This window comes from Salvelinus sp. IW2-2015, linkage group LG18 (assembly GCF_002910315.2).
Source record: "Salvelinus sp. IW2-2015 linkage group LG18, ASM291031v2, whole genome shotgun sequence".
Taxonomy (NCBI): Eukaryota; Metazoa; Chordata; class Actinopteri; order Salmoniformes; family Salmonidae; genus Salvelinus; species Salvelinus sp. IW2-2015.
In genome coordinates this window covers 35,426,725-35,498,813 of record NC_036858.1, presented here as the reverse complement: position 1 = coordinate 35,498,813, position 72,089 = coordinate 35,426,725, and the positions used below count along the sequence as shown (strand labels likewise).

The 72,089-nt window shown below is 42.7% G+C and overlaps 2 protein-coding genes and 1 long non-coding RNA gene across 4 annotated transcripts; all 3 read right to left on the bottom strand.

Moving 5' to 3' along the window:
* Positions 1–11,673: 11,673 nt before the first annotated feature.
* LOC111977917 (nuclear valosin-containing protein-like) lies at positions 11,674–25,462 on the bottom strand. The gene is given in 18 exon segments (XM_070448695.1): positions 11,674–11,913; positions 19,156–19,212; positions 19,214–19,260; positions 19,546–19,634; positions 19,837–19,878; positions 19,880–19,911; positions 20,016–20,122; positions 20,263–20,362; positions 20,459–20,578; positions 20,995–21,057; positions 21,159–21,263; positions 22,621–22,839; positions 22,998–23,175; positions 23,177–23,368; positions 23,477–23,621; positions 23,819–23,883; positions 23,885–23,991; positions 25,373–25,462. Coding segments are annotated over 18 exon segments (1,806 nt in total). The 3' UTR covers positions 11,674–11,865.
* On the bottom strand, positions 16,149–16,544 carry LOC139029239 (uncharacterized). Its single transcript, XR_011481527.1, has 3 exons — positions 16,446–16,544; positions 16,301–16,362; positions 16,149–16,218 (listed from the first exon to the last, which is right to left on the bottom strand). It is a non-coding gene; the product is annotated as an uncharacterized lncRNA (long non-coding RNA).
* Positions 25,463–38,366: 12,904 nt separating the features above from the next.
* Positions 38,367–71,094, bottom strand: LOC111977356 (ras guanyl-releasing protein 3-like). 2 transcript variants are annotated; one of them, XM_024006740.2, is made up of 15 exons: positions 70,990–71,094; positions 69,462–69,564; positions 65,790–65,852; positions 64,736–64,867; positions 64,492–64,639; positions 63,931–64,104; positions 60,306–60,422; positions 59,037–59,312; positions 58,760–58,840; positions 58,505–58,618; positions 58,020–58,135; positions 55,929–56,076; positions 51,373–51,409; positions 51,099–51,248; positions 50,249–51,005 (listed from the first exon to the last, which is right to left on the bottom strand). In XM_024006740.2, exons 1-15 carry the CDS (start codon positions 71,057–71,059, stop codon positions 50,593–50,595), a joined length of 2,142 nt encoding a protein of 713 aa, XP_023862508.1. In that variant the 5' UTR covers positions 71,060–71,094; the 3' UTR covers positions 50,249–50,592. The 2 variants fall into 2 exon arrangements, with proteins under 2 accessions (XP_070304567.1, XP_023862508.1); XM_070448466.1 differs by lacking the exons at positions 69,462–69,564; positions 70,990–71,094 and adding an exon at positions 38,367–44,773 and having other exon boundaries at positions 50,641–51,005; positions 65,790–65,846.
* Between the last annotated feature and the right edge of the window lie 995 nt (positions 71,095–72,089).

The following is a 72,089-nucleotide window of genomic DNA, read 5'->3' as shown; positions in this document are numbered from 1 at the left end:
CAGCCAAGGTCAAACGCTGTCTTTGTTTTGTTTAGTTGAGCTTTAACGGAAAGACCAAATGCGGCCTTAAATGTGTAAATTACTGTGATGGAGAAGAATCATTCATATTTTGTCTGATGAGCTTGTATACGCTCCAAACATCAACTTTTCCGGACTTATTTTACGGGTTCCCCTTCTATAATTAATACTCAATCTTAGAAATATAATGCGTGTTAAAGCTAATTTAGATTTTAGACTAGTGAAGTCTTTTGACAATAGCTATATTGAGTTTCTTATGGAAACCCAATCGAAGGCCAAATTTATTTAAACCAAATGTCCTTTTGTTCATATACTGTATGCTTTCATATTATAATTTTTTTTTATAATACACTTTCACTTCATTCTGAAAGTCTGATTATTTCCAATTGTGACCTTTAACATTTTTCAAAGCAGTATGCAATGCCGTAAGTAGCCTAATTAATGTGAGAGAAAACAAAATGGCTTTCTTTAGCAGTGATTGACCTCAAGAACAGAGCAATGCCCCCTTAATTATAGAGTCTGAAAGCCACTCAAATGTTTAACTTTAAAGTAGCTACCAATGAGGGAGTGAAACCCAATTGATGCATCACATTATGCAAACCATGATGTGGATGAATATTGTCCAAAGTAGAATGGAAGCTTGCTGACAGTGGTGCTGAATCCCAAATTGACCCTTAACCCTAGACACTCCATGTAGATCTGGAATGAACCTTAGCAGTATGGTAATAGCTCCATCTTGCCATCTGATTGGCTTGGAGGGAGATTTGCAGTATTGAGTAGACTTAGGGCTGGATTCAATCTGTACCGCAGAACTAATATGGAAGATGTATCTTTAAAGGCCATGTTCCCGTGTTGGCAGAGACTGCATTCATGGTAGACGCCTCATGTCGGCTCAATCGTAAATTACCTTTACATATTTAACGCAGATCTTCCACTATACGGATTGAATCCACCCCCTATACTTATCTAAAATAGATGTGGCTAGGGGTTGATTTGGGATTCAATGGCTTCTAAAACAGGGTAAAGGAGCTGTTTGTTACATCTACATCTGTATTAAACACAAGCTGATCTCATGCTGGATAGCACCTCATGAGGCCATTTCACAGTTGGGCTTATTGGATTAAGGGTGAAAGAATTATATAAAGTAGTCTTTATCTTCTTAAATCAAGCATGTTCTTTAATGTAGAATACTCCTCAGCGCTATGGGAAGGGAGGAGTCATGATTCCACCCTCATTATGTAACACATGCCTTTTGCATTATTGAGTTTTGTCTGTCATCCTTTTTGCTGGGCAGCCATAAGGTCCGCAACGTTGGTAATAAAAAGTTTGCATCTGAGCTCCTAGAGTGTGCGGCTCTCCTTTATTTTTAAGCCATAAGGTCCTGTCATAAGATGGAGTAGCAGGTCAGATCTATTGGGTATATAGGCTAGAGCTGTACTGGTAATTGGAGTAGGACTAACACCATCTCCCTTTCACCTCATTTAACACCTGATTAAGGGCCTCTTTGCACTACACTACTTTGACGACGCAAACTTGGTCCAGGCGAGATACTTGTGTCGTGTAAAGAGATGGATCTAGATTCAAATCTGTCTGTAAGAGATGTCTCCCACACTTCTTACAGCGGGAGTGTGGGAGACATGTACGCTAGTGATGCCGATCCCTACGGTTATATCAGCGGGTTTAGGGTAATTAAATATTGTGTGGATGAAGGGCGGGTTGAATAAAGAGAAAACAATACCTTACATGTATCATTCTTGTACAATTTATATCCATAAGATCTATAAGGTACATTGAGGTTTTTATTTAATCATTTTAGGTTTTTATTTAATCATTTTAGGCTATCTGGCAGCCTAAGCATTAGGGCTTAACTGTAAGCTTGCCAAATAGCTTACATGCCAAATGCTTTTGGGAATGGGCAGAAAAATAGATCCACAGAGGCAAAAATTGGGAGTTTGGGAGTTTAATTCAATAAGAGTAAAAAATAAAGACGATTAATGTTGGGAAAAGATTTGGTGAAGTGGTAAAAGAGGATGATAGCAGTGCCTTTTATGTTATGTGTGATTGTAAGGCGCTTTACAAATTCAAATGTCACTAGACTGGGACTTTAAATAGGCCTATGGCACGTCAAGGGAACTGTAGCCAACTGTTGAGATGGGTTAAATGGGAACTGAAATCTGGACACTGACTAGGTCTAAAACCTCTCACATAGCCATAATATTAACTCTTGCAGAATTAAGCATTTCTTGCAGTAAAATAGTACACCAAATGTTGGTACAATTTTGACTAGAGAACAGGAGTGGAGAAATATAATTTCTTTCAGCATCTTAAGAGAATGTGCAGTTAGCACCTCCACAGACCTATCTTGAGTGGAGAAATATAATTTCTTTCTTTCAGCATCTTGAGAGAATGCGCAGTTAGCACCTCCACAGACTTTCTATCTTTATCAGCATCATAAAAGCTGATAGTATTTCAATGACATAAAATATGCATCCGAGTCGAACTGAAATCTTATCAGAAATATGTTGGGTTGGTTTTACAGCTTTCTATTTCCTTACAACTGGTCAAACTGATGTTATTTGGAAATGTTGCACAGAAAATCTTTGCAGTTTTTTTTAGTTAGGCCCATTGCATTTTCTCCCCGGTCCCTAAACGTCTTTGCTCTACGGAAGAAGCAGAGATGACCGAGATCTTTACGGATTCTATTGAGTTATGACATTATTCTGGTGAACAATGGTTTATTTAGTCTTCTAGGGCAACATCTACACTGAACAAAAATATAAACACAACATGGAACAATTTAAAAGATTTTACTGAGTTACAGTTCATATAAGGAAATCAGTCAATTGAAATAAATTAATTGGGCCCTAATCTATGGATTTCACATGACTAGGAATATAGATATGCATCTGTTGGTCACAGATACCTTTAAAAAAGGTAGGGGCGTGGATCAGAAAAGCAGTCAGGATCTGGTGTGACTGCCATTTGCCTCATGCTGCATGACACATCTCCTTCGCATAGAGTTGATCAGGCTGTTGATTGTGGCCTGTGGAATGTTGTCCCACTCCTCTTCAATGGCTGTGCAAAGTTGCTAGATATTGGTGGGAACTGGAACACACTGTCGTACACGTCGTTCTACAGTACCAGACAAAGGTTTGAATGAGTAGGTTTGTTCAAAGGTTTTTCTTTATTTTTACTATTTTCTACATTGTAGAATAATAGTGAAGACATCAAAACTATAAAATAACACATGGAATCATGTAGTAACCAGAAAAGTGTTAAAACAAATCAAACTATATTTGAGATTCTTCAAAGTAGCCACCCTTTGCCTTGATGATATCTTTGCACACTCTTGGCATTCTCTCAACCAGCTTCATGAGGTAGTCACCTGGAATGCATTTCAATTAACAGGTACATTTGAGACATCTGTGGCATTGTGCTGTGCGATAAAACTGCACATTTTAGAGTGCCCTTTTATTGTCCCCAGCACAAGGTGCACCTGTGTAATGATCATGCCATTTAATCAGCTTCTTGATATGCCACACCTGTCAGGTGGATGGATTATCTTGGCAAAGGAAAAATGCTCACTAACATGGATGTAAACTAATTTGTGAGAAAATCTTTTTGTGCGTATGGAACATTTCTGGGATCTTTTATTTCAGCTCATGAAACATGGGACCAACACTCTAGATGTTGCATTTATATTTTTGTTCATTTAATTATCGACAAGTTGACGAACAAATAGCCTACCAAAATGTCAGAAATGAGGAGCAAAAACATGGCCTATCTAAATCAGGCATAGAAATACTGTACCCCCTGCCATAAAATCTTTCCGCCGTCTCTGACTGTAGCCTACAACCATTTTTGTATATTGGGTTAGGTCCAGGTGCTGGCCTCAGATTTTCACTTTCATATAAAATTGTATTGGTCACATGTGCCAAATACAACAGGTGTAGACTTTACAGTGAAATGTTTACCCACGAGTGCATTCCCAACAGTGCACAGTCAGAAAAGTAAGGAAAAATGTTTGCTAAATAAAAAGGAACAATAAATAGGCTATATACAAGGAGTACCAGTACTGAGTCAATGTGCAGTGGTAAGAGGTAATACCGTATGTGGTTAGGGGTTAAAGTGACTAGGCAATCGGGATATACTGTATAATAAACAGTCTACCAGCGACTTGTGTGTGTGTGTGCGTGTGCGTGCGTGCGTGTGCACACAGTGCATTCGGAAAGTATTCAGACCCCTTGACTTGTTACGTTACAGCCTTATTCTAAAATGTATTAGTTTTTTCCCCCTCATCAATCTACACACAATACCCCATAATGACAAAGCAAATGTATTAAATATAAAAAAAATATATTACATTTACCAAAGTATTCAGACCCTTTACTCTGTACTTTGTTCAAGCACCTTTGGCAGCAATTACAGCCTCGAGTCTTGGGTATGAGGCTACAAGCTTGGCACACCTGTATTTGGGGAGTTTCTCCCATTATTTTCTGCAGATCCTCTCAAGCCCTGTCAGGTTGGATAGTGAGCGTTGCAGCACAGCTATTTTCAGTTCTCTCCAGAGATGTTCAATCCGAGCTCTGGCTGGGACACTCAAGTACATTCAGAGACTTGTCCTAAAGCCACACCTGCATTGTCTTGGCTGTGTCGTTGTCCTGTTGGAAGGTGGACCTTGCCCCAGTCTGAGGTTTTCATCAAGGATCTCTCTGTACTTTGCTCCGTTCATCTTTCCCTCAATTCTGACCAGTCTCCCAGTCCCTGCCACTGAAAAACATCCCCACAGCATGATGTTGCCACCACCATGCTTCACCGTAGAGATGGTGCCAAGTTTCCTCCAGACGTGACGCTTGGCATTCAGGCAAAAGAGTTCAATCTTGGTATCTTAGTTTCATCAGCCATAGAATTTTGTTTCTCATGGTCAGAGAGTCCTTTAGGTACCTTTTGGCAAACTCCAAGTGGGCTCATGTGCTTTTTACTTAGGTGTGGCTTCCGTCTGGCCACTCTACCATCAAGGCCTGATTGGTGGAGTGCTGCAGAGATGGTTGTCCATCTGGAAGGTTCTCCCATCTCCACAGAGGAACACTGGAGCTCTGTCAAAATGACCATCGGGTTCTTGGTCACCTCCCTGACAAAGGCCCTTCTCCCCCAATTGCTCAGTTTGGCCGGGCAGCCAGCTCTAGGAAGAGTCTTGGTGGTTCTAAACTTCTTCCATTTAAGAATGACGGAGGCCACTGTGTTCTTGGGGACCTTCAATGCTGCAGGCATTTTTTGGTACCCTTCCCCAGATTTGTGCCTCCACACAATCCTGTCTCGGAGCTCTATGGACAATTCCTTCAACCTCATGGCTTGGTTTTTGCTCTGACTTGCACTGTCAACTGTGGGAACTTTTATATAGACAGGTGTGTGCCTTTCCAAATCATGGCCAATCAATTGAATTTACCACAGGTGGGCTCCAAGTTGTAGAAACATCTCAAGGATGATCAATGGAAACAGGATGCACCTGAGCTCAATTTCGAGTCTCATAGCAAAGGGTCTGAATACTTATGTAGATTAGGTATTTCCATTTATTTTTTTAAATATACATTTGCAAACATTTCTAAAAACCTGTTTTCACTTTGTCAGTATAGGGTATTGTGTGTAGACTGATGAGGAAAACAGAATGTGGAAAAAGGGAAGGGGTCTGAATACTTTCCGAATGCACTGTATGTTGGAGTGCAAGATACAGTGAAACTTTTTTTTAAACTTTTTTATCAACCACTCCACAAATGTCTTGTTAACAAACTATAGTTTTGGCAAGTCGGTTAGGACATCTACTTTGTGCATGACACAAGTAATTCTTCTAACAATTGTTTACAGACAGATTATTTCACTTATAATTCCAGTGGGTCAGAAGTTTACATACACTAAGTTGACTGTGCCTTTAAACAACTTGGAAAATTCCAGAAAATGATGTCATAGCTTTAGAGGCTTCTGATAGGCTAATTGACATAATTTGAGTCAATTGGAGGTGTACCTGTGGATGTATTTCAAGGCCTACCTTCAAATTCAGTGCCTCTGCTTGACATGGGAAAATCAAAAGAAATCAGCCAAGAACTCAGAAAAACAATTGTAGACCTCCACAAGTCTGGTTCATCCTTGGGAGCAATTTCCAAAAGCCTGATGGTACCACGTTTATCTGTACAAACAATAGTACGCAAGTATAAACACCATGGGACCACGCAGCCGTCATACCGCTCAGGAAGGAGACGCTATCTATCTCCAAGAGATGAACGTACTTTGGTGCGATTTTTTTTTTTATCCCAGAACAACAGCAAAGGACCTTGTGAAGATGCTGGAGGAAACAGGTACAAAAGTATCTATATCCACAGTAAAACTAGTCCCACATTGACATAACCTGCCGCTCAGCCAGGAAGCCACTGCTCCAAAACCGCCATAAAAAGACCAGACTACGATTTGCAACTGCACATGTGGACAAAGATCGTACTTTTTGGAGAAATGTCCTCTGGTCTGATGAAACAAAAATAGAACTGTTTGGCCATAATGACCATTGTTGTGTTTGGAGGACAAAGGGGGATGCTTGCAAGCCGAAGAACACCATCCCAACCMTGAAGCACGGGGGTGGCAGCATCATGTTGTGGCGGTGCATTGCTGCAGGAGGGACTGGTGCACTTCACAAAATAGATGGCATCATGAGGTAGGAAAACTATGTGGATATATTGAAGCAACATCTCAAGACATCAGTCAGGAAGTTAAAGCTTGGTTGCAAATGGGTCTTCCAAATGTACAATGACCCCAGGCATACTTCCAAAGTTGTGGAAAAATGGCTTAAGGATAACAAAGTCATGGTATTGGAGTGGCCATTACAAAGCCCAGACCTCAATCCTATAGAAAATGTATTGTGGGAAGCTTGTGGAAGGCTACCCGAAACGTTTGACCCAAGTTAAACAATTTAAAGGCAATGCTACCAAATACTAATTTAGTATATGTAAACTTCTGACCCACTGGGAATGTGATGAAAGAAATAAGAAATAAATCATTCTCTCTACTATTATTCTGACATTTCACATTCTTAAAATAAAGTGGTGATCCTAACTGACCTAAGACAGGGAATTTTAACAAGGATTAAGTCAGGAATTGTGAAAAACTGAGTTTAAATGTATTTGGCTAAGGTGTATGTAAACATCCGACTTCAACTGTAAATAAATATTAAAGGAGGTAAATGTAAATTGTCCAGGTAGCCATTTGATTAACTGTTGAGTCTCATGGTTTGGGGGTAGAAGCTGTTCAGGTGCCTTTTGGTACCAGACTCAACACTCCGGTACCACTTGACATGCGGTAGGAGAGAGAACACTCAATGACTTGGGTGGCAGGAGTCTTTGACAATTTTTAATGCTTTCCTCTGACACCGCCTGGTAAAGAGGTCCTGGATGGCAGGGAGTTCGGCCCCAGTGATGAACTGAGCCGTACGCACTACCCTCTGCAGAGCCTTGCAGTTGGTTGTTTAGAAATTGCCATATGAAGTGGTGATGCAGCCAGACAAGATGCTCTCAATGGTGCAGCTGTAGACTTTTTGAGGATCTAAGGGCCCATCACCATCGATGTGAATGGGGGCGTGTTCGGCCCTCTGTTTCCTATAGTCCACGATATACTCCTTTTTCTTGCCCACATTGAGGGAGAGGTTGTTGTCCTGGCACCACACTGCCATCTCCTCCCTATAGGCGGTCTCATCGTTGTCGGTGATCAGTCCTACCACCGTTGTGTCATCTGCAAACTTAATGATGCTGTTGGCGTCAGAGTATGTGAGCGGTCGGAAAGACATGCTTGCACACGTCCTTTCTAACCGCTCAGCTAAAAAACGCTCCTCGATCAAAAAGAAAACAAAACTGCCGCTCCAAATTAGCTCCATTCATTAAAATTACAATTTAACCAACACCCATCTATTTTTGTGACTACGTTGACCTACCATTTGGTTTTGAAGTATTACAACCAAACCATATGATTTGAATGAAAGGTATTTTAATAAACAGGAAAAGGTGACTATATGGGCTATATTAAACAGCAAAATAAACACTAAATAGGTCAGGAGCCAGACAGGTAGCCGAAGAAGGATCGAACATTTATTATTTAGGTTATATTATTTAAATTGTTTCAAAACTATAGCCTACAAAGAAATACATTCTGAAGCATTTGCGAGTGCGACACAGTAGACTGGCTGGGACATAAAGCGCTCAGCATTTAAACAACATTTAGTTGTATTAAATCATTATAGTTTATAAATTGCGCATATAGGCTGTGACTTACTTAGAATTAAATACAAATTAAACAAAAAATCAGTCTAAAGTGCCTGTGAATTCATTTTTAGTAACATGAGTTTGGCCAGAGTACAGCTTCAGGCACGTGATGGTGCCTGGAGAGCAGGCCAGCAGTAGAGAATACCCTCTCTGTGTTTGCAGAACCACTGGGGATGCTAAACACCCTTCGGGACACTCTTGCCAGACTGGGCAGGGATGCCTAGTTGTTTATTGTTTGTTTTTCTATAGGTTGGCCTAAAGACTTTTGGGCAAAATAACCCAATGGAAAGCTCCTTCAAAGAGGTAATATGCCAGGCCTATTGGGCCAAAATCAATGATGGCCTATTGTATAGATAATAGAACGAACATAAACAAAACTTTTAAGAGATAGGATTTTTAATCTATAAATGCTTAGCTACAATGACACACTTAGCTATGTGGCTACCCACCTCCGTTCCTTTCTGTTAGCATGTGCACATAGTAAATACACTATCATGCTTTCGGGATACTTGTCTTTTCAGATTCCACAATGATTATTTAGTTGTAGACACTACATCACCACACTCCCTCTCTTGCTCTTGGTCCTCATCTTTGTAAGTCACCTTGATTTTTCACCTGTGTGTTTTATCAGTTTCTTTATGAAAATATTTAGTATACTAGATGACAGTAGCTAAAGCAGGGGGCTATAGCAGCACACAAGTTACAAATGCATGCTGGGCCGGGAATGGCCTGAGCCCTCTTAGAGAGCTCTATTGGAGCTGGCGAGAAGACCGATGGTCCAGGTTTTGGGGAACTCACTCTGCACTCCAGTCAAATTGGGCATTGATGAACAAGGAGTACAGGAGGGGACTGAGCATGCACCACTGAGAGGCCCCTGTGTTTAGGGTCAGCATGGCGGATGTGTTGTTACCTACCCTCACCACCAGAGGGCGGTCCGTCAGGAAGTCAAGGATCCAGTTGCAAAGGGAGGTGTTCAGTCCACGGGTCCTAAGCTTGGTGACAAGGTTGGAAGGGACAATGGTGTTGAACGCTGAGCTGTAGTCAATGAACAGCATTCTCACATAGGTATTCCTCTTATCTAGGTGGGTGTGATGTGCGATTGAGATTGTGTCTATGGATCTGTTGGGGTGGAATGCAAATTGAAGTGTGTCTTGGGAGTTGGGATGATGGGAGTCTGGGATGAAAGTACATTGTCCACAGACGATGCGATCACCATCACACTGCCCTATCCCATCTGGACAGCAGGAATACCTATGTAAGAATACTGTTCATAAGGCGCTCCCGAGTGGCGTAGTGGTCTAAGGCACTCCATCGCAGTGCTAGCTGTGCCACTAGAAATTCTGCGTTCGAGTCCCGGCTTTGTCGCGACTGGGAGACCCTTGGGGCGGCGCACAATTGCCCAGCATCGTCCGGTTTAGGGGAGAGTTTGGCCGGCAGGGATGTCCTTGTCCCATCACGGACTAATAACTCCTATGCCGGGAGCAGTGTACGCTGACACAGGTGTACGGTGTTTCCTCCGACACATTGGTGCGGCTGGCTTCCGGGTTAAGTTGGAATTGTGTCAATAAGTAGTTTGGCTTGGTTGGGTTGTGTTTAGGAGGACACACGGCTCTCGACCTTCGCCTCTCCCGAGTCTGTACAAGACTGTAACGGTAGTTGGATACCACGAAATTGAGAAGGGGTAAAAAAAAATATTATGCTGTTCATTGACTACAGCTCAGCATTCAACCCCATAGTACCCTCCAAGCTCATCACTAAGCTTGAGGCCCTGGGTCTCAACCCCGCCCTGTGCAATTGGGTCCTGGACTTTAACGGGCCGCCCCCCAGGTGGTGAAGGTAGGAAACAACACCTCCATTTCACTGATCCTCAACACTGGGGCCCCACAAGGATGCGTGCTCAGCCCCATCCTGTACTCCCTGTTCACCCATGACTGTGTGGCCATGCACTCCTCCAACTCAATCATCAAGTTTGCAGATGACACAACAGTAGTAGGCTTGATCACCAACAACAATGAGACAGCCTATAGGGAGGAGTGTGGTGTCAGGAAAACAACCTCTCACTCAACGTCAACAAAACAAAGGAGATGATTGTGGACTTTAGGAGACAGCAGAGGGAGCACCCCTCTATCCACATCGAAGGGACAGCAGGTGGAAAGTTAAGTTCCTCAGCGTACACATAACGGACAAACTGAAATGGTCAACCCACACAGATAGGAGGCTGAAGAAATTTGACTCGTCACCTAAAACCCCCACAAACTCTTACAGATGCACAATTGAAAGCATCCTGTCGGGCTGCATTACCGCCTGGTACGGCAACTGCACCGCCCACAACCGCAGGGCTCTCCAGAGGGTGGTGCGGTCTGAACAACGCATCATCGGGGGCAAACTACCTGCCCTCCAGGACACCTACAGCACCCGACATCACAGGAAGGCCAAAAAGATCAAGGACAACAACCACCCGAGCCACTGCCTGTTCACCCCGCTACCGTCCAGAAGGCGAGGTCAGTACAGGTGCATCAAAGCTGGGACCGAGAGACTGAAAATTAGCTTCTATCTCAAGGCCATGAGACTGTTTAACAGCCATCACTAACACAGAGGCTGCTGCCTACATACAGACTTGAAATCATTGGCCACTTTAATAAATGGATTACTAGTCACTTTAATAATGTTTACATATCTTGCATTACTCATCTCATATGTATTTACTGTATTTCATACCATCTATTGCATCTTGCCTGTACCGCTCGGTCATTGCTCATCCATATTTGTATATATTCTTATTCCATTGCTATACTTAGATGTGTGTATTAGGTAGTTGTTGCGGAATTGTTAGATTACTTGTTAGATATTGCTTCACTGTCAGAACTAGAAGCACAAGCATTTCGCTACACTCACAATAACATCTGCTAACCATGTATGTGACCAATAAAATTTGATGATTACAGATGTGAGTGCTACATGGTATTAGTCATTGTAGCATGAAGCCTTAAGAGTTCTTGGGAACCGGAATGATGATGGCCATCTTAAAACGTGAGGGAATTACAGACTGGGACAAGGAGAGGTTGAAAATGACTGTGAATATGCCTGCCAGCTGTTCTGCGCATGCTCTGAGAATGCACCCTGGAATACCATTGGGCCCCGCAGCCTTGCAGGTGTTGACCTGATTAAAGACTTTACATAGTCCCTAGCATGAGTCATTTACTGTCAGCCTGGGTGTAAAAGGAGAGAGGTAATTGTCTCATGGAAGATCAGTTTACAGATGTAAGATTGTGGTGGATCTTGGGTATATGTATCAATGAGAACAAATTGATTAAACACACCATACATATCTCAATAAAACAGTCATTACATACAGTAATCCATTTAAATATATATTTTTATTTTATTTTTTATAATTCATAAGGCTTACATTTTCTTTCATAAAATGTGTTATAAAACATGGTTTGGATTAGAAAACAGAAATCCTCCAAAAAGTTAATATAGTCAAAATGTTGAGGTGTCCAAACAGTTGGTCCTTGGCACTGATATCCTCCATTCTGAAGGACTCTGGTCAAATCCTCATAAGAGATTCCTTTAGCTGCTCATACATATGCTGGTCCTATAGAGAGGGGACAATAAAGTGCATTTGTTTGGGTCATTAAAAATCCTGACTTTCTCTCTCCCTCCAACGCAGTTAAGCCAAAACCACGCCCCATTATTCCGAGGGATGTTCTACTACTCTCCCATTGGCTAGCTAGCTTGTCTCACTCACAGGCGATCAGTGCAGAGACAGTGACCTTCCAAGGTAAGGATGGAAAGTGTAATTTAACAATTAGCTGCCTACCGTAATGCAGGCCTATTATCATCATCATGTTTGTGTAACGGATGTGAAATGGCTAGCTAGTTAGCGGTGGTGCGCGCTAATAGCGTTTCAATCGGTTACGTCACTCGCTTTGAGACCTTGAAGTAGTGGTTCCTTTACTCTGCAAAAGCCGCGGCCTTTGTGGAGCGATGGGTAACGATGCTTCGTGGGTGACTGTTGTTGATGTGTGCAGAGGGTCCCTGGTTCGCACCCGGGTCGGGGCGAGGGGACGCCATAAAGTTAAACTGTTACATTTTTGATGTTGATCCAGGTCACGGCACCAATGTAACAGTTTAACTTTACGTCCGTCCCCTCGTCCATACCCGGGCTCGAACCAGGGACCCTCTGCACACATCAACAACAGTCACCCACGAAGCATCTTTACCCATCACGCCACAAAAGCCACGGCCCTTGCAGAGCAAGGGGAACCACTACTTCAAGGTCTCAAAGCGAGTGGCGTAACCGATCGAAACGCTATTAGCGCGCACCACCGCTAACTAGCTAGCCATTTCACATCCGTTACATTTGGTAACATTTGCAGATGTATTTATTTTCAGAGTTTCAATGAGTTGTAAAAATGTCTCAAGATAATTCCCTCAACTGAATGTCAGCTAAATTAACCTAGGCTACTAGCTCGGTATTTGAAGTTGTTATATTATCATCAGTAGTCTCAGGTAAAAGCATATGCTTATTTTTCATCATTTCTCAAATATTGATTAGCTAATCATTCAGTCGAATACGCTATGCTACAGCCATTGAATCTGTCTTTGAGCGTTAAGGGACGTTATACTATTGTAACAGTATTGCTTCCGTCCCTCTCCTCGCCCCTACCTGGGCTTGAACCAGAGATCCTCTGCACACATCAACAACAGCCACCCTTGTAACAACTACTTCAGGGGCCTGTTGCACAAAACTAGGATAAGGGATTAAGCCAGGATATCTTGGTGATCCTGGCTCAATTGATCCGTAATCCGGTTGCACTAAAGATGGATAGGGGGCAGGAGGATATGTTATGGTATAAATTACCATGGAGATTTATTCTGTGGAGCTAGCCTGCTCCAGACCAGGCTAAATTCCAGGATCTATTTAATCTCATCCCTAATGTCAGTCAGCAGTCACCACAAATGGAAACCAATAGTTATTTCACTGCTCACTATACATTGTTATCACATATAACTAGACCCACTGTTATTATTTAAACGTTTGTGATCATTAATTTCAATGATTTTGGATAAAAAATGATTTTTAGATGATGTTGCTATCATTAGATAATTTACAGTTTCCCATAGACTATAAGCTATATATAAAATGATAGAATATTAGGCCACAGAGGGGAAAAAACACAAGTCATAATATTGTAACCAGTTGTTTTAAAGAGGAACAGTGCTTAAAATGACAGATGTAGGGGCATTTCGTGAAATTGTACTTCAGTATGGTTTCATAAAACAAAGACATGCTGATGTGCCAGAATATTAAGTATCACATTGTCATAAGTATCAAAACTGTAAAAACAAATATGTAGCTTTCTGCAGAAAGAACCAGCCTCATAAATGTTATGACTTTATCCTTTTTCTTCAGTGTGGCCCAGTACTCTGTCATATAAACAAATACACATTCCATATGAATATAAAAACACAAGTGTAACATATGTTCCTTTATTGGAATAAGGACAAAACAAAGCAGTAAACCATCAGCTCCTTTCGAAACTGAAGTCACAGTGACTCTACAAGTGGAAAGCACAGAATCAACATATTAACAAATGAACATACACATTCAAAGGTCTGTATATAACACACCCTGCATGTCTGCACACACTAAAATAAATGCAGGACAACATCCATACACATCAACTGAACAGACAATGAATGGATGCAGTAGCCTCCCTGCAGCCTTGTATTACACACAGTAATACCGCATCAACATCATAAAGAGGCAAAATTCATCAAAAAAACGAACCCAAAAAAAAACCAAATTCCTCTGCCCACCGCAGGACATATTTAACCAAATTGAAAGCACACATACTAACTAAAAATAATTCAACAACATATTGGTCCCTCAGCAGCCGACCACTGTCGTCACAGGAAGATTGCCGTATTGTCCCAGTCCATTGGCTGGTGGCACTCTGGGGCCCTCTCCTTCCTCAGGCCCACATTGTGGAGGACAGCACAAAGCACAGTAATATCACATGCCCTAACAGGGCTGACCCTTAATGAAGGCAGTGGAAAGCGTGCCTTCAGGAGCCAAAGGTCATTTCAACTCTGGCCCTGGTCCTGCATGGGCATGTTGTAGGCCTGCTGTGCTTCCTGGGGTCTGTGAAAGGTGTCAGGAGAAAAGCTGCAGCCATAACCCCTGTCTCCCAGCAACACACCAGAGAATTCACCTGTCAACACAAAATCTCATCATTACTACCTCATAAACAACAGTGATATTCTTGACACAGCCAATGTCGTTATAAATAGGTTTGTGCTTACCTTGTGATAGCACTGATAGATTTCAGAGGCCCGAAGATTCTGGAGTCATGGAACGAGCCAGGCCCATTTTGCCACAACATTGCTGATCACACAGTCAGCATTGCAGACCATCTGAAATCATAAGATGAGAATATTACACCAATCAATGCACATCACTGGCAATGCAGAGTGTTCTCAATGGACAATATCAAAAAGTTATGTTCACCTGAACATTAATCGCTGTGAAAGGATTTCCTTATTCACAAAATCGCCTCATGGGGCACCTGAGGGGGGCTTTTATCCTTATGTGTGTGCAGTCCACTGCACCAATGACATTGGGAAACCTGTCACACAAAGTAATGAGTATCCTACTATGGTGTTAAACATTGTCCTGTAATATTGTAATCCTCTTACCTGCAATCCATAGAACTCCTCTTTGATGTCACAGAGTCTTCTGTGCCAGGGAAGAATGAAACATCGCTAATGCTTTTGATAGCCAGACACACACTCCTTATTGTGCGGCAAATGTGGCCTTGGTTCAGCTTGTTCTGCATCCCCCACTGATACAGGAAGGCTCACTAGCAAAAAAGCGCAAGGCACACCAAACCATTTGCTCCACACTCAGTGCATGGCTCCGTGCAGGTGCGGTGCTTAATCCTGGGACCCAGTAGTCTGCATAGATACCTGATGCCATCTGCAGAAAACCTGTATTTTCATATAGATGTCATCAGGGAAGGCCAGTGGGTCCAACCGGTCCCTGAAGACCTTTCTCGCCTGAAGGCTCTCCTCAGCACAAGTGCTTCTTCATCCACCACATCTCGCACAAATGGGCTGCCATTGTCAGAGCAGAAAGGAACACACAATTTTGGGCCTTCATATAGGCTAGTGGCCACACCTGTGCTGGGGTGGGCAAAAAGGGCGATGCCTTATAACGATGACTTGGTTGTACTGATTGCTGGGAAAATAAAAAAAACCTTAGAAAGATGCCACCGTCCTGTGTGCTCACAATAAGAGCTCATATGTCATGGCTCACTTGACTTTACGAGAATATACCTAATTTTTATTTGAGCTGTGTCATCTTCTTGGAGCTGGGAGAAAGAAAAAAATGATTAATACATTTGTGTTACAGTTAGCATACAGTGTACATTGAAGCATATCTCACCTCCCTCTCAAGTTTTTTTATTTCAAGGTCCAGTTTCCTAATTGTCCTCTTTTTTATTTCACTCCAGTGCAAGATTTTCCATCTTTTTCTTCTTGTACTGAATGTCTATGTCTGCCAGTTCTATTTGGCGCCGGAGGTGGTTGCCATACAACTTTCTATAGCTTTGAGCTCTGTAAACAAATACAATTAGCGCAGCTGGAATTTGGCAGGATGTGGTGTCCTTTTATTAATACGCACTATGTGCCAGGCTGGTTTTCCCACTGTATTAGCATCTGGTCCTGTAAAAGAAATGAGATTTTTGATTTTGATGAGGACTCCTCACCATTGTAGAGTAAATAGTACTTTCACATTCTTAACATGATACCTCATGCCTTCTGGAATCCAGAGAGATGGTCTCCTCCTCATCATCGTCTCCATCATGTGCTGTTGCTGCTGCACTGGGCCTTCACCCTATCACATTTAATCGGATTCATATTGAAGCTAGTAGACCAAGACATGCCAGGCCTACAGTATGCCTTTGATGGATACTCACTGGATCAGCATCGTCTGGTGCTTGTGCTGGTGGCTCTAACAGGAACACAGTGCTGCCAGACACTGCAAGGCAATAGGAAACCAAAGTCAGACAGTCCAAATTGATTCAATATGAATGTTTATCCCATGTAGATGGAAGGACATACCTTGAATGAAGCGGGTGGCATCTTGGGAGGAACCTATGCTCGTCTCTTTCCCCCCAGGGATCCCCTCTAAGACGGGCCTCCTTTATTTAGCTCCAAGGCCATGTCCTCTGCTGGGTAAGGTCAGCCTTTGGTGACCCACCACCCGTGCCTTGTCTGTGGTATTCTTTTCCCTGCTAAAACAGTACAGACAATGTGTGAGCAGGCACCTTCTGGTACAATATATGCTTGTGCTTTGTTAAATATTAGTCAGGGACCATACCATCTGCAGAATGTTCTTGTATTTGATTTTGACCTGCTGCCATGTCCGTTTTGGCCCGTTCATGTTTAATCTACCACACCACACACACACACACATTTAATGGAGTCACACTGCAAAAAATTACTTGGTATTTTTGTCTTGTTTTCAGTAAAAATATCAAAAAATTTATCATAGCTTTATACAGTGTGATGGAGTTACTTTACACAATTTCACTCATATCTGCAGTGCATTTCAATAAAAAATTTAACCGTTTCATAATTACAGTACAACTGCATTTTTGGAGATGTGAATTAAATATTTGAATTGTAATTGTGATGTTTCAGCGAGCGGTGAGTGTGTAATTGTGCACTACTTACGCATTCAGGCGGTCTGCAATACTTTGCCACGCTTTTTCTTTTGCTTTATCCACTGCGTGTGCCTTTCTTCTTAATTATATATTTTACCTCCTCGTATGCCTCCATGAGGATTTGTGCTTCCGACGGGGAAAAGTACGCGGCTCTAGTTGCCATGGTAAATCAGTTAATCTGTGATCTGTGGCGGGGTCTATTTGAGTGAGCCGTGAGCGCGCACCTATCCAGGATTGGTTTCACCTGGCTTAATGAATCCGTGTCTGCTCATCCTGGCTTGGTCTTTGTGCAACCAATTAAGCCTGGACGCACATGTTTTGGCTTCATTGAGCTCAGCTGAGTCATTTATCCCGGATGTCTTAATTCTACTTTTGTGCAACAGGCCCCAGGTCTCAGAGCGAGTGACGTCACCGATTGAAACGCTATTAGCCATTTCACATCGGTTACACTATTATATTTTTCGAACTTGAAATACAAGGGCAAATGTTATTAATCCGTGACTAAAATGTCGCGCTACGTGATATTCACTTCCGTACTTGGAGTGCTCAAAGGGTTGTAGAACGCCCCTCTGAATAACGGGGAGTGGTTTTGTCTTAACTGCGTTGGGGGGAAAAAAGACGCGTCTACAGCGGGTGGTCCCTAAAACCACAGAGTATCCATTATATTGACCAGATAGTCTAGTGGCCCCTCTAACAATGAAAATAAATGTATTAAAAAATGGAAGGCAGTCGGAAGGAGGCAAGATCAGGTGGGACGATTCTAGCCAATGAGCGGATAAGTTCGCTTTTGAACAACAGGCACAACGGTTTCCATTAGTTACCACAGACAGAAATTCATTATCATAAAAAAAAAAATGCTTTTTGGTTTTAATTTAATGTTAAGCATACGGGTAGCAGTGTGGTTAATGTTTGGTTAAAAATTACATTTTAAAAAGATACATTTAAAAAAATAGGCGGTGTTTATAACTCTGGTAACCAGGCGGAACTCCGATAAAACCCTTTATTTTTCGAAGTCGAGGGGATGCCATGTGTCCTACTTATATCAGTACACTTGTAACAACCTAATCACTGCGACACTTATATTCGACCAAATAAGCCACACGTAGCAAATAAGCCATTCCATTTTTATTTTTTTATAAATATTTTTTTCTACACTCATTGACCTCCATACAAAAAAAATGGAGAGCTCCCAGTTATCCCTCTTGCTATGCCTTTTCCTCTCGGCTAAAACACAGTGTGTAAGTAAAAAGCACACGACTTCATTGTATGACAACAGGCTAGACCACGTTTACTTTGGGCTTAATTTACATCTGTACGGGCCTCCCGAGTGGCGCAGTGGTCTAGGCTGTGCCACTCGAGATTCTGGGTTCGAGTCCAGACTCTGTCACAGCCGGCCGCGACTGGGAGACCCATGGGGCAGCGCACAATTGACCCAGCGTCGTCCGGGTTAGTGGAGGGTTTGGCCGGCAGGGATGTCCTTGTCCCATCGCGCACTAGCGACTCCTGTGGCGGGCCCGGGCACAGGGCACGCTGACACGGTTGCCAGGCGTACGGTGTTTCCTCCAACACATTGGTGCAGCTGGCTTCCGGCTTAAGTGGGCATTGTGTCAAGAAGCAGTGCGGCTTGGTTGGGTTGTGTTTCAGAGTACGCATGGCTCTCGACAGCCGCCTCTCCCGAGTCCGTATGGGAGTTGCAGCGATGAGACAAGACTACCAATTGGAAACCACGAAATTAGGGAGAAAACAGGGTAAAAAAATAAAGATGTACATCTGTATGCAAATAGGGATGGAAATAGTAATTACGGAACAGTTAGTTCCCCAGAGTCCACAAACCACCCGAGGCTGTGTGGGAATAATGTGCTGACCCCCTCCTTCATTGTTAATGATTTAGGAATGCTGAGCCTAAGGATGACTGAGGCAACTCAACAAGCCATTTCCAGACACACACTCACTGGGGACATAACTAAATACTTAGACTTGTCTAATCGATTTGGATTCGAGGTGAGTCACTCACTGGGTAAATGATGACAGTGCAGGAGATTTGGGGTTTAGTTACATGCATGTCTGTGCAGTCATTAATTTGTCCATGTCCCAATGCATCTCACCTTTTTAGACACAGACGGCCGTACTTTCTTGAAGGCGTCCTCAAAGTTTCTCAAAGTGCTTGCTGACCCTGATGTCGGCCACAGGGCCGTTGGAGTAGCTATGACCTGAGGGGTTAATAAGTACAGACTCAGACGGAGAGGAAGTGGACTGGTGACCTTGAGGCTAATAGCGCAGTATCCTCCCTGGTGGAGGATACTGTACAATTGCTATGACCTTGGCTACGGTACTTATCTTGCCTTAGAAAGCATTGTAAACAGAAATCCAGCTTTCTAAATGGCAGACATGGGGAAATGCATGTGAGCAGTAAACCAAGGTTGCAGAGTGTTCCATAAAAAAATAAAAAGATTCAAGAGGCAGAGAGGACCTAGATGTCTTTAGGCCAGTATTACCTGTGTAAGATGGGTTGGGTTGAGTCAGGAGGTAGGCTCTCAGAGCATTGACAGAGGCTTCCCTCACCAACGCAGACAGGTCTGCCCCACTGCATGGAACACAGACACACATACACTCAAACGCATAATATCCACTGTGTTATTATAGCCACTGTGTTGATGAAGGCGGAGTGAACATCTGTAACAAAATCATCAGGGTGTTCTAAGGGAGTGGGTTTTATTTCTCCCGGTGGAGCAGACAGACAGGTTTAGATGCATTTTGCTCCCTCCTTCCTTCTCTGGGACACTCACGTGAAGCAGTCACTGCGCACGTCATGGGCTATCTCTTCCAGACACATCCTGCTCCAGATGAGGTTTGCTTCCCCCCTATGACAGACACAGTAATCATGAAACAACCCTTCTCCCGGCAACAAACATTATGAGAGGCTCATGGACCATCGTGAGCTTCCATCCATGGCATTCCACATTACCCTGGTGATGGTGAGTAAGATGGCGTGTCGGTCTGACGGAGGTGGGAGGCCCACATACAGGGTCTTGTCCAGACGGCCTGGTCTCAGCACAGCAGGGTCAATAATATCTACAGGGACAGCGTCAATAATGGTGAATACAAAACTGTACATGTGTCAATATAATCATACCCCAAAACACTGAATAATAATATTTGTGATAGGTGAATATCCATGTCAGTGAGGGAGTGAAATTATGCCAGACGTCCACCTGGTCTGTTGGTAGCCGCCATGATGAAGACCTGCCGCCTGGCCTCCAGTCTGTCCATCTCAGTAAGCAGCTGGTTGACCACACAGACACTGGCTCCAGACTGAGGACACACCGCCACCATCACCCACATGTCAACAATACTATTCTCATCCACGCGATGGTGACCATCAGATAGCGGATTATTGGCCCCTCTCACCTCATGCCCGGAGCGGCGGGGGCACAGTGAGTCAATCTCATCAAAAAAGATGACACAAGGGGCAGAGTTCCGTCCTCTCTGGAACACCTGTCGCACAGCCCGCTCGCTCTCTCCGACATACTGAGGAACAAGAGAGGCAACGATGTCTAAGCTACATAACGCTAAGATAATAATTCAGGACCCCAGGATCCTTTGTGTTTTACTTCACATTATATAAAGTCAGTGGGCATGAGTTAGGAATGTTACCTCCCAGTGTGAACGGTATCTGATGTAATGCCAATTAAGGTTATAGATGGCTGTGACTACAGGTAACGGGAGCCCTCTCCAAGTAAATAATGCACAAGGCTGTTGGATCAGTTAAGCCTGCTTTCGAGAGCTACGGCGATGCTATTGATTTCAGTGGGGCACTTCAGTTACAAATATACATTTCAGCAGATCTACCAACACAGAGGCAATATTACTGGACAGGGCAAAGGGTCACAGGGAAAAGAGTGACGTCGAGGCACTCCAGGAATCTGTATAGCTGGATGTCTCACCGTGTTCAGCAACTCTGGCCCCTTGACAGAGATGAAGTTAAATCCAGACTCATTGGCAACAGCCTGAAATAAGAGAAAACGGTATAATGTTTTAAATGATTAATTACTTAAAACTACCACAAGCCTTCAACATTCCACTTATTTTAGCAGCTGGCAAATGGTACCTTGACCAGCAGGGTCTTTCCACAGCCTGGAGGTCCAGCTAGCAACACCCCTGCAGGAGCACTGAGACCCAGGGCTTTGAACTGCTCAGGAGAACGCACAGGGGCCTATGGACACACACAAAGTTACACACACACTGCCCTTATTCATCTAAACAGCACACTGCCCGCATTCCTTCTGATGTCAACCACATTGAATGAATGCTGGCATGCTACCAGGACTATTTGCATTGTCCCCCCTCCCCCATTTTTACGCTGCTGCTACTCTGTTTATTATCCATGCGTAGTCACTCTACCTCTACCTACATGTACACATTATCTCAATTACCTTGACTAACCTGTGCCCTCGCAGCAGTACACCCTGTATATAGCCTCGCTACTGTTATTTTATTGTTGCTCCTTAATTATTTGTTATTTTTGTGTTTTTCTTATTTATTTTTTACTTCAGTTTATTTTAGTAAATACTTTAACACTTATTTCTCTTAAAACTACATTGTTGGTTAAGGGTTTGTAAGTAAGCATTTCACTGTAAGGTCTACCACACCTGAAATACACCCTACCACAATCCCGTCTGAATCTGGTGTTTAGAGCTAGATAGAGATAAAAGGCCTGTCATACAATTTTAATGTATGTATAACAATTACAATTAGGGACAAGATGTTACCAGTATCACTATACTCGTTAGTATTGTAGCAAGGAGACAAAACACTGACAAAACAATAACTTCTTTAGGAAAACAGCCCTAATGTTAGAAACAAACACCATTATGTTGTCATCCAGAGTCAAATGTATTTTCCAAGCTGTAGCACACAATACTTCACATACAGCAGATTTTTAAAGAACCAATGAGTTCGGTCAGCTTCTTGTTTAGATTTTTGCCATGGAAAAAAGATATAGATAATGGTATCGTCCCGGCCCCATTTACAATGTGCCATTAACTCTGTGAACACTGCTATTGACCGTGTAAATTGACTGACATCATGCAGTTGTTAAATGAACCCAAAGAGAACATATGGTTCCTTGTGTTGCTACTTATTCAAATCATAGCAGTTGAGTCAAACTACCATGTTGTTGGTGAGGAAGCCAATTATATATGGTTAAGTTCCCACTGTCAATCACATGCTCAGAACAGGTATATTTCCTTTGTTCTGATGACAATACCTTCTAGGGTGGGGACAATTGCTGTATGGTGTTATGCTTTTAGAGTAGATAGTTGAATGTTTCTTAAAGAGCTAACCGCGATAGAGGTTGATATTTAACTTGGCCAACTTAGATGCTACAAGAGCAAAGGAACTGTTCAATTATACTTTAAGGAGGAGGCAAGGAGTTTTTCCTGACCATGTGACCTGACCAGAAAAACTCCTGGCCCAAATTAAGTCAAAATCTTAATATGTTGGTGCGCAGTGGCAACACTGAGCCCAACATATTAGATATTTTGTTTCAGGCCTATCGAGGCGATACCCACCAGGAGGGCCATGGTGAGCTCTTCGCGGATGTCATGCAGGGCCCCCACATCCTCCCAGGTGACGTCTGGCACCGTGGCGAAGCGTTCACGCTTGGCAGAGGGCTGCACGCTGGCCAGTGAGCCCTGGAAGTCTGACATGAGGATGCACAGGCCAGCCATCTGTTCCTCAAACAGAGATTCACTGCTCTTCAGCAGAGACAGCAGGTGACACAGCTCCCCCTGGTGGTAAAGACAGAAGTGGAACATTTTCACATCACTGAATCTGGTGAACATCCCACCTTAATAGTCAGAGGGAATAGTGGATCCCATACTATGTACAGCATTCTGCCCTGGTGAAAAACACAACTAGTCTACACTTATGGAGTCAAATATATCACCCTGAAGATTGTCTCTGTGGCCAGAGGCTGCTGCTCATCTCTCGGTGGTACGTTGCTTAGGTCTGTCATCTCCTGGCTTTCTGTGTCTGCTAAAGCCTGACAGCTCTCATCACCTGCTCCCTCCTTGGCCTCTGGGCCCTGTGGGAGAGGACATGCGCCCTGAGGCCGTTCTGACTCTCCCCTCTGCCTTGGGGACCAGCCCCTGGTTCTTGTCCTGCATCTCCAGCAGGACCCTGTTGACGGCGCCCATGGCGGCCTCGCGGCTTGGCGCCATGAGGTCAGCTCCCACGTACCCAGGGGTCAGACGGGCCAGCTGCCGGTAGTCAAAGTCCTCAGGGAGCTTCAGCTTCCGACAAAGGGTCTTCAGAATTCTGAGAGCAGGAATCAACACATGGCGGGTGACTTACAGTTGCAACACCAGAGCTAGCAACCACATTCTTGTCAACACCACTATTATTATAGGAGACAAGCCCACTCACCTGAGACGAGCTGCTTCGTCAGGGATCCCCAGACAGATTTCTTTGTCAAAGCGTCCAGCCCGGCGCAGCGCTGGGTCCAGAGAGTCTGGCCGATTGGTGGCACCAATAACCATCACCTGGGCTGTGACAGCTAAAGAGTTCAGGTCTGGAGGAACATATCGATGAGTGAAGGGAAGATGAAAGTCAACCAAAAGTACCAGAGAACGTGAATTGATCCTCTCCCAAGCCTGCCAACAAAATATGTCATATTGATATTTGTATCATAAGTACTAAAACGGAGATATTCCTATCAACAAAATGAAATTATGAAATCAACAAATGTATTCCACTAGTATCTCTCACCATCCATGCAAGTGAGCAGCTGAGCAACAATCCGTCTCTCCATGTCCTTGGATGCCACCTCTCTTAGGAGTGATTGCATCAATCTCATCAATGAACAGGATGCAGGGGGAGCTGGTCTGCAAGGGTAAAATGACCAGAATTGTTAGTTTGAGCGAGCTGTCCTTAAAAAAAAGGCACAGTTAGCTGTAAAATGACATTTTAAAAACCTAAATGTGTAGCAGCCTGACAGTAAGGACTCAGGAGTAGGGCTTTCCCCAACAACAACAAAACATCTTGGTTCCTAGAGTTGGAACTTTGAGACTCGAAATTGAGCTCAGGTGCATTCTGTTTCCATTAATCATCCTTGAGATGTTTCTAGAACTGGATTGGAGTCCACCTGTGGTAAATTCAATTGATTGGACATGATTTGGAAAGGCACACACCTGTCTATATATAAGGTCTCACAGTTGACAGTGCATGTCAGGGCAAAAACCAAGCCATGAGGTTGAAGGAATTGTCCATAGAGCTCCGAGACAGGATTGTGTCGAGGCACAGATCTGGGACATGGTAACAAAAAACATTCTGCAGCATTGAAGGTCCCCAAGAACACAATGGCCTCCGTCATTCTTAAAATGGAAGAAGTTTGGAACCACCAAAATCTTCCGAGAGCTGGCTGCCCAGCTAAGCTGCGCAATCGGGGGGGAAAGGGCCTTGGTCAGGGAGGTGACCAAGAACCCGCTGGTCATTCTGACAGAGCTCCAGAGTTCCTCTGTGTAGATGGGAGAACCTTCCAGAAGGACAACCATCTCAGCAGCACTCCACCAATCAGGCCTTTACACTAGTGGCCAGACAGAAGCCACTCCTCAGTAAAAGGCATATGACAGCTTGCTTGGAGTTTGCCAAAGGCACCTAAAGACTCTCAGACCATGAGAAACAAGATTCTCTGGTCTGTTGAAACCAATATTGAACTCTTTGGCCTGAATGGATCAAGGGAAAGATAAACGGAGCACAGAGAGATCATTGATGAAAACCTGCTCCAGAGCACTCAGGACCTCAGACTGGGGTGACGGTTCCCCTTCCAACAGGACAACGCAGGAGTGGCTTCGTGACAAGTCTCGATGTCCTTGAGTGGCCCAGCCAGAGCCCGGACTTGAACCCGATCTAACATCTCTGGAGACTTGAAAATAGCTGTGCAGCGACGCTCTCCATCCAACCTGACAGAGCTTGAGAGGATCTGCAATTGCTGCCAAAGGTGCTTCAACAAAGTACTGAGTAAAGGGTCTGAATACTAATGTAAAAGTTATTTTTTTTATATATACATTTGCAAAAATGTCTAAACCTGTTTTTGCTTCATCATTATGGGGTATTGTGTGTAGACTGATAGGAAAAATAAAATGTAATCCATTTTAAAATAAGGCTGTAATGCAACAACATTTTGAAAAAGTCAAGGGGTCTGAATACTTTCCGGATGCACTGTATGTTTGCGACTGCTCGACCCAAATCTCGGTCGGCCAAAAGCCTATCCACCAAACAATCGACAAAATGGTGTCAGCCCTACTTAGGAGTGACACTTACCACAGCCTGCTCAAACAGCTCTCTCAGCTTCTGCTCAGACTCCCCAGACACCAGCTCTGGCGCAGACACCTTCAGCAAGGGCAACTCCATTTCCTGTTAACGCAGAGGGAAATGACTAAGTCACCTAGAAACCACTATATTATTTGCAGATTTTTCCAGGAAATGTGTAAAAAGAGCTACCAAGAAAACAGGTTTTGCACATTAGTGAGAAAAAAAAGAAATCACACAACCAGCTACATATGGACAACATGCAGACCAAGGTTATTAGTCAACAAAAAATAATTAAAACAAAATCATTAACAAACCCGTTTGAAAAACTAAAACTATTATACTTGACTACAAAACTAACTAAAATCCATCATGAATTATGTTCAATTAGATTTTTTCTAAACTTCAGCCAAAAACCTAAGCGTTTTGAAGGTTGTCTGTCTAGTTACTGAATCTGGCAGGTAAATGTGGCTGGGAGATGGCAATGTTTCAAATAGGCCTAGCTTGTGCATCCCTATTACTAGCGATCACTAGATAACAGAAAATAAAAAAACGTCTAGGTTGCCTACTAGATTCTGCCTTTTCTACTAAAGTTAAAAAGCAGTGGATTGGTGTAAACATGGGCGAAAGAGTTTCTCTGTAACAGAGTTAAGAACGTACCATAAGCTCACGCCACAGATAGCTTGTAATGTTGCCGATGGAGCTATCGATTAGGTCTTTTTCGATAGCTCAAACGGTTGGTATGTTGTCAAGTAAATCAAATTGTCACATGAGTCTAATACAACTGTTGTAGACTTTACCTTGAAATGCTTGCTTACGAGCCCTTCCCAACAATGCAGAGTTTAAACTAAAATACACAAGAATGGAGCTATATACAGGAAGTACCAGATCAATGTGCAGGGATACAAGGTAGGTATTTGAAGTAGATATGTCCATGAAGGCAGGGTAAAGTGACTAGGCATAAGGATAGATAATAATACGAGTAAAATAAATAACTGAGTAGCAGCACACTAACGTCCATTTCACTGGTGCCATGATCCAAATCGGCAGTTGGGCTCAGCTCAACGGCTGGGGTGGCTCGCTGTGTAGCGAGTTTAAAAGGAGTGAGTGTAACAGAGTTAAGAATGTACCGTAGGCGCACTCCACAGCTAGCTTGAAATGTCACCGATGAGCTATTGAATGAGATATTTTTCGATAGCTCAAACGGTTGATATGTTGTCAAGTAGGGCGGTCACGTGCGTCTGCGAGCAGAGGACAACTGGTTTGAGCCCAGTATGGTGACAGGGAAAGAAGCTACACTGTTAGCAGTTTCACTTCCACCATATTTTTTTTACACCAGTCTCTCACAGACTATTCCTTTCAAATCCAAGTCACATTGAGATGGGTTTAAAATTATATAATCAAACCTATAACCTGACCCGTCACCTTGTATTACTGCCAAACAGTTGCAAAGTGACATCCCAAAAAAACGATTCAACACAAATGACTAGCCTAGCCTCTCATGCATGCTTTCTATCCCTAACACTAAATAATATAAAAAACGAAATATTTGTATACAACTTAAACTAAATAAAAACTAGCAAACTGAAACAAAACTGCAAATAAAAATCCCAAATTGTACAGAAAACTATAACGGCAGGTAGCCAAGCGCATAGGAGTGTTGGGCCAGTAACTGAAAGGTTGCTGGTTCGAATCCCCGAGTCAACTAGGTGAAACATCTGAAATAACCTTGATCCAGACTCGCCACAGCCTGGGCAAGGAGAGTCTTTCCACAGCCATGGGGGGCCATGGAGCAGATAACCCCGTGGAGGGACAACCCTCAGCTGCTGGTACACCTCTGGGTGACGCATATGGATCAGCAGCTTGCACACCTCCTACAGTTACAAAGAGCCAAGCCATTATGGTTCAGCACCTGGGTCATCATGTTCAGTAGGATACAATGTGGCAAAATGCTTTGAAATGAATACGAGCATTCTTCATCTGTACAAACAATAGTATGCAAATATAAACACCATGGGACCACGCCACCGTCATACCGCTCAGGAAGGAGATGCGTTCTGTCTCCTAGAGATGAATGTACTTTAATGCGAAAAGTGCAAATCAATCCCAGAACAACAGCAAAGGACCTTGTGAAGATGCTGGAAGAAACAGGTATAAAAGTATCTATATTCACAGTAAAACGAGTCCTATATCGACATAACCTGAAAGGCCGCTCAGCAAGGAAGAAGCCACTGCTCCCAAAATCGCCATAAAAAGCCAGTCTATGGTTTGCAACTGCACATGGTGACAAAGATTGTACTTTTTGGAGAAATGCCCTCTGGTCTGATGAAACAAAATAGAACTGTTTGGCCATAATGACCATCATTATGTTTGGAGGAAAAAGGGGAGGCTTGCAAGCCGAAGAACACCATCCCAACTGTGAAGCACGGGGGTGGCAACATCATGTTGTGGGGGTGCTTTGATGCAGGAAGGACTGGTGCACTTCACAAAATAGATGGCATCATGAGGTAGGAAAATTATGTGGATATATTGAAGCAACATCTCAAGACATCAGTCAGGAAGTTAAATCTTGGTCACAAATGGGTCTTCCAAATGGACAATGACCCCAAGCATTCTTCCAAAGTTGTGGCAAATGGCTTAAGGACAACAAAGTCAAGGTATTGGAGTGGCCATCACAAAGCCCTGACCTCAATCTATACAAAATTTGTGGCAGAACTGAAAAAGCATGTGCGAGCATGGAGGCCTACAAACCTGACTCAGTTACACCAGCTCTGTCAGGAGGAATGGGCCAAAATTCACCCAACTTATTGTGGGAAGCTTGTGGAAGGCTACCCAAAACGTTTGAACCCAAGTTAAACAATTTAAAGTCAATGCTACCAAATACGAATTGAGTGTATGTAAACTTCTGACCCACTGGGAATGTGATGAAAGAAATAAAAGCTGAAATAAATCACTCTCTCTACTATTATGCTGACATTTCACATTCTTTAAATAAAGTGGTGATCCTAACTGACCTAAGACAGGGAATTTTTATGGATTGGATTAAATGTCAGGAATTGTGAAAAACTGAGTTTAAATGTATTTGGCTAACGTGTATGTAAACTTCCGACTTCAACTGTTTTTATTTTCATGTCTATCAACATTAACGTTACTTTCACTGAGAACATACACTATATAAACAAAAGTATGTGGTTACCCCTTCAAATGAGTGAATTTGGCTATTTCAGCCACACCCGTTGCTGATAGGTGTATAAAATCGATCACACAGCCATGCAATCTCCATAGACAAACATTGGCAGTAGAATGGCCTTACTGAAGAGCTCAGTGATTTTCAACGAGGCACCGTCATAGGATGCTACCTTTCTAACAAGTCAGTTTGTCAGGTTTCAGCCCTGCTAAAGCAGCCCCGGTCAACTGTAAGTGTTGTTATTGTGAAAGTGGAAAAGTCTAGGAGCAACAACGGCTCAGCCGCAAAGTGGTAAGCCACACAAGCTCACAGAACGGGACCACCGAGTGCCGAAGCGGGGAGCTTGTAAAAATCGCCTGTCCTCGGTTGCAACACTCACTACCGAGTTCCAAACTGCCTCTGGAAGCAATGTCAGCGCAAGAACTGTTCATCGGGAGCATAAAAGCACTCTGAACAACTGCAAAATGACTGATTTATTTGTATAATTCATCAGGCAATGGAAAGTGATCCATGAAGCCATTGGAGACCTTTTGATTTTGTTAGGACAACTCTGATAGGGCATTGTACTGAGTGTACAAAACATTAGGAACACCTTCCTAATATTGAGTTGCACACCCTTTTGCCCTCAGAACAGCTTAAATTAGCCGGGGCATGGACTACAAGGTGTCAAAAGCGTTCCACAGGGATGCTGGCCCATGTTGACTCCAATGCTTCCCAAAATTGTGTCAAATTGGTTGGATGTCCTTTGGGTGGTGGACCATTCTGGATACACACGGGAAGCTGTTGAGCATGAAAAACCCAGCAGTGTTGCAGTTTTTGACACAATCAAACCGGTGCGCCTGGCACCTACTACTATACCCTGTTCAAAGTCACTTAAATATTTTGTCTTGCCCATTCACCCTCTGAATGGCACACATACACAATCCATGTCTCAAGGCTTAAAAAACATTCTTCAACTTGTCTCCTCCCCTTCATCTATACTGATTGAAGTGGATTTAACAAGTTACATCAATAGGGATCATAGTTTTCACCTGGTCAGTTTGTCATGGAAAGAACAGGTGTTCCTAATGTTCCGTGCATATAATCAGATGCACAACTCGACAGTGATCACCTTACAGAAACATGAAAACTAAGAATTCTCATATGCACTTAATGGACTTCCTCCGTCAATTACTGACACCTAGATTATAACAGAGGACAATACATGTCAAGAATTACAGGTGAACTTCTCCATTATAAAATAATTCCATCATAACAGTTTCACATCAGGGAAAAACACAGTACACACTTCAAATGAAAGTTGACATTTAATTGCAAAAATACATTACATAATATTTGCAGCACTAAATCAAGGTTGAACCAAGTGAAATATAAACACAAACAAATGTCACCATGGCCCAATATAAAAATGTACAGTAAGTTAATTGTCAATGGGATCAGTGGCTGGCAGCAAAATGATTCTGAACATGATAAATGCTGTATTCACCTGGAATGTCCTGTCCTCCAACAGCATTTAATGAAAAGGTGCTGTTATCCACTACAACACAATAGGGATTGTTGAAAAAAGACAACCTCAAAAGGAGAGAATAGGTCACAGGAATACAGTTTCCTTCTAACTTTCAAAGCTACAACTTCTGAAACAACCACAATGCCAAACTTACCTAATGCCAGGTCATCCACAGAAACAATCAAACCAGGACATGCAGTACAGCAGCTAAGACTTCTCATCCTTTTCTTTCTTTTTCTTCTTCTTCTTCTTTTTGTTGCCTTTAGGAGATTTACTTTTCTCGTTGTCACTGCTGGAACTGCGTTCTCCATTATCTTTATCCTTTTTGTGGGTGGGCTTTCCTTTGGTCGCAACCTCATCTGGTTTCACCCTACCGTGTTTCCCACTGGCAGGGCCAGAGGAAGTAGCACCAGAGCCCTTATCCACCATTGCCTTCTCCTCTCTCCCCCTGGACTTCTGCAGACCTGGTGGAGTGTGCCCGCAGACCATAGTCATCTTTATCCTGGGGCTTCCAGGTCGTTCCTCTTTCACGTAGATCTTCTCCCTGTCGTTCCTGTAACCCTTTGGGCCCTCGCCTAGTTTGCATTTAAGATCAGGATGCCTGTGATCCCTCTGGTGCTCAGGATTCCTCTGATCTCTTGGGTCTCTCTGGTCCCTCCACTTTGGGGCCAGGGGGTGTCTGCTGTGATGATTAGGGTGGCCTCTGTCATCTTCAGGTCGTCTGTCATCTTCAGGTCGTCTGTCTCCATGCTTCTGCTACAGACAAGGTGAAACAAGTAGCTAGAAATTATATTGATACAGTTTGGGATTATAATACCGAAAATAGTATCTGGATGTGCGCATGTTCTTCAGCTTTTGTACCAAAAATAATACCACAATTATTTTGGGGGAATTTTACATTTCTATTGATTCTCAAGACAAGTGGACTGGAAAGAAACCTAAAGTTTATACATTTAAGTCATTTACATTTAAGTCATTTAGCAGACGCTCTTATCCAGAGCGACTTACAAATTGGTGCATTCACCTTATGATATCCAGTGGAACAACCACTTTACAATAGTGCATCTAACTCATTTAAGGGGGAGGGGGGGGGTTAGGAGGATTACTTTAGTGCACAACGGCGGAGGTAGCGGTCCTGCTGCTGGGTTGTTGCCCTCCTACGGCCTCCTCCACGTCTCCTGATGTACTGGCCTGTCTCCTGGTAGCGCCTCCATGCTCTGGACACTACGCTGACAGACACAGCAAACCTTCTTGCCACAGCTCGCATTGATGTGCCATCCTGGATGAGCTGCACTACCTGAGCCACTTGTGTGGGTTGTAGACTCCGTCTCATGCTACCACTAGAGTGAAAGCACCGCCAGCATTCAAAAGTGACCAAAACATCAGCCAGGAAGCATAGGAACTGAGAAGTGGTCTGTGGTCACCACCTGCAGAATCACTCCTTTWTTGGGGGTGTCTTGCTAATTGCCTATAATTTCCACCTTTTGTCTATTCCATTTGCACAACAGCATATGACATTTATTGTCAATCAGTGTTGCTTCCTAAGTGGACAGTTTGATTTCACAGAAGTGTGATTGACTTGGAGTTACATTGTGTTGTTTAAGTGTTCCCTTTATTTTTTTGAGCAGTGTAGTTCACATGGAGCCAGCGGTGAGTGGTACTAATGGCTAAGAACCCTAAGAATAAGGCAGGGGTTCAGTTAAAATGGCGTCGAAGAGGATGGCTGATGTTTTACATGCTCCTAACCAATTGTGCTATTTTTATAGATTTTTTTGTTGTTGCGTTGTTTAACTTATTTTGTACATTATGTTGCTGCTACCGTCTCGTATGACTGAAAATAACTTCTGGACATCAGAACAGCGATTACTCACCACGAACTGGAAGAAGCTTTTTCCTTTAACGAATCCAACGAGAAGGATATACTGCTCTCCCGGGAACAGGCCCAAATCCCTGTCATTTGCATGAAGAAAAGACAGAGGAAAAGATAACGCAGATCGGGCTGCCTTCTGAGCATCTGTAGGTGAGCGAATAAACTCCCACTGCCATCCGTCCTACTTGCTAACATGCAATCATTGGAAAATAAAATTGATGACCTACGATTACCCTACAAATCGACGACGTCATCCCCACAGTGACCGTATGTACATATCCCAACCAGAAGCCATGGATTACAGGCAACATCGAGCTAAAGGCTAGAGCTGCCAATTTCAAGGAGCAGGACACTTATAAGAAATCCCGCTATGCCCTCGGACTAACCATCAAACAAACAACCAACAAACAAGTGTCAATAGAGGATTACGATTTAATCCTACCAAACCAGCTCTGACGCTCGTCGGATGTGGCAAAAACTATTACGGACTATAAAGGAAAACCTAGACGCGAGCTGCCCAGTGACGCGAGCCTACCAGACGAGCTAAATGCCCTTTATGCTCGCTTCGAGGCAAGCAACACTGAAGCATGCTGTTCTGGATGACTGTGTGATAACGCTCTCGGTGGCCGATGTGAGCAAGACCTTTAAACAGGTCAGCTTTCACAAAGCCGAAGGGCCAGATGGATTACCAGGACGTGTACTCAAAGCATGCACGGATCAACTGGCAAGTGTCTTCACTGACATTTTCAACCTCTCCCTGACTGAGTCTGTAATACCTACATGTTTCAAGCAGACCACCATAGTCAGTGTGCCCAAGGAAGCGAAGGTAACCTGTCTAAATGATTACCACCCCGTAGCACTCACTTCGGTAGCCATGAAGTGCTTTGAAAGGCTGGTCATGGCTCACATCAACAGCATCCTCCCGGATACCCTAGACCCATTCCAATCCGCATACTGCCCCAACAGATGTACAGATGATGCAATCACAATCGCACTCCACACTGCCCTTTCCTACCTGGACAAAAGGAACACCTATGTGAGAATGCTGTTCATTGACTACAGCTCAGCGTTCAACACCATAGTGTCCATGAAGCTCATCACTAAGCTAAGGACCCTGGGACTAAACACCTCCCTCTGCAACTGGATCCTGGACTTCCTGACGGGCCGCCCCCAGGTGGTAAGGGTAGGTAACAACACGACTGCCATGCTGATCCTCAACACTGGGGCCCCTCAGGGGTGTGTACTTACTCCCCTCCTGTACTCCCTATTCGCCCACGACTGCATGGCCAAACACGACTCCATCACCATCATTAAGTTTGCTGATGATACAACAGTGGTAGGCCTGGTCACCGACAACAATGAGAGGTCTGGCAGTGTGGTGGCAGTGTGGTGGCAAAACAACAACCTCTCCATTAATGTGAGCAAGACAAAGGAGCTGATCGTGGACTACGGGAAAAAGCGGGCCGAACAGGCCACCATTAACATCGACGTGGCTGTAGTGGAGCGGGTCGAGAGTTTCAAGTTCCTTGGTGTCCACATCACCAACAAACTATCAGGGTCCAAACACACCAAGACAGTCGTAAAGAGGGCACGACAACGCCTTTTCCCCCTCAGCAGACTGAAATTATTTGACATGGGTCCCCAAATCCTCAAAAAGTTCTACAGTTGCACCTTTGAGAGCATCCTGACCGGCTGCATCACCGTCTGGTATGGCAACTGCTCGGCATCTGACTGTAAGGCGCTACAGAGGGTACTGCGTACGGCCCAGTTCATCACTGGGGCAAAGCTTACTGCCATCCAGGACCTATATAATATGCGGTGTCAGAGGAAAGCCCATAAAATTGTCAGAGACTCCAGTCACCCAAGTCATAGACTGTTTTCTCTGCTACCGCACGGCAAGCGGTACCGGAGTGCCAAGTCTAGGGCCAAAAGGCTCCTTAACAGCTTCTACCCCCAAGCCATAAGACTGCTGAACAATTAATCAAATGGCCACCGTACTATTACATTGACCCCTCCCCCATTTGTTTTGTACACTGCTGCTACTCACTGTTTATTATCTATGCATAGTCACTTCACCCCTACCTACATGTACAAATTACCTCAACTAACCGGTACCCCCGTATATTGCCTCATTAATTTTATGTTATTGTGTTATTTTTTACTTTAGTTAATTTGGTAAATATTTTCTTAACTCTTCTTGAACTGCACTGTTGGTTAAGGGCTTGTAAGTAAGTGTAGACCTTACTGTGAAATGCTTTTTGTATTTGGTGCATGTGACAAATAAAGTTTGATTTGAATGCCACCTCGGGTTCTCGAGAGCATGTACAGGTCTAAAAAGGGACTAAAATAGCCACTTAAATCATGGTTTTGTAAATTGTTTGTGATACAAATATAAAAAACCTGTCAAACATGCTTCCTCCCAATCAAGTTTCTATGTGAGAATAGACTGAACAATCTGAGATACCAAACATATTTTCTGCCTATGCTGACATGGAATCGTCCCTAAACTATGTATGCATCATAAAATCCATGAACCCTGACATTTCCCAACCTCTCGTTTCTTTGACGTGGTTCCAAAGGATTGGTGGGCCACTGTGGCATCTGAAGATGCTGTGTGTATGGTGGGAGAATCTGTTGACTGCCCAGACTTATCACTGTACTGCGGTCAATGGAGAAACTGCTGCAGTGTGGGGTCTGGTTGAGGTACAAACAACATGTAAACATCAACATAGTTAGCTGACCATTGTAATCATCAACATTTTGGTGCTTTGGCTCTGTGCACCATGTCTATCAGCATCCTAGTTTAAGTATAAACCAAGTAGTTAGCGAGCTACAGTAGCGATTCCAACAGCAAAATATTTGATGAAGAAACGAACTCGGTACGGTATGACTTGTTGAAAAGCACATTCGCTGACACGTACATTCATATAATGCTCTCTCATGGGCCAGTGGAGGTATTCACTTCCCGATCCAGGAGGTAAGTGTCCAGGTGGTGGAATATGGAGTGGCGGGCCGAAGGGCCCTCCATAGCAGGGACCGGGTGGAGGTAACGGTACATGACGGGATGGGTGGACAAACGGACCAGGTCCCCTGGGAAGTTCTTCCGGATTGTGAAAACCACGAAACATTGTCGCGGCACTTCAATTAATGATAGCTATCAATCTTATCACGGATACGACCAAATGTCTAACAAATAATGTACTCGTCGTTAGCTAGGGATTGTTATGAGCTCACGACTGTGTCGAGTTTCTAAACAGAGGCGCAACTTCGCGAGACTTCTGGGAACGCTTGCCAAACAGACCATGCCTGGGTTTGAGAAGTCAATGAGTGGAACGTTCTTCCTTGTTAATTTTCTAGAAATCTAAAGGCACAAACTAGATTCGAGCCAATGTCTTAGGTAGTTAAACATGTTATTACTCCAACCTCGTGAAATTGACAAACTGACACGTTTTCATTTTCGTCAAAACAACTTTATATCGAAGTTGACAAACTGACACGTTTTCATTTTCGTCAAAATAACTTTATATCGAAGTAGTGCCCTTGAGTTGACGACATGCGCAGTTTAGCGCGAGATGACCGTTAAACCCATGACGTGTCTACAATAAATTTAGCTAGCCTACAAATCTGATTGGGGATTTATATTGGAGAAGCCTATTATCATACTGTACTGTCTTTGACAGTGTGACTGGATGCAGAAGAACTTCAAGCGGTAAAGGTTCAACAGCCGGTATCCCGCACTTCAAAATAAAAGCCCACCCTGGACCTAGGATTAGCAATAACGTTACAAGTTTTTAAATTATACTCTGATTACATTATCAATAGTTCAAAGGTGCTAAATTGGGTCCACTTGTTTTCAAATTAAGTGTACAAAACTGGTGATCACAATTAAAGCCGAAATACCCCATGTATGACCAAATAAACACATAAGATGCCAGGCATCATTAAATTAATTAGATTTTATTGCTCACCACTCATTCATTCACACATTCAAGCAGTCTTTCTTACATCCAAGTATGTACACACTTTTGTCTATAAGCAGCATTAGGTGGCGTCTTTCATTAAAGTAACTGAGGAGATACCAGTCAAAACTATTTGCAACAGCAAAAATCTTCAGCAACTGCAGCCTCTTTTTACACCATTCCTAGTTATAACAAGCTAACGTAAACAAAAACACACTGGTTTCTTTTCAAGTATTAATCAAATTCAATAAAACTAAGGATGGACTATAATACTTCCACAATTGTCAGCTTACAATATGTAGTTATGATATATACAATACTTTGAAAAAGTGTTTGCTCCCTTTCTGATTTTCTCTATTTTTGCATACTTTTGCTACTGAATGTTATCAGATCTTCAACCAAAACCTAATATTAGATAAAAGGAACCTGAGTTTACAAAAAAATAAGTATTTATTTAATTAACAAAGTTATGTAATACTAAATTCCCCTGTGTGAAAATGTAATTGCCCCCTTACATTCAATAACTGGCTGTGCCACCTTCAGCTGCAATGACTGCAAACAAATGGTTCCTGTAGTTTTTGATCAGTCTCTCACATCGCTGTGGAGGAATTTTGGCCCACTCTTAAACTCTGCTACATTTGTGGGTTTTCAAGCATGAACTGCTTGTTTCAAGTCCTGCCACAACATCTCAAATTGTGATTAGGTCTGACTAGGCCATTACAAAACTTCAAGTTTTTAGCTTTTTAACCATTTTCATGTAGACTTGATTGTGTGTTTTGGATCATTGTCTTGCTGCATGACCCAGCTGCTCTTCAGCTTCAGCTCACAGATGGATGGCCTGACATTCTCCTGTAGAATTCTCTGATACAGAGCAGAATTCATGGTTCATTCTATTAAGGCAAGTCATCCAGATTCTGAGCAGCAAAGCATCCTCAGACCATCACACTACCACTAACATGCTTGACCGTTGGTAGAAGGTTCATACTGTGGAATGCAGTGTTTGCTTTTTGTTAGGCATAACGGGTCCCATATTGTCCAAAAAGTTATACTTTCCACAGAACATTCTTCCATAAGTCTTGATGATCATCCAGGTGCTTCCAGGTGATTTTTGGCATACTTGAGTCAACTTTTTGGATGAGATGAGTCTCATTATGTCTGGCAAAAACCAAACACTGCATTCCACAGTAAGAACCTCATACCAACAGTGAAGCATGGTGGTGGTAGTTTGATGGTTTGGGGATGCGTTGCTGCCTCAGGACCTGGATGGCTTAATAGGAGGAACCATAAATTCTGCTCTGTATCAGAGAATTTTACAGGAGAATGTCAGGCCATTTGTCTGTAAACTGAAGCCAGGGGTGCAACTTTCACTGGGGACGGGGGGACATTCTGAAATTGCAGTTTTGTCATTGGAATCTGATACAATACGAGGCAACGGTGTGCTTTACGACCATGCGGATGCCTCAGAGGTAGGCTTTGATGTCCCCCCCACTTCTAAAACCAAAGTTGCACCCCTGGCTGAAGCTGAAGCGCAGCTGGGTCATGCAGCAAGACAATGATTCAAAACACACAATCAAGTCTACATGAAAATGGTTAAAAAGCAACAACATTTTTTGTTGTTGTAATGGCCTAGTCAATGTTGTGGCAGGATTTAAAACGAGCAGTTCATGCTTAAAAATCCACAAATGTCTCTGAGTTAAAGCAGTTCTGCATGCAAGATTGAGCCAAAATTTCTCCACAATGATGTGAGAGACTGATCAACAACTACAGGAAGCATTTGGTTGCAGTCATTGCAGCTAAAGGTGCCACAGCCACTTGTTCAGTGTAAGGGGGCAATTACTTTATCACACTGGGAAATTGGGTATATCTTTTTTTTGTTATTTGTAAACTCAGGTTCCCTTTATCTAATATTAGGTTTTGGTTGAAGATCTGATAACATTCAGTAAAAAAAATATGCAAAAGTAGAGAATCAGAAAGTGGACAAATACTTTTTTACAGCACTGTATCTCATAGTGAGTCATTTATGAGATGGTAAGTAATTATCTCATAATAATGACTTACTATCTCATAATTGACTTAGTATCTCATTATGACTTATGAATTTAATTATGACTTACATATCTCATAACAAAGACTCATAATTCTGACTTACTATCTCATAACTGGTAGTCAGGTTTATTTTTTTCGTGGCAGGAATGAGCGTCCATATCACTTGGTATGTTTGATTTACAATGATAAATTGTAGACGGTCTGTGCCATTTAGCCACCACTAGAGGGTGGTGGCTGATAACACACATTTTACATGTTTTCAGACATCTAAATAGAACATGAAAGGCATTTTTCCAGATGTTGCCTCCTCTTTCTAAATTAGATCTAAATTGACCTGTACCTGCTCCCTGTGGGAGACATCATGTTGTAGACACCCCATCTTCCCTCTCTACGTCCCACTGGTTCAACATGTAAAAAATACTGGTACTCCAGTCTGATAAACAGGAGTCAATTTTTTATTTGGTCGTTTACAGTGTAAAGGTCGATAGATTACATGCCACATATGGAGAAACATAATTCTTAGCACTCCAGGTGATATCTTTAAGACATGGTGCCCCCCCAGTGAAGATACAACACACATAGGTCTACTAAGCAGAGATAGAGAGAGAAGACAGAATTGGCAAATCAAACCATAGCACATGGTCGACAAGATGGAGCAGGACAACATTGACACACAGTATAGAGCAGATGTATACATAATAGTGAAATATGAAAATATATGGGAAATGAGTAGGCTACTAAGAGCAGATGGTTCATAGGAATTATGTAAAACTTCTATAAATACATTATATTATCATCACTTTATTTTTCCTTTGTTCAAAAATACACTATGTTTTTAAAGACCATAACCCCAACATAATCCATCAAGGTAATGCATTTAACACATAAATAAAAATTGTCATTTTGACCAAAGTAATGTATATATTTGGATGTAGCCTATGAAGTAGCATTTTTTGTTGTTGCTTTTTAACCATTTTCATGTAGACTTGATTGTGTGTTTTGAATCATTGTCTTGCTGCATGACCCAGCTGCGCTTCAGCTTCAGCCAGGGGTGCATTCATATTATATACATAAATCCAGTATTCAAGTTTTGATTAGTTGGTGAATTCTGCCTCTCTAATAATGCATCTGATATTGGACTGCAGTGACAGTTTTTTTGGCCTCAGAATATGTGTTGGCTTTACTTTTCCCTCAAACATAGACTGTCAGCAGGTAACAGGGCTAGAGACGGTACATTGCACTGTTTCAAAAATACGCAAGGAGTAAAAACACTGCCATATGATTGGGTTCAGGAAAGCATTGAATGAGAGTTTTCTGTGGTAACCTTCAATAACAATCTGACAATTCTAAACTGAATACTAGGTGCTGAAAATCTGTAGTTTTATACAGTACATTATAAAAATGTGTATAAATTTGCCACATCAACAAATAAAATAAAATTGGCACAGAATGGCTAATTAAACAATGCTAGAAAATGCTCTCCATAAACAATACATTAGACAGTATGAAAATAGATGACAAACGTACAATCAAGTGAGAACACACTTTTCTCAAGTAGACCAGTTAATGTTGATAATAGTGTCATCAATATTGTTGACAATAATTTAACTGAAATAATATAAAGTCTTGTTGGAATGTGTCCTGAATACAAAAAAAGTATGTCGTTGTAGAAGTGAAGTTGTCATTGTCGTAATATCCCTTATAGGCATGATAACTCAATCTTTTTCAAAACAAGCAATAAAGTCATTTTGTGGTAATTACACAACATGACCAAAAGTATGTGAACACCTGCTCGCCAGACATCTCATTCCAAACTCACAGGCAATAATATGGAGTTGGTCCCCCTTTTCCTGCTATAACAGCCTCCACTCTTCTGGGAAGGTTTTCCACTAGATGTTGGAACATTGCTACAGGGACTTGCTTCCCATTCAGCCACAAGAGCATTAGTTAGGTCGAGCACTGATATTGGGCGATTAAGCCTGGCTCGCAGTCGCCATTCCAATTAATTCCAAAGGTGTTCGATAGAGTTGAGGTCAGGGCTCTGTGGAGGCCAGTCAAGTTCTTCCACTCCGATCTCGACAAACCATTTCTGTATCGACCTCGCTTTGTGCACGGGGGCATTGTCATGCTGAAACAGGAAAGGGCCTTCCCCAAACTGTGGCCACAATGTTGGAAGCACAGAATCATCTAAAATATCATTGCATGCTGTAGCGTTAATATATCCCTTCACTTGAACTAAGGGGCCTAGACCAATCCATGAAAAACAGCCCCAGACCATTATTCCTCATCCACCAAAATGTACAGTTGGCACTAAGCATTCGGGCAGGTCGCGTTTTCCTGGCATCCACCAAACCCAGATTCTAGCTCGTCTGGTAAGCTCGCGTCACTGGGCAGCTCGCGTCACTGGGCAGCTCTACAAAGTTTCTCTTTGTAGTCCATAATAGTTTTTGAGCCCTACCACATCCAACGAGCGTCAGAGCCGGTGTAGTAGGATTCAATCTTAAACTTGTATTGACGCTTTGCTTGTTTGATGGTTAGTCTGAGGGCATAGCACTATTTCTTATAAGCGTCCGGATTAGTGTCCCGCTCCTTGAAAACGGCAACTCTAGCCATTAGCTCGATGCAGATGTTGCCTGTAATCCATGGCTTCTGTTTGGGATATGTACGTATGGTCACCGGACGTCGTCTATGCACTTATTGATGAAGCCGATGACTGAGGTGGTATACTCCTCAATGCCATTGGATGAATCCCAGAACATATTCCAGGCTGTGCTAGCAAAACAGTCCTGTAGCGTAGCATCTGCGTCATCTGACCACTTCCGTATTGAGCGAGTCACTGGTACTTCCTGCTTTAGTTTTTGCTTGTAAGCAGGAATCAGGAAAATAGAATTATGGTCAGATTTGCCAAATTGAGGGCAGGGGAGAGCTTCGTATGCATCTCTGTGTGTGGAGTAAAGGTGGTCTAGAGTTTTTTTCCCTTTGGTTGCACGTGACATGCTGGTAAAAATTTGGTAAAACGGATTTAAATTTTCCTGCATTGGCTCCGACCACTAGGAGCGTCACTTCTGGATTAACATTTTCTTGTTTGCTTATGGCCTTATAGAGTTGGTTGAGTGCAGTCTTAGTGGCAGCGTTGGTCTGTTGTGGTAAATAGACGACTATGAATAATATAGATGAGAACTCTCTTGGTAGATAGTGTGTCTACAGCTTATCATAAGGTACTCTACCTCAGGCGAGCAATACCTCGAGACTTCTTTAATATTAGACATCGCGCACCAGCTGTTATTGACAAAAAGACACACCCCCACCCCTCGTCTTACCAGACATAGCTTCTTCTCTGTTTTGACGGTGCATGGAAAATCCTGCCAGCTCTATATTATCCGTGTTGTCATTCAGCCATGACTCGGTGAAACAAGATATTACAGTTTTTTAATGACCCGTTGGTAGGGTAGGTCATCAATTTTATTTTCCAATGATTGCATGTTAGCAAGTAGAACGGATGGCAGGGGTAGTTTACTCGCTCGCCTATAGATTCTAAGGCAGCCCGACCTTTTCCCTCTTTTCCTCCGTCTTTTCTTCACGCAAATGACAGGGATTTGGGCCTGTTCCCAGGAAAGCAGTATATCCTTCTCGTCGGACTCGTTAAAGGAAAAAGCTTCTTCCAGTTCGTGGTGAGTAGATCGCTGTTCTGATGTCCAGAAGTTATTTTCAGTCATACGAGACGGTAGCAGCAACATTATGTACAAAATAAGTTACAAAATAAGTTGCAAAAAAACTGTAGGTTAGGAGCATGTAAAACGTCAGCCATCCTCTTCGACGCCATCTTATCAAAACATGGTTTCCATGTGTTTAATGCCATTCCATTTGCTCCGTTCCAGCCATTACTATGTGCTGTCCTCCCCTCAGCAGCCTCCACTGATGGAAACCCATTTCATGAAGCTCCCAACAAACAGTTCTTGTGCTGACGTTGCTTCCAGAGGCAGTTTGGAACTCGGTAGTGAGTGTTGCAACGGATAACAGACAATCTTTAGGTACTGCGTGCTTCAGCACTCGCCGGTCCCGTCCTGTGAGCTTTTGTGGCCTATCACTTCGAGGCTGAGCTGTTGTTGCTCCTAGACGTTTTCACTTCACAAGAACAGCATTTACAGTTGACCGGGGCAGCTCTAGCAGGGCAGGAATTTGAAGAACTGACTTGTTGGAAAGATGGCATCCTATGACGATGCCATGTTGAAAGTCACTGAGCTCTTCAGTAAGGCCAATCTACTGCAAATGTTGTGTGCTTGATGATATACACCTGTCAGCAACGGGTGTGGCTGAAATAGCCAAATCCACTAATTTGAAGGGGTGTCCACATACTTTTGTATATATAAGTGTATGTGAGTGTGAGACAAGCAGAGAATTCAAAGGTCAGATTAGTGGCATTCATTAGTGTAACATTATACATGCATGTGTATGTTCTCAATACCCAACACGTAACAACCCCAGTAGAGCTATATAAGATCTGGCAACAAGATCAATGAGAACTTATGCAGACCAATGTACTCGAAAGCAGCTCAGCCAAGCATATGGAAAGAACCTCTGTGGCATCACAACACTTTGCTGTCCTTGATTTCAGCCAGGTATGATGATACTGTGGGTTTAGGAGACCTTGCAGGAACAACACATTATCCATGAGTAGTCCAGCAGCAAAGAGAGCGACATTGCTCTGACTCATGTCACCCACTAAGCACTGAATCATTGTCATCCCTTAAAGGCCCAGTGCAGTCAAAAACGTAATTTCCATGTGTTTTATATACCGTATATTTCCATAATGCCCTTTGCGTAAGAGCTGTTGGAAAAGACTGCCTGAAATTTCAGCCTGTTTTGGTGGGACAGAGCTTTGGTCTGCCTGGTGACATCACCAGGAGGTAAATTAGTTAATAGAGAAGAAGAAAGAGAGTTCCAAACCTCTGCCAATAACAGCTAGTTTTCCCCTCCCCTCTCAGACCACTCCCAGACAGTTCTAGCAAAATGATTGCTTGAGAAATTGCTCTTTGCTAAGAATCTATTTGTTTCATTTTGACCATTTTAATTGAAAACAATCACAGTAAGGTACTTAATTGTTACACAAAAATAATTTGATGTTGAGATTTTAAAAAATGGCTGCATTGGACCTTTTTAACTCTTGTATATGAAGCCTTGGATATCTCGCTAATATACACAATATTTCCCCCATGCTCCTCCCCCAACATGGAGTCCTCTGACCCTGCAGTCCTGTTCTTGGCTCTGTCCTACTGTGTCGAACAGAGGTCAGACTCTATTGTCATTACAGAGACCTCCTTGTCAAACTCACCTGCCGTACCTACTTGTCCCTACCTTGAGGCCCTACAAGAAGTCTCTCTACAGATGAAAATAAACTCCCTCCCCTTACGTAACCTGCTGTATCCTTGGTGATGGAGGAACTGACCTGCTCACTCAACTGATGCCTGGCAACCACAGCACAAGCACCTGGGCTCACACCTGGTGCCACTGTAAGCAAGTGCGTAATCAGTGCTCCACTGACTGAAGGCTTAGTGGAGATTCCATTACCTCTGCCTGAATGCAACAGGCTTGATTCTTCAGCTGATGAAAATAGGTCAAAGGTCACTCAAATGGTGTCTCTATTTATGTGGACAATGAGAAACATTGTTGACTCATATTCACATATTTAGCCTGCAATGCTTTGAAATAACCGGAATACTTTAAACATTGAATCGCCTGACTATATGAAATATCACATACCTAAACCCATAAATAAATGTAAAGTCTCTGTAGTTTACCTCATTGTCCTGAGTGGATACAGAGTTCAAATCCCTTTGAAATAATAAGGCTGAAAATAATAAAGCTTTCTTGACTAACCAAAAGACAACTATTCCTTAAATTTATAACACAAGTCTCAGTGTACCATTTCTTGTACCATTTCTTGTATTCCAGACTAAGATATAGAACTGGCACATAAACGATCGTCAGTTGTCATGCTACATGTCGTGCCACTTTTAATCCATTACCCTTAGGAACAATGTACCTGCCACTTTTAATCCATTACCCTTAGGAACAATGTACCTGCCACTTTTAATCCATTACCCTTAGGAACAATGTACCTGCCACTTTTAATCCATTACCCTTAGGAACAATGTACCTGCCACTTTTTCCCTCATATTCATCTTCACCTTTAACTTTCTATTGCTTTACATCTTGATCTCTTAATGCATTCTCACATCTCCAAATGCATTCTCACTTTGCATCCCCCACCCAGTCCATCATAAAACGTTCAGTGTCCTCAAAATGTCAATCAAACATTTTACCTCCTTTTGCAACTAAGCCACGTGACCCAAATAACTTATTTTTTTTCAGCAAATCAACAGTAGATAAAACACATGTGTGCTCCACAGACCACACACAAATTAAATAGGAAGCATGTACATGCTCCGACATTCATACAGGCACAGGTAGACACCCGCTCATTTACGTTCAGTCAGTCAAACACTGGTGAGCCCCAACAAACCTAAATCACATGTACTGTAAGTAGTCCAGGATCGTTTTCCAATGACACTGATGGGTTGTGAAGGCAGGGTGTGTAGAGCTGGGGAGCATTGAGGACAAGGGCTTTTTCAGTCCCATCACTCACATCCCTGGTTCGGGATTAAACATCAGTATTCATATGTGGTTCACTGAAGACCTGTCTGGATAGGTCAGAGGAAGTCCATCCTACTCCAGGTCACCAAACGGGGGCCTCAAGCACCAGTGAGGAGAGCTTCCTGATGCTGGCTTCCAAGGGCCTCCTGGAGCCCTGGGTTCGGCCCTTGGTGTCTCCAAGTCAACTGTCCTGAGTGCAAGAGGAGAGACACGCACTGTAGTCACATACTCAGAGCTCACGATAGAGGAGAGAAGACAGGAACAGACTAGCCAGGTATTCCCAAGAAGTCACTACTGTAAATAGACATTCAGTTATTGTATTCTTGTTTTTCTTTACAATTAGATTGCATTGGTAACAAATAGGCCAATGATATGGTTTTACGTTCTGAAGGCTTGGCCTAAAATAGTGTATAAGAGATCATACAGGTTCTGTAGTGATTCCTATGTTGAAGATGTAAAGAATATTGTGTTGTATTGTTTATTGAGGAGCAACCAGATGCCGCACTTGACATATTTATGAAAACTATTTCAACAATTTTACTGAGTTACAGTTCATATAAGGAAATCAGTAAATTTCAATAAATGAATTAGACCTGGGAGGGCATAGGCCAACCCACTGGGGAATCAGGCCCAGCCACTGGGGAATCAGGCCCAGCAAATCAGAGTTTTTCCCCACAAAAGGGCTTTATTACAGATAGAAATACTCCTCAGTTTCATCTGCTCCCGGGGACTAGTCTCAGACGATCCCGCAGGTAAAGAAACCGGATGTGTAGGTCCTGGGCTGGTGTGGTTTCACGTGGTCTGCGGTTGGACATACTGCCAAATTCTCTAAAACAACATTGGAGGCGGCTTATGGTAGTGAATTAACAGAAAATTATCTGGCAACAGCTCTGGTAGACAATCCTGCAGTCAGCATGGCATTTGCCCGCTCCCTCAAAACTTGAGACATCTGTGGCATTGTGTTATGTGACAAAACTGCACATTTTAGAGTGGCCTTTTATTGTCCCCAGCACAAGGTGCACCTATGTAATGATCATTCTGTTTAAATCAACTTCTTGATATGCCACACCTGTCAGGTAGATGGATTACCTTGGAAACTGAGAAATGCTCACTAACAGAGATGTAAAATGTGTGGCCAACATTTTTGTGAAAAAATATTTTTGTGCAAAAATATTTTTGTACATATGGAACATTTCTGGGAACTTTTATCCAGCTCATGAACCATGGGACCAACACTTTACATGTTGCGTTTATATTTTTGTTCAGTATAATAATCATGCACCCAGTAAGAAACTGACTCTAAAAATGGCTAAATCCCTGTGGATTGATGAGAAATGGAAGCATTATTGTTGAGAGGGACGAGGCAAAAGGAATGGCAAATAAGTCTGTCTACACAGCCGATTGGCAAACGTACTGTAAATTGATAAATCATGTGACTAAACAAATAGAAGAAGAAACTGTACTATGAAACAAAAAGAAATGTAAAAGATTATAGTAAAATCTTTGGAGCATCATAAATTATATTTTTGGGAAAAAGGCAAACTCAGCTCCATCCTGCATTGAATCAGTGGCTCATTCATCACAAAACCCTCTATTACCAACTACTTTAATGACTTTTTCATTGGCAAGATTATCAAACTTAGGTATGACATGCCAACAACAAACTCTGAACCTTCATATCCATGCATAACTGACCAAATGATGAAAGACAAGCATTGTCATTTTGAATTTTGTAAAGTGAGTGTGGAACATTTTTTATTATTGTTGTCTATCAATAATGACAAACCACCTGGTACTGACAACTTGGACGGATTTTACTGAGGTTGGTAGCGGACTATATTGCCATTCCTATTTGCAATCTCTTCAATCTAAGCCTACAGGAAAGTGTGTTTCCTTAGGCCTGGAGGGAAGCAAAAAGAATTCCGTTATCCAAGAATACCAAAGCACTGGTTCAAACAGCCGACAAATCAGCCTGTTATATATCAAAAACTAAAATCATTGAATTTGGGACAAATCATTCACTAAACCCTCCACCTTGGTGTAACCCTAGATTGTAAACTGACATGGTCAAAACATATTGACGCAACAGTAGCTAAAATGGGGAGAGGTCTGTCTGTGATAAAGTGCTGCTCTGCTTTCTTGACATTGCTATTAACAAAACAAGTCCTTTTTGCCCTAGTTTTATCACATCTGGACTACTGCCCAGTTATATGGTCAGATGCCAAAATGAAGAACATAGGCAAATTACAGTTGGCCCAGAACAGAGCAGCACGGCTGGCCCTTAAATGTACATGGAGGGCTAATATCAATAATATGCATGTCAATCTCTCCTGGCTCAAAGTACAGATCAGATTGACTGCATCACTACTTCTTTATGAGAGGTATTGACGTGTTGAAAGCACCTCACAGAACATTGCGGACTGTGAAGTGACACACACACACACACGCACTCACATGCGGCTGTGGTGGTCATGAAATTTTGTCAGCCGGTGATTGTCGTGCAAATAACTGGCAGTCTCACAGTAACTCACCGTTAATTAACATAAACACATTTAGCATCTCCTGGCTTCCACGCAAGTCTAATCAATCTATGTAATTTAGCCTACACCACACAATAAATCCATTATTTGTTTTAGACAGGTCTAAAGAAACATGATATGAAGAAAATGTAGTACATTTTCAGAACAGAATAGCATACTCTGAGTTGTCCTTACGTTAGGCTCTGATCTGGCTATGCCATATGGCTGTGGGCTACACTAGTTCACTTAGCAGACAAGATTTGTTTAGAATTCCGTGGAATTATTTTATAGTAGTAAGAATACAATTGAACAAAACTGAATAAAATAGAAAGGATATTTTCTCCAAACGATTTGAGCTGTTAACAAAGAAATAAGTACTCCTATATGCTTAATTTAGAGTTATTTATGCAACTTTAGTTTGTTTTCAAACGTTGGGCTATATGTTTTGATTTTTAATACATTCTAACACTGCATGATGAGACTCTAATGCTGATTTGAAAAAAGTTGTTTGAAAGGCATGATCTCCTCTTTATTTTTAGCGCAGGCTATACACACTTCATCAGTCTCTCATTCACAAACTGAGAAACACTTGATAATGCCTCAAATTAGCCGGCGGCATCCCCTTTGTGTGGCCTTAATGCCCCCTAAAAAAATCCATGCCTTTTGCGGCCAGTGGCGGTTGTGCCTTTGGGCTGAGTATGTGGCCACAGTGGCTGTAATACGATCATCGTAACAGTCCTAACTCTACACACACAGTAAAGTTATTGTGGATTTTATACTGTATGTTTGTAATAATTGAGTAATAATGTAATGTCTTTTGATGTTTTCTTTGATGTTTTCGATGTAGGCTGTTGTGTTTTGATGTAGTTGTTTTAACCATATTTGGAACCCAGGTAGAGTAGCTGCTGCCTTGTCAGCAGCTAATGGGGATCATAATAAATACTAAATACAGTATCTCATAATGGGATAAAGCAATATTTGGTAGTGAGTTTTGTTGAAGCTCTTAGGATGGAAACCACTTTCAAATATGTTTGATTGAATGTCTAAAAATAGAGGAGCCAGCCATGTTCGCAAGTCACCTTCCATCCTTTCATGTATATCCAAATATTCTTAAAGTAGATTACCTAATAATACCATTAGTGCCTCAGGTTATAACAGCATGATTTGTCTCGATAAAATATTCAACGCCCTGCTTTTGAGGCAAAATATCAGGTCTTTATTTAACCTCTGTAAACTGATGAAAATCAACTTTTTGACACAAGCCACCATCTTTAAAAAAACATAAATGTCCCCCTTAAACATAAAAGACTTTAAAACAAGAGGAAATCAGCTTCAAGAGATTTTAAATTTTGGAAATTTGTGCCCAAATATTCCAGGCATAATAGAGAGACATATGTGATCTTAAACAAATAATAATACATAATAATTGATTGGATTTAGGCCTATGTAGCGCTTTTCTACGAACTGAGGTACTCAAAGTGCTTTACATCGTAGGGGGAAACTCACCTCATCCACCATCAATGTGTAGCACCCATCTCAGTGATGCACGGCAACCATTTTTGTGGCAGAACGCTAATCCCACCTCAGGTATCAAGTGGAGAGGTGATATATGCCAATTTGCAATGAAGGGGATGATTAGGTGGCCATGATGGAATGTAGCTAGGTTGGGAATTTAGCCATGAAACCAGGGTGAACACCCCAGTGGTCTAGTGGAGTATACCCACTTATTTTTCAGTGGGCATTGCATATACTCACTTCTTAATCCCCACGATGCGTATCACAGTAGTGTAGTGGAGGTATGCGCCGTATCAATAAATAGGGCTGATAGAACAGATCAGAATGTTTAGTTTAAAATGTTGATAAAAACGATTATTTCTTCACGTTTTAGGTGCAGCAATGTACACACGGTAGTAGGCCTATGCTCGAATGTTCCAAAATGCAATTTGCGGAAAACACATTTCTAAAATACGCACCCCACATGCACGCTGTTTCATGGACAGAGATCGAAATATCCGTAAGAAAGATTGCCTCCACATTTCTATGGTGGGATTTTGGCTACAGGATACTTTGAAGCAAGGTAAGACATGCCTCATAATATGAAGTAAAACGATAGGCCAAACCGTCTTCTGGTAGATGGAAAGGCTTTCCCAAAAACCACTATTAAAATGTTAACTAGCTACAAAGTAGCCCATGCCTAGTTGTCAGAATGATATCATGATGATTATTTGCATTAATCCAGTGGCCATTTATTTTGCTAACTCCATCTCGTGTGCTACACTGCTAATCAAACAATAGTGCTAGGTGCCTGCACACTTGAATTAAAGGGTAATTACTCTCAAAAATCTAAATGTCTTAGATTTTCTCAGAACTCAAAAGTGGTCTCCTAATGTGGATTAACCATTGTTATGGGCTTAGAACATATCATTTTGATGTTTTTCTGTTTAAAAAAGTGTGACTTTGAGAACGAAAACCTGAAAAATGTGGGAAAATCTGAAACCTGTGAACTTCGGACTCAGTTTCAATAGTAGGCCTACTATAGGCCTACTGCACAGTACAGCTAGGGTTGGCTTGACTGTGAAAGACCAATATGGGATTTATAATTTATAGGTCATTCAGAGTGTATGTCACTGTTTCACCACTACAACACTGGAACACCCCTACTCATACAATAAAGTGCCATGGGTTTTTGAATGACCACAGAGTCAGGACACCCGTTTTAACATCCCACCCGAAAGACAGCACCCTACGCAGGGCAATGTCCCCAAATGTAATCAAGGATTGAAATGATTATGTTTTAGTCAAATATTATATCTGTTTAGGCTTCTTGCGGTCAATTTGCAGTCTACAAATTATTTGTTTTATTATGATCCGCCCCCCCGACCATCCGTTTAATAAAAAATTGGCCCATGGCTGAATTTAGTTGATGATCCCTGATCTAGATACTCCCAATGAATGAAAGAGAAAATGCCCCTCTGTGCCCTGTAACTGAATCCCTTGTTTCCAAGGGGAGGGAAATAAATGAGGCTTTAATAACAAAATATTATGAGGTTGTGAGGCCATAGGTCAAATAGATTCATCACTCACTGTATTATTCTGCATCCCTGAATCTGACCCGGCCAGGTTATCCATTTGGGGCTTGATAAGAAAACATGTATAACACAATAATAACTGTAAGGCTGTAATTGGGCTTTTATTAGAAAGAAAAAGACAGTCTTCAAACATCCATGAGAGAGGATCAACATGAACAAACAGAATGTGGATAATAACCACTTGGGGGAGAATGAGTGATAATGGGAGACTCAATGTGACATATGTTGTGTCACAGATAATTAAAATAACCTTAACCTTCACTAAAGACACAAAACAATACACACACACACACACACACACACACACACACACACAAGTACTCACACTTTCCAACACACACACGCACAAGTACTCACACTTTCCAACACACAGACCAATATACAGAGATCCCCTGATCCATCTACACACTCAACACACACACATACACACACACCTCAGCAGCAATTACCTTTTCTCTGTGTGGTATTATCCCGTTCTGCACCACCTCTGCAGGTCTGTCCGTCTGCTCCTGGGATTCCCGCCGACCCCTGGGCTCCTCCTGGGCCTCGTTCTCCCAGCGGGCAAAGCCTTTGCTCTTGGAGGCCTGCCGGTGTGGTCGATACTTCATCTTGGGGAAGGTGTGGGAGCCCCCATCCCCAGACCCCCAGGTGTGCTCTGGCCACAGGTGCTCCGTCTGCGTGGCCTGGCTGGTGGTGGCCCGCTGTAAACCCACAGAGATCCGCTGGGCTGAGCCCGTCATCAGGGTGATGGACTTATGCTCCAGGTCAGAACCTCCAGGTGTCACCGAGGGGAACTCAAACATCTCGTCCTCATCTGCATGGAGGACAGTATGACAGGAATGAAATATACTGACCAAGACCATGTTAGTTGAAACGCTGTTGGTGTATCACTGTAGTGCTGCTGTACCCTTGAAGGTGGGCATGGTGGGGCTGCTGGGTAGAGAGCTGTGGGTCAGGCCTCTAGGGGAGACACTTTGCAAAGAGGTGGAACGCGGCAGCTTCCTACAGGCCAGTACCAACAGCTCCCTGCACTGCTTATGGCAGTTCACGCCGCAATCTGAAACAGAACACAAAACAGTACCGTCAGGCCAAAGCCCTCACAGTGCATGCATTGAAAAATCCCAAATGTCTTAAATATGTAGTTCTATACACATCTGAACATTACAGTCCATAGAGCCTACCTTTGCACTTGTATCCCTGTTTGATTATTCCCCAGAGCTAAGAGCAACATGTCCAGAGGGGCAGGAATTGGAGGGAGGTGGAAAAATACAAAGGAATGTTAGGATTTGTAATGTGGAAGCATATTCATGCTGCAAATATGGTCAGAAGTGTCAGTGTAAACCATTGTGTAATACCGTTTTTTTTTTTTTACAATCGCTTTGGTGCAATTTGCACAAATATATAGTATACTTTCACAACTCTTAGCACAAAATTCAGTAACACTTTATTTGGATAGTCCAGCTGTAGATTCTCTACAGACTGTCAATAACATTTCAACTATCTAGTAACCCTAACTCTAACCTTAACCATTATTCTAAACCTAACCGAAACCATAGCCTGCAGTTACCTATTAACAGATAGTATGGGCATCTGTAGAGCATCTACAGTGCCTTGCAAAGTATTCATCCCCCTTGGCGTTTTTCCTATTTTGTTGCATTACAACCTGCAATTTAAATTAATTTTTATTTGGATTTCATGTAATGGACATACACAAAATAGTCCAAATTGGTGAAGTGAAATGGAAAAAATTACTTGTTTCAAAAAAATTGAAAAAATTAAAACCGGAAAAGTGATGCGTGCATATGTATTCACCCCCTTTGCTATGAAGCCCCTAAATAAGATCTGGTGCAACCAATTACATTCAGAAGTCACATAATTAGTTAAATAAAATCCACCTGTGTGCAATCTAAGTGGCACATGATCTGAGTATATATACACACATGTTATGTTCTGAAAGGCCCCAGAGTCGGCAACACCACTAAGCAAGGGGGACCACCAAGCAAGCGGCACCAGGAAGACCAAGGAGCTCTCCAAACAGGTCAGGGACAAAGTTGTGGAGAAGTACAGATCAGGGTTGGGTTTTAAAAAAATATCTGAAACTTTGAACATCCCGCAGAGCACCATTAAATCCATTATTAAAAAATGGAAAGAATATGGCACCACAACAAACCTGCCAAGAGAGGGCCGCCCACCAAAACCCATGGACCAGGCAAGGAGGGCATTAATCAGAGAGGCAACAAAGAGACCAAAGATAACCCTGAAGGAGCTGCAAAGCTCCAAAGCGGAGATTGGAGTATCTGTCCATAGGACCACTTTAAGCCGTACACTCCACAGAGCTGGGCTTTACAGAAGAGTGGCTAGAAAAAAAGCCATTGCTTAAAGAAAAAAATAAGCAAACACTTTTGGTGTTCGCCAAAAGGCATGTGGGAGACTCCCCAAACATATGGAAGAAGGTACTCTGGTCAGATGAGACAAAAATGTAGCTTTTTGGCCATCAAGGAAAACGCTATGTCTGGCGCAAACCCAACACCTCTCATCACCCAGAGAATACCATCCCCACAGTGGAGCATGGTGGTGGCAGCATCATGCCTTGGGGATGTTTTTCATCAGCAGGGACTGGGAAACTGGTCAGAATTGAAGGAATGATGGATGGCATTAAATACAGGGAAATTCTTGATGGAAACCTGTTCCAGTCTTCCAGAGATTTGAGACTGGGATGGAGATTCACCTTCCAGCAGGACAATGACCCTAAACATATTGCTAAAGAAACACTTGAGTGGTTTAAGGGGGACATTTAAATGTCTTGGAATGGCCTAGTCAAAGCCCAGACCTCAATCCAATTGAACCCTTGAACTTGAAGAATGGGCAAAAATCCAGTGGCTAGATGTGCCAAGCTTATAGAGACATACCCCAAAAGACTTGCAGCTGTAATTGCTGCAAAAGATGGCTCTACAAAGTATTGACTTTGGGGGGGTGAATACTTATGCACGCTCAAGTTCAGTTTTTTGTCTTATTTCTTGTTTGTTTCACAATAAAAAATATTTAACATCTTCAAAGTGGTAGGTTGTGGTGTAAATCAAATGATACAACCCCCCCCCAAAAAATCAATTTTAATTCCAGGTTGTAAGGCAACAAAATAGGAAAAATGCCAAGGGGGGTGAATACTTTCGCAAGCCACTATACAGATGGGAAATCCGGACTTTCCAAGTAAAATGTGACCAAAATTCAAAACAGACCATTAAAAAAGAAGTTGTTTCAAAACTCTAAGCACATTTTCAATTGACTAAGTATAACAGACAGAATCACAGTCACTTTTTCACCAAACTTAATCAGTGATTCATCTAAAGTAATTGGCTTTCACAATGCAATACTCACATTACCTTTGATATGATTTTCTTCTAATTTGTTAAACCCATTTTACTATTACTTAATCCGAATGCTTTTAATTGATAATCACTTAACCATTTGTTAAACCTACTGGTTTATCTACTATAGATTGAGAACTACATAGTGAAAATGTATGTTAGTAAAGTATAAACATACATATAAAGTTTGATATATACTGTAATATACTATTATGACTTCACAGTAAGTTTTACAAAATATGATATTGACCCAAACAGAGATGTACTGTATGTAATGCATCCTATATACAGTAAACTTGTATCCAAAATGAAGTTGCTAGGGTATTGTAACGTCTGCTTCCAGCTCACACTCTCAAACACATAGATCCCCTGAACACAGCTCACTCTCCAGATCCCAATCACCTGAATTCTGATCACCTGTTCACACACCTGTATGTCATTACACACACTATTTAGTTCAGTTCTTTGCACCACATCATTGTGAGGTATTGTTTTTTTTTGTGACACACTTCTATTTGAGTGCTGGTTTGTCCAGTAATTTAATCCTCCTGTGTTATGATAGTTGTATGATGGTTTTTTCCTGCCTCACTAAAGACACCTATCGGGTTTCCTGTTATCAACCTATTGCCTGATTTCCTGGACGTAGTTACTAGCCATTTCCCTGCCTGTACTGTTGCCTTTTTGTACCCCTGTGTTTGACCTTCTGCCTGCCCCTGTGGTCCTTTACAAATAAACACCTGCTGTGCCCTGCGCTTGAAACCAGCTCTGTGTCTTCCATCGTGTTCATTACAGGTATTTTTGATGGTGGGGTTTCACACTGCTTTCCTAAAACTGCATTGGCCAATACATTTACAGTACTACTGTGATGTATGCCATTTACTCTGCAGTTGTATGCCACTACTCTGCAGTTGTTTGTGCCATGCTTTTACTAACTGAGCCACACAGGACCACTACAATACAATAATGTAAAATAAAGTACAAGATTACAATACAAGTGGAAGGTGTATGACCGCCATCCCCATGAGCATGCCACCCTCGTCCAGGCCATGGATGAGGTGTGCAATGACATCAATCCAGACGTATACAAGGCTTGGATTCACCATGCCAAAATGTTTTTCCACAGGTCCGTGAACAATGGAGGGCATTTACTGCAATGTCAATGAGAACCTATAGCCAAATGCACAAGACCGGCTTGATGCAGACTACAGTACACCTATGCTCTAGTTATATCTGAACAATATATTTTTGCAACAATGATTATGAAAGCTGTCTTCAATTATCACACATTTGATTGCACATGGGATAGAAACGATGGAAATGTGATTTAACATTTTTGATGGGTCAAATTTGATAGGTAGTGTAAGTTTATTGCCTAATGTGAAAACAGTGTAATGTACTGTACTTTAGCGTACTGTAGTATATTACATTCAAAGGGCAATTTTGAAACCTGTATCTTGCATTTTTTTGCTATTGAATTAAATTGTTAAAACAACTATATTGAAAAGATCTCATTATGTTGTGTTCTGGTGAGTCAATCAATGTTCTCATGGTATTTCACAGTAAACTTATTTTGGTTGTGTGATGAAAGATGTCTCCAAACAAAATGAATGCGCAATAAAAAGATTTTGAATATAAGACTTGCTGTATTGCAAGTGTTAACAGTTTGGAGTTTACGAAGAGTTTTGAAAATGTACCACACTTGTGAAAATAGCACCAAAGTGATGGAGAAAACTAAACAGGATACAATGTCTCATAACACCCTTCCTGTAATCTCGTATGTGTGTTTTATTTGTGTACCTGTGAGCATGCTCGTTTAAGAATAGGAGGAATTATCTATAGAACTTCTCATTTATTTTCACTAAGTGATGCCTAAATCAACACAAATAGAACGCTAGAGGGAACATAATTTGTGTACATATTTTGACACGCAACAAGAACTCTTCTCTCATGTAAGACGTGCATGCTTTCATGGTTGACTATGTGAGTGTTGACATCAACATGTAAATTGCATTATTGTTCCGCCAACACTAGTCAGTGTTTCATATAAACTTTTAAACAATGTAGCCTGCACTCATGTCAACACATTGCATCTCTGTATTTTGAAACCCCTCTATACACTGTGAATAATCTCTGTCTCAGAAGGTCATAAAGAGCCATGGGGTATCGACTTCAAGGAATAAAGATGGACATCTTCTCTCAGCACTGTATCGTTTGGTAGCTGGCTGAGGGCTTGCACTAAGTTGACGGCAATATATAGCACAGAGTGTCTGACAGAAACTACCAGAAAGCCTATACTTTTCACCAACCAAAACTGCACTGTGTCTCTGAGCATAAACAGTTCATGTTTCTCACAAGGTGCACAGTATACATACAAATCCAGCACAGTGCTCGCAGAAGGTAGGCTTCAGATACGTCATCTCCGTAAAGTTGTGGATAAAACCAGGGCCCATTTTACACTGGAGCAAGGGGTTGGCCCTCAGGAAGTAAGCCATCATCTCATCCTTACTAATCAGACCATCCCTGTAGAAGAGGAGCGAGAAAGAGAGACATAGACAGAGAGAAAAATAAATACAGATAAGAGAATGATCAGATGGAGAGAATGACAGCTCCTGTTATGCAAACATTACAGTAACTCCCATCCCTTATTTCTGTTTTATCCAGACAGGAAGAGATCTACAACAGTGCTCTAAATTAGACACCCAGGTGGTTTGTGACAACTCCAGCCCCTACATATCTCCAGTCTCCCTCCTAAGGAGCTCAGCCTCCCAGACCTATTTTCTGAGTCATGGAGCTGCTCAGGCGAGCCTAAATGTGATTTGAAGCGTTCCAGTGAACAGATGAACCGCCCAGGACGCGAGGGCAGAGCACTGTGTGTGGCACTGTGTGTCCTTCACGGGCTGCCATAACCTTCACCTCCCCCCTCCTCAAACCATGGCGACAAAGCACCACTCCCAGTCAAGACAGGGCAAGGCTAAAAGCAGATATGACTCTGTTGTGACTTCACAGGGTTTTCCTGCAGATTTACGAGAGGATGTTTGACATTACCAATGACCTCATTTTCACTGTAGCTTGGTGTGGTGAAACACGGTTGTTGATGGCCAGTTACTGTATCTCGCTGTGAAATGTTTAGACTACCCACAATCGCAGTCTTATTGCATCTTGGATGCTCGTAGCTGCTTTAAAGGCATGTGTGGAATGTGCGTGCGTATGTGCGTGCGCATGTGTGAGTGAGTGAGAAATAGGGAGAGGGTGTTTGTTGGTGACAGAAAGAGGGAAATCGAAGAGGAGGATGAGGTGGCTTAGTTGCGACACCTCTGAACCCGTCATATTTCAATGGTAGACAGGGTCACTCACTGGTCCTTGTCCAACACACAGAAGGAGTCCAAGAAAGGAAAGTTGGCAGCAATACTCTCAAAGTCCTCCTGAGAGATGTAGCCATCATGGTCATGGTCGTAGTTCCTGAATACAGACTTNGGGGGGGGAGAAGGACAAAGAATATAAAGAGAATAATAAGATGGAGAGAATGACAGCTATTGTTCTGCAAACATTACAGTAAATCCCAACCCTTATTTCTGTCTTATCCAGACATGGAGAGACCTACAAAAATGCTCTAGATCAGACACCCAGGTGGTTTGTGGCAGCTCCAGCCCCTGCATGTCTTCAGTCTCCCTCCTAAGGAGCTTAGCCTCCCAGACCTATTTCCTGAGTCATGGAGCTGCTCAGGCGATCTGAAATGTGATTTGAGGCGTTCCAGTGAACAGATGAACCACCCAGGACACGAGGGCAGAGCACTGTGTGTGGCGCTGCGTGTCCTTCATGGGCTGCCATAACCTTCACCTCCCCCCTTCTCAAGCCATGGTGACAAAGCACCACTCCTAGTCAAGGCAGGGCAGGGCTAAAAGCAGACGTAACTCTGTTGTGACTTCAGAGTGTTTTCCTGCAGATTTACGATAGGAGGATTGCCAATACCAATGACCTCATTCATACTGTAGGTTTGTGTGGTGAAAAATGAGTGATGATGGCCAGTTATCTTGCTGTGAAATCACAGGGCTTATAGCACACCCACATTTGAGGTCTCATTGCATCTTGGATGCTTGTAACTGCTTTAAAGGCAAATATTAGGCACAAGAATCAGATTACTGTGTTTGTGTATAAGAGAGATGGAGAGAGATATGGGGTGCATATGTGAAAGGCAAACAAGGTGAGATGTATGAGGAGATGGGTTAAGTGTGGAAATGTCAAAATGTGGCTGCATGTGTGGAACTTGAGTGTGTGGGTGGGTGCGCGTGCTTGTGTGGGTTGGGTGTGCGTGTTCGGTGCCTGTGTGTGTATGAGTGAGAAAGAGGCGATGTGAGAGAGTGTTTGTTGGTGACAGAAAGAGGGAGATAGAAGAGGAGGATGAGGTGACTTAGCTGTGACACTTCTGAAGCTTTCCTATTTCAATGGTAGACAGGGTCACTCACTGGTCCTTGTCCAACACACAGAAAGAGTCCAAGAAAGGAAAGTTGGCAGCAATACTCTCAAAGTCCTCCTGAGAGATGTAGCCATCATGGTCATGGTCGTAGTTCCTGAATACAGACTTCCCAGAATAAGACAAAAACAAAGGACTTCAACTGATTTACAAGCACCAGCAATTGTGTGATTCATAGTTTAGTAGTTGTTGTGGAAATGGTTCATATACCTACTGAAATTTTTGGTATTGTGACAGAAATAGACAGACTGATTCTTGAAGTGATGTGTGAGATATTTCTGAATGGGTAACTCATCTTATAGATAATAACATGTTTAAGTGTTGTTGTTTTTTTTTTAACTTAGTTTTCTACTACAATGTAATTTCATCAGTCAATAAGAGTTTCAGTTCAGACCACAGCTAAGCTATGTCCTCCTGGACTTTATTCAGGTGCCTTTATGTATGCAGATCAGTGTTACTGTAATGAAAGCAACTTACATCCACCACCTTCCTGATGTGCTTGTTCACCACATTGGGGTCAGGTTTGGTTGTCACACCTGATGCCCAGTCCAGAGGGCCCATTGGCTTGTTGAGGGTTGTTGGAGAAGTAGGCTGTGGAGTGGGAAAAGATGGAGTGAAGATAGGAGCACTCAGGAATCCAATATTATTTCTATACTTTATACATTTCAGTTGATATTTATAATAACCATAGATCCAACAATGCAGCCTATAGACCCCAAAATGGAGACTTACCAAAGACTTTGGGTTCCGTGGTTCCCTTAGCAAGGATAGCTCATATATCTCATATTCAGTGTAGTAAAGGTCTAGAGAGAGCTGGGGAATTCACTTAAGATTAAACATGAAAATAGACTTAGTGTTTCTGCAATAACAAAGCCATTTATGATCATGTTACTCTTCTGTATGATCCTACAAAATGTGGTTTGAGACCCACTGAAATGAACAAATGTGACAGAACGATTAACAAGTCCATTTCCTGTTGACGGGGGACCTTTTAGGCCAGGACACTCACAGTGAGCAGGTAGATGAGGTCCATGTTGGGTTCCACCTGGGCTGCAGAACTCTGAAGGGACACCAGCTCGTTGAAGGTGAGGTAGAGCTGCTGCATCTTTACGATGTTCACCTTGTTGTCGTTCACCCAGTCGGGGAAGACCACGTGCACGGCGATCAGGTCCTTCAGGTGGACTCCCAGGATGGGGACCTTGAAGCCTTCGGAGTCTGTGAAGGCCTTGCGGTAAGCACAGTAGTTCCCATTGGAGGAGACCAGCTCCGTCATCTCATTCCAGATCTGATTGGAGGGGTAGGACGGCAGGAAGTAGTGGACAGGATCGATATTAGATACAGCACCGGAATGCTACAGTGAGAGTGACCAGTGCCGGGGAAATCTACTATGAAAATATAGTTCACCAAGCTACCAATTACTTCACACTGGAAGAAGTTAAGCTACTGTCACGATCGTGTGGAGGAGAGACGGACCAAAACGCAGCATGAGGAAAATAAGCCATCTTCTTTTAATTAAACGAACATGAACATGAAACGAAAACACTATTACAAACAAACAAAACAACTGATCGTGAAGCTAAATAACGCAAGTGCCCAGACACGCAACAAACGTTAAACAAGACAACTACCCACAAAAGCCTACTGCCTATGGCTACCTTAAATATGGCTCCCAATCAGAGACAAATGAATGACAGCTGTCTCTGATTGAGACCCAATCTAGGCAGCCATAGACATAACTAGACAACCTAACAAACTCTATCCCATACACATACAACACCCATAGACTAACCAAAACACACACAACATACAATGCCCACCCCAACTCACGCCCTGACCAACCAAACATAATCAAAATAACATAAAAATAGGTCAGGAACGTGACAGCTACATTAAAGCTTCCCTTTAAAAAAATGGGATGGAGTTCCAATAATTTTCTACACCACATGGCAAAAAAGTTATGAACTACTGAAAACACTACCAGGATTTTAATTTAGTTCAACTACAACCAAGGTTCTGCTAAATGTAATAAAATTACATGTGGTTCACAACTCCCCAACACTGAATGTAACATCAAATGGCAGGAAATGAAGACGATACCAATTCTGCGTGGTGTGCTTTCTGAAACCATCACTACATGGCAGTTGATGAATTGACCTGCATTGTTCCTTAGCAGATGCTAAATGATTATGACCATGATCTAAAGTCAATTCAAGTGTAGAACCCGATCAGATGATATTAGTGAGGCTGTGACAGAGCACAGGCAGGCGTACGTGCTGACCTTGTTGACCTCGGGTGCCAGATGAGAGTGGGTCTCCTTCAGACGAGAGATTGAGCTGTGGCTCAGACCTCCAACCACGGCCATCAGCGTATTAAAGTTCTGCAGTTGGAGGAGTTTCTGAAGGACAGAGTGGCATGGAACAAAGTGGAAGAGATTGGAGGTAGAGTGAGAGAGATAAATAGAGAGATAGAGAGAAATAGAGTGAGAGAGATAAATAGAGTGATAGAGAGAAATAGAGATGACGAGGAAGAGAAAACAGTGCAAGAAAAAATTACAATTAACAACAAACAAACCTAAAATATATATATTTTTTTACCCCCTTTTTCTCCCCTAATTTTGTGGTATCCAATTGCAATCCAATTACGACCTTGTCTCATCGCTGGAACTTCCCAACGGGCTCGGGAGAGGTGAAGGTCGAGTCATACGTCCTCCGAAACATGACCCGCCAAACCGCGCTTCTTAAAACCCGCCCACTTAACCCAGCCACACCAATGTGTCGGAGGAAACACCGTCCTACTGATGACCGGAGTCAGCTTGCAGGCACCCGGCCCACCACAAGGAGTCGCTTGAGCACGATGAGCCAAGTGAAGTCCCCCCAGCCAAACCCTTCCCTAACTCGGACGATGCTGGGCCAATTGTGCGCCGCCCTATGGGACTCCCGGTCACGGCCGGTTGTGACACAGCCTGGGAACACACCCGGGTCTGTAGTGACGCCTCAAGCACTGCGATGCAGTGCCTTAGACTGCTGCACCACTTGTGAGGCCACCTAAAATAACCTTAATAAAAAAACTGTACCTAAAATAACATAAACCAACATAAATTGATCTCTTTACACTGTGCTTATGGAATCAATTGCATGAGGGGAAAGTGCTTGAACATCTTATTTAAAAAATGCGAGAAGCTTTACAAAAAAACTAAAGAGCCCTCTTGAGTTAAATGGCCACGCTTCTGCATTTAAAGGGTAGGCCATTTCATTGTAGCTGACAGATGACCTGCATAAACAATGGAGGCAGACATGAGCATGAGTGCTTGTCATTAGTCTTCTGAATAATTCCTTTATCTAAATCCTGGTAGATGATAATGGTAGGGAGAAGCCACCGGTCTCTGATGAGATTGAGAGGCCTAATAGCATGCATGATGCTTAATGTCTGTTAAGAAATACAGACAATCATTTCCACCCCCCCCATGCACACAGCAATTTGACATGGAGAATCACATTAATAGTGATGAAGTGTTTTTGCTGGAGGGATGCCGTGTGCTTACATTGTCTTACGTCAGATAGCGCGAGGATTCCGCCTGCACTGATCGGTTTGGTTTATCGCAAAAAGAGCAAGGGGATGGATCAAAAGTAATTCAACGACAATGTGTCACCATAACTTTTGAAAATACTATGTGAGTTCGAGTTCGAGTTCAAGGTCACCTATGTAATGATTTTTGTGAAAGCTCCCGTGGATTAATGTTGAGATACATTGTGATATGCAACCTGCTAAACAGCATTAAGAAATACAATTTCAAGCTATAGGACTAGACTTCAATTGTTGATAAGAAGGGTAACACTGAATCTTAGCCCTCATTCTCATGTTGGCCTTTCTCAACTCAGAGAACTCTAGTGGATAATGGTTGATAAAAGGGTCATTCATCTGAAATTGAGATTGATCCACAACATCCTGTATGGCATAGTCCCCATGCATCTTAAAAGCTATTTTACTTCAGTAATACCCTGACTACACCGCTGGCATGCGCAAGCGTTGCAAAATCAATTTAGAAATCTATATTATTCAATTATTGCACCCACACTGCTCGAGTGCGTCAATGAGCGTCTGCGTTGCCAGGGGCTAAAATAGAAGTCAGTTCTATTTGTGACGCAGATTGCGCCGCAAGTCCTGCCTCTCCCATCTCCTCATTGGTTTATAGAAGCAGATACCCATGTGCCATCTCCTCATTGGTTATACCCACGTGGGTGATTGAAAGACGAACTGTGATGTCGGTCGTCGTGGCAATACTATGAAAGTTCACCATATAAGTTCAAAGAAGAAAAAGCCTGGAAGGAGGAGAGATAACTAGAAACGATTCGGTTGACCGTTTTATACATGGATTAATTGTCGGAGTAGAGGACCTCGTGCATTTCAGGTAAAATAACAACTTAATGTTTATATCCCAGGACAAATTAGCTAGCAACAGCAAGCTAGCTAAATAGGACACATTAGCTAGCAAGTGCAAGCTAGCTACAAAATAAATTTATGCCCGATGGTGCACGTGCTTAGCTGGTTTGGGTTCCGTGTAAGTGACTCACATTTTTACGCCACCAGAGGCAGTGCCACCGACATTGTGCCATGTCGTTTTAAGAGTTTTTGTATATGTATCTGTTGCCGGGTGTAACATTGTTATGTATTTTAAATTGTCAAACAAAATCAAATAAAAAATACACGAGGAAAGCATATAAGAGAAGGCCTTTCTATAAGAGAAAAGAAAGTATGTGTGGGCAGCAGTAGATTTTAATGACCGAAGGGTGTTATGATCTAATTGACAATGTTCCAGCTCCATTGAGACAGATGATTTAATGCAAGTCTGGCTCAGAAAACTGTCTGATTAATATATGGTACATGAGTCCCTTTCCCTTCCTCTTTCTCATTCGAGATGTTCACATACTTATAATGAGAGATGTTCTGCACAAAAAGTTGGTGAAAGAAACCCCTATTCATTTCAAGTGTTACAGTGCCGTACAGTTTATATATAAAAAATATATATATTAACCCTTTGTCTTTCCAATTTTCGTGGTATCCAATTGGTAGTTACAGTCTTGTCTCATCACTGCACCGTACGGACTCGGAAGAGGCGAAGGTCGAGACACATGTGTCCCCCGAAACATGATCCAACCAAGCCGCACTGCTTCTTGACATAATGCCCGCTTAACCCGGAAGCATGCCGCACCAATGTGTCAGAGGAAACACAATACACCTGGCAACCATGTCAGCATGCACTGCGCCCGGCTCGCCACAGAAGTCACTAGAGCGCGATGGGACAAGGACATCCCTGCCGGCCAAACCCTCCCCTAACCCGGACGACGCTAGGCCAATTGTGCGCCGCCCCATGGGTCTCCCGGTCGCGGCCGGCTGCGACAAAGCCTGGACTCGAACTAGGATCTCTAGTGGCACAGCTAGCAACTGTGATGCAGTGCCTTAAATTCTCATTAGCCCACAGGCTAGTGCTGTACAGTTAATGAGAATTTATGCCTCAATAAATTGCCCTCACCTCCTTTACAATTGCTTGTGTCAAAGTGGGCGGGTTTTACACTCTAAATTGTGAGGAGTTATGGAATATAGGATATAAGTGGAATGAATGAAGAAGCGTGAAACAGCACCTCCCCAGCTGTCAGAGCGAGAGAGACAGAGAGAGAACTATTTGCAAATCGTTACAACATGGCATATAGACATAATATGACATTAGAAATGTCTTTATTCTTTTGGAACTTCTGTGAGTGTAATGTTTACTGTTCATTGTTACTGTTTATTTCACTTTTGTTTATTATCTACTTCACTTGCTTTGGCAATGTTAACATTTCTTTCCCATGCCAATAAAGCCTTTGACTTGAATTGAGAGAGAGAGATACCATCTCTCTTCTTACCTGGGCCACATTGATGTATTTGGTGATGACCTCAGCACGGTGTTGGGGTGTCAGCTTACTGAGCACCATGAGCTGAACCCACTGGGACACTCCGTTGAACAGGGCGATGGAGCGCTCCAGTGTTGGGTTATCCACCAGACATCCGTGCATCACATAGCTTTGGTAGTCTGTGAACTGGGTTTGGGGGGTTGGAGAAAGAGAGAGTTAGTGTACGTAACATGTACAGTACTGCTGAGTTAATAACACAGACGTCATTGGCATATACCGTATACAGTGGGCCCTCAATCGCTGGTGAATTTACAAGTGAACTGCCCAGCAAATAAAACAAACTGAAATGTAGAGCAAACGTATCTAAGAACATATTCTGTGGTGGTGCGCAATTATCCTGGGGATGAAGTTAGTTGACAGCCAAAGCTTTGTTCTGTAGTTAGTAACAGAACTAAAAGGGGAAAAAAGAGTTCTGTGGAAAAAGCACTCTTGGAAAGACTCTTGAGGAATGTCACACACAGGGGTTAGATAGGGATGAAAGGGCACAAGTCTTTTTCCACCAGGGACACTCACTGATATCCTCCTGATGGACTTGTACTCCAGGAACGTGAGGTGTTCCGCCAGCTCCATGGGCTCTAGGTGGTCAAAGAGGAGTGAGGCTTTGCCCTTCTTGGCCTGCTTCTTCCTCTGGGTCAGCTTTCTCATCCAGTCATACGACGGGCTAGAAAGAAACACACACATTCTGTTGAAACTGGAAACTCTTTACTGACTGCGTGTGCGTGTGCACGTGCGTGCCCATCCTTGGGTAGTTCCTCACATGGTGGAGATGTCAATGAGTTTGTAGTGTTCCTCACAGCCCAGCTGAGCCGCCACGTCTCTGAACTCCTCAGTGAGGCGGATAAGGCCCATGTCCAGGTTAAACTCTGCAGGAAACACCGTAATCCAGTACCTGACACACACACACACACACGGATGGCTGATTTAGCACTAATATGTTGCAGTTACGCAATATGTTTACTGTTTGCATGTGGACATTATGGCTGGGCAGTCTGGCTGAACATCATAGTGTGTAGCCCCAAGCAGCAGTGCCAATAGAATATGAATGATTCACAATGATACCATAGTCTCAGAAGGAAAAGGTAGAGTTGAGGGTACTGACCCTGCACAAGGACTGCCGGGGGCTCCTTGCTCAGTGATTTGTAGTGTGATGTGGCTAAAGGGGAGTGGTGAGATGGGCAAGTCCAGCAACCATAGTCATAAACGTGGCCTAGATTTTATCAACCCAACAAATCATGTTTCCCTAATGTGGAAATAACAAATGAATACAGAGAACCATTAACAAGGGAATGGCCATTGTGGTATTCCCCCTTCAGATACAAATTAAATGCAAAATATAACATGGACTTTAGTATGGCCCCTCGTTACAGTAGTTAACATTAAATTCAGATGATTTATTTAGTATTTCATTTCATATAAAGGTTGCACACACTATAATAGGACACATTTTTTAATGGATTGGCAGACGGTGGTAGATAATTGCTTTAAAGGGGTTACCAGTGAAAATGAGTGTCTGTGTACTCTGTTAAAGATTGCCTGAGGACGTTTTTGGGGTAAATAATAGATCACAAGACTCCTAATTCACTGAACGCTTTCGCCCCAAACAGTATCTCCATGATCCACGTCTCATGAGGACAGCCACTGGCTGTCAATTTTAATGGCATCCTCTCATCCCTCATTGCACCAGCCAGTCAGTCACAGAGCCCCGAGAGAGGAGCCCACAACCCTCATGGCATTTTCAGCCTAGCAATACAAAACATCTTCAATACTAAAGAGCGCAGAAACTCATTGGTATGTAGTAGTGTTTTCTTTACCTCATTAAATAGCAGATCTTCAGTCTCGTTCTTTGGCACTCATCTCCCTGGCAGTCACGGTATGTGGGGTTGTGTCAAGGACAGTTTAGCACTTTTCAGAGACGGTGTCCAAAGCCCTATTACAAAATGGACACACATTCCACAACTCCAGCAACACCCCCCCCCCCCCAAAAAATACAACAATAAAACAGCATCTTTCATGAGAAGCAGCTGTACATTTATCAGTTGGACAAAATGTCTCCTCTAATGAAGAATAACTGAAGTGTTCAAAGAGAAATGCCCAGTGTGTGGAAATATAAAAACAATGAAAGGTCTGGCCATGTGATGGACCTCTCCACCAACGCATGTGTGCATTCTCTAAATAATTGTCACTTGCCAATGTTTTTCCTCCTTGAACTGTTGAAATATACAGGTAACTGCCACAATAAAGGAAACACTTGAGAAATGAGGGATACCAAAGTATATTGAAAGCAGGTCCTTCCACACAGGTGTGGTTCCTGAGTTAATTAAGCAATTAACATCCCATCATGCTTAGGGTCATGTATAACAGAAAATGCCCGGAATTTTGCAACTCTAACCATGGCTAGAGATGTCAGTGACTTTGAAAGAGGGGTCTCAAAAGGAGCATAAGGGATTTAAAGGTGTGTGTGTGTGTGGGTTGACGTATTTAACTATTTTCTGTTGGTTGACGTATTTAACTATAACTATTGTGGGGACAACTGGGGACATCTTGTTAGGCCCCACGAGGTCAAATGGTATTTCAAGGGCGTTTAGGGTTAAGGTTAGAATTAGTGTTAGGGTTAGCATTACGTTAGGGTTAGGGTTAGGAGCTAGGGTTATTTTTAGGGTTAGGAGCTAAGGTTAGTTTTAGGGTTAGGATCTAGGGTTAGGGTTAGGGTTAGGAGCTATGGTTAGTTTTAGGGTTAGGGTTAGGAGCTAGGGTTAGTTTTAGGGTTAGGAGCTAGGGTTATTTTTAGGGTTAGGAGCTAGGGTTAGTTTTAGGGTTAGGGTTAGGAGCTAGGGTTATTTTTAGGGTTAGGAGCTAGGGTTAGGTTTTTGGGTTAAGGTTAGGGTTAGAGTACTCTTACGTACGGTTTAGGGTTAGGTTTAGGGTTAGGGGTTAGGGAAAATAGGATTTTTGAATGGGACTGAATTGTGTGTCCCCAAATGGTTAGCTGTACAAGAGTGTGTGTGTGTGTGTGTGTGTGTGTGTGTGTGTGTGTGTGTGTGTGTGTGTGTGTGTGTGTGTGTTTGTGTGTGGTGTGTGTGGTTGTGTGTGTGTGCGTGCCTCAGTCACCAGATCTCATCCCAATTGAACACTTATGGGAGATTCTGGAGCGGCGCTTGAGACAGCGTTTTCCACCACCAACAAAACACCAAATTAAGGATTTTTATAGTGGAAGAATTGTGTCGCATGCCTCGAGTTCCAGACACTTGTAGAGTCTATTCCAAGGCGCATTCAAGCTGTTCTGGCTTGTGGTGGCCCAACGCCCTATTAAGACACTTCATGTTGGTGTTTCCTTTATTTTGGCAGTTACCTGTAGATCTTAGAAGTAGCTTTGGAGAGGCCTTGGGCAGGGAGCCAGGTTGGAGCGTAGCCTGCCTACTATCACTTCCAAAAGGAACCCAGCTATTTCTCTGCCCAGGATATAGTCACAACCATGCAGCAGAGAAGACTAACCCCTGCCTTCTTTGTGGTACTATGAAACTCTCCCAGCATGGAGGGTCAGGATGGATGCTTATTGGATGTATACATGACTGTGGAAAACACACACAATCAATTGGTCTCGCCTTCTCTCCAGAACACTGAAAGATAGTCTCACGGGCTAACTCACAAACGTGGAGGCGATTCAATGAGATATACATTAGGTGTAAGAGCTAAAAAATACATCTCAGCAACAGCTGAAGGACAACGATAAGTACTGTATATTTTGTTGGGTTAATGCAAAAGCAAAAAGTGAGAGAAAGGGCAGAATAGTGCCTTTGTATTCTGTCACATAAAAGAGGCTCTCTGCTCTGGCTCTACTCTGAGGCAGCTTCATACCGCATGGAGAAGGTAAGATTTTCTGCAAACTGGTCCCAGGTTAGATATTTGTAGCACTTTCCTTACGGTAAGGTTAGGATTAGAGGTAGGGTAACCGCTAATCTGATTATAGATCTGCAAATAGGGGAAACTTCCATCAGGAGCACCACAGCCATTACTCCAACCAGCAGCAGGGAAAAGACGGGGTTCGTCAGTGGAGAGGCCTGACGCCAGGCATTGTAATATCTCAGGGTGTCTTTCCAGAAGCAAAGATATCAAACCACTTAGTGTCACGATCGTCATAATAACTGGACCAAAGCGCAGCGTGATCTGGGTTCCACATCTTTATTGCTATGTGAACCTCAAAGCAAAACAAAACAATAAACGAACAAAACGAAACGCTACAATAGTGCTCACAGGCAACTATACATAGTCAAGATCCCACAAAGCACAAAGGGGAAATGGCTGCCTAAATATGATCCCCAATCAGAGACAACAATTAACAGCTGCCTCTGATTGGGAACCATACCAGGCCAACATAGAAATATAATTACCTAGATGACCTGTCAGGTTTTGGCCAGGACTGTTCAGGTTTTGGTCACTAGATGTCCCCATTGCACCTTTTTTGTACCTTTTGTTTTTTCCTTGCTCTAATTATTGTTTGCACCTGTGTGTCGTTCCCTTGTTAGTATTTAAACCCTGTGTGTTCCTCAGTTCTTTGCTCAGTGTTTGTATGTTAGCACCCAGCCCCAGCCTTGTTGTGAACATATATTTCTCTTATTGGATTTTCCAGAGGTTCTCTGGTTTAGTGCTTGTGTATTTTTGAGTAGTCTTTTGAGGTTTGTTTTTCCCTGCTGTTTTTGCCACTTTGTGGAGTTTCTTTGTATTTTGGAGGATATCCATTTTGTGCCTCTTGGCTTTATTTTTGGACGTGGTGGATTTATATTCTTTGCCTGAAGATCTTGTCCTTTTATTAAACCACCATCTCTAGTACTGCTGAGTCTGCCTCATCTTCTGGGTTCTGCCGACTATTAGTGACTGTTTCTCTCACCGGGTCCTGACATGACCCACCCTAGTCACACCCCGACCTAACCAACATAGAGAATAAAAAGCTCTCTATGGTCAGGGCGTAACACTTAGAGGTATGGAGTGTCCAGGAAAACACTGTCCAGGACCCTGCTAACTGAATCAGATTCAAATGCACAGTCAAGGCATACTAGGTAAAAATCATAAAGAGGAATGGAACGCTAATAGCTATCGATTCGATCCAGGTTGCTCTTCCTTTTGAAGCGGTTCTCTATCTCGAACGTTGCTCTCAAATGCATTTGCACTTAACACCTTTTATTCTTCCAGTAGTTTTGATAGGACAATCTGCCTTAACCCAGAGCTGTGCTAGAAATGACACAAACAGTTGACTGATATACTATCCCTCAAAATAAACTAGATATTTTGTATACTCAGGGAAAGTCAGTCAGGGTTAGTCAGTGTCCACCCAGAAAATACATTTGGCACAGTCAGGGAACACAGCATTCCATAGCGCCCATATTACAGTATATACTCTGCCATATCTAAACACAACCAGAAAGGCTTTAAATGGCGTATGACAACTGTTCTGTGTTGGTCTGGTGAGAATCCACATGGAAGGATATATCACGAGCAGCTTCCCGGCCAGCTCTGTGGACGTGACATACCAGCGGTGCATCAGCAGCAGGGTGCGAGGGAGCTGGTTGGACTGCAACTCCCCATTGTCATCTGTGGAGAGGGATCACACCACAGAAAAGGAACAATGAGAACACACCTACAATGAGTGTACAAAACATTATAAACACCGTCTCTTTCCATGACATAGACTGACCAGGTGAATGCAGGTGAACGCTATGATCCCTTATTGATGTCACCTGTGTAGCTGAAGTGGAGGAGACCGATTAAAGATGGATTTTGAAGCCTTGAGACATTTGAGACATGGATTGAAGTGCAATTCAGAGGGTGAAAGGGCAAGGCAAAAGATTGAAGTGCCTTTGAATGGGGTATGGTAGTAGATGCCAGGCACACCGGTTTGAGTGTATCAAGAGCTGCAACCCTGCTAGGTTTTACACGCTCAACAGTTTCCCGTGTGTATCAAGAATGGTCCACTACCCAAAGGACATCCAGCCAACTTGACACAACTGTGGGTAGCATTGGAGTCAACATGGGCCAGCAACCCTGTTGAACGCTTTCGACACTTTGTAGAGTCCATGCCCAGTCTAATTGTGGCTGTTCTGAGGGCAAAAGGGGGTGCAACTCAATATTAGAAAGACATTCCTAATGTTTTGTACACTCAGTGTATACTGTATGGATCACATCACACACCACTGAGATAGCTTCCCCACTGTGTTTCTGTGCCATACCAGGCAACTGCACCGCCCGCAACCGCAGGGCTCTCCAGAGGGTGGTGCGGTCCGCCCAAAGCATCACCGGGGAAAACTACCTGCTCTCCAGCACACCTACAGCACCCGATGTCACAGGAAGGTCAAAAAGATAATCAAGGACAACAAACACCCGAGCCACTGCCTGTTCACCCCGCTCTCATCCAGAAGGCGAGGTCAGTACAGGTGCATCAAAGCTGGGAACGAGAGACTGAAAAACAGCTTCTATCTCAAGGCCATCAGGCTGTTAAATAGCCATCACTAGGCGGTTACCACCCGGTTACGTAACCCTGCACCTTAGAGGCTGCTGCCATACTGTATATATATATAGACCTGAAGTCGCTAGCCACTTTAATAATGGAACACTATTAACTTTAATAATGTTTACATATTTTTTGCTTTACTCATCTCATATGTATATACTGTATTCTATTCTACTGTATTTTAGTCTATGCCACTCCGACATTGCTCATCCTAATATTCTACACCTGTATTGCTTGCTGTTTGGGGTTTTAGGCTGGGTTTCTGTACAGAACTTTGAGATATCAGCTGATGTAAGAAGGGCTATATAAATACATTTGATTTGATTTTGATTTGATATGTTCCTTAATTCCATTATTTTACTTTTAGGTTGTGTGTATTGTTGTGAATTATTAGATATTACTGCACTGTTGGAGATAGAAACACAAGCATTCTGCTACACCCACGATAACATCTGCTAAACATGTGTATGTGACAAATAAAATGTAACATGATTCGATTGGTCACTCACCAAAAGCCTGGATGCAGGAATCCAGTAGCATGTTGAGGGGGGCTGCCTTCCCCAGCGTCGATGTTCCCATGGTCCCACAGGACGACTCCTCACAGCAGAGATGGGTTCACGCCCCCCGAGCGGGAGAACACATGGTACACCTCCACACCTGGAGGTCAGGGGTCAAAGCCTGCTCAGGAGCTCTCTGTGAGAAGAGGAGACACAGCCAGGCTAAACAAAGATTGCTTACATCCCTTCCTAAGATTATTGTAAACACATGCAGACATGGGTGTGGATGTCGTTTATTCATCAGCACACAATCATAATTGCTGTTCTAATTGTGAACACGTACACAGTGAATTCACCAGGTGTATTTCCATGTACATTGCATATGACCACTACATACATGGATGCTATACTAGGTTTTTCAATAGACTACAGTGGCTAGTGAAAAAAGACAGTTCAGTGCATTCCTCCAGCATCATACTCCTCTCCTCCACATCTGCAGGAGTTGGACCGTCTTCTGAGAACTCCCATAGCAGCCATCAATGTTTTATGACTTTCTGATGTGCTCAGTGCGTGATTCCACCAAAACAGCTCATGATTCCATACAAATTGCCGTAATACTCTTCAGGCCCAGTGAGCCAGACAAGACTACCATGGCCTGGTTGGGACTGGTTTATGTAATCTGGATACTGTGGTTTCTCTGATTGTCAGTTCGTATAGTATCGCCACTGATGCCAACACAAAGTTAAGAAAATACAGAAAAGGTCATTTTAAAATGTTATTCTAGGGTTTTAGATTCCCAGATTAGATTTTACAACACAACAATAAAGGTTGATATAGCAGAGCGAGTTGTCTGTAGTGATGACATTAGAGGTGGCGTATCGTAAGGTTTGGTTGGTGTATGGAAACCGTGGCTGATTGGATTGGTTGCAGTAGACGGTGCGTGGGTAAAATCACTGAGGAAGCCAAGCCAATAAAAAAAGCCATATTACAACCTATATTGTGATAATTGCGTTGTTTGTTCTATAAACCATTGGTTCAACACCACCGTGATATACATTAAGACCGGACAACAAAAAGACAACAGTCACACAGTGGTGGAATAAATTCAAATA

Coding starts and splice junctions, on each gene's coding strand:
- LOC111977356 (XM_024006740.2), bottom strand. CDS start 71,059: ATGGGAACATCGACGCTGGGGAAGGCAGCCCCCCTCAACATGCTACTG. Junction 64,105..64,491: donor AGTCCATCAGGAGGATATCA/GTGAGTGTCCCT, acceptor CCCCAAACCCAG/TTCACAGACTACCAAAGCTA. Junction 51,249..51,372: donor ACAGGGATACAAGTGCAAAG/GTAGGCTCTATG, acceptor GTTCTGTTTCAG/ATTGCGGCGTGAACTGCCAT.